The sequence below is a fragment of the Diospyros lotus genome, chromosome 3 (assembly GCF_014633365.1).
Source record: "Diospyros lotus cultivar Yz01 chromosome 3, ASM1463336v1, whole genome shotgun sequence".
NCBI lineage: Eukaryota > Viridiplantae > Streptophyta > Magnoliopsida > Ericales > Ebenaceae > Diospyros > Diospyros lotus.
The window spans coordinates 30915148-30985411 of NC_068340.1; the positions used below are offsets into that span (position 1 = coordinate 30915148).

At 35.5% G+C, this 70264-nt stretch overlaps 7 protein-coding genes, 2 long non-coding RNA genes and 1 other non-coding gene across 12 annotated transcripts; 5 read left to right on the top strand and 5 right to left on the bottom strand.

Annotated features, from left to right (window-relative positions):
• Positions 1–3788: 3788 nt before the first annotated feature.
• On the bottom strand, positions 3789–10203 carry LOC127797788 (internal alternative NAD(P)H-ubiquinone oxidoreductase A1, mitochondrial-like). Of its 2 annotated transcripts, XR_008022279.1 has the most exons (9): positions 9429–10203; positions 8576–8789; positions 8329–8489; positions 7962–8027; positions 5551–5714; positions 4935–5049; positions 4599–4778; positions 4099–4517; positions 3789–3882 (listed from the first exon to the last, which is right to left on the bottom strand). XR_008022279.1 is itself a non-coding variant. In XM_052330930.1 (8 exons), exons 1-8 carry the CDS (start codon positions 9852–9854, stop codon positions 4365–4367), a joined length of 1479 nt encoding a protein of 492 aa, XP_052186890.1. In that variant the 5' UTR covers positions 9855–10203; the 3' UTR covers positions 3789–4364. The 2 variants fall into 2 exon arrangements, 1 of the variants encoding a protein (XP_052186890.1); XM_052330930.1 differs by having other exon boundaries at positions 3789–4517.
• A 385-nt stretch (positions 10204–10588) lies between these two features.
• On the bottom strand, positions 10589–11735 carry LOC127797789 (uncharacterized). Its single transcript, XM_052330931.1, has 2 exons — positions 11532–11735; positions 10589–11114 (listed from the first exon to the last, which is right to left on the bottom strand). Exons 1-2 carry the CDS (start codon positions 11659–11661, stop codon positions 10954–10956), a joined length of 291 nt encoding a protein of 96 aa, XP_052186891.1. The 5' UTR covers positions 11662–11735; the 3' UTR covers positions 10589–10953.
• A 4561-nt stretch (positions 11736–16296) lies between these two features.
• Positions 16297–23846, bottom strand: LOC127798370 (PHD finger-like domain-containing protein 5A). The gene is made up of 2 exons (XM_052331896.1): positions 23677–23846; positions 16297–16926 (listed from the first exon to the last, which is right to left on the bottom strand). Exon 2 carries the CDS (start codon positions 16882–16884, stop codon positions 16552–16554), a length of 333 nt encoding a protein of 110 aa, XP_052187856.1. The 5' UTR covers positions 16885–16926; positions 23677–23846; the 3' UTR covers positions 16297–16551.
• A 7622-nt stretch (positions 23847–31468) lies between these two features.
• Positions 31469–36488, top strand: LOC127798389 (protein PMR5). The gene is made up of 5 exons (XM_052331924.1): positions 31469–31945; positions 32460–32631; positions 32731–32909; positions 33071–33229; positions 35858–36488. The coding sequence occupies exons 1-5, from the start codon at positions 31599–31601 to the stop codon at positions 36180–36182; spliced, it is 1182 nt and encodes a 393-aa protein (XP_052187884.1). The 5' UTR covers positions 31469–31598; the 3' UTR covers positions 36183–36488.
• On the top strand, positions 33240–34259 carry LOC127798390 (uncharacterized). The gene is made up of 2 exons (XR_008022380.1): positions 33240–33877; positions 33971–34259. It is a non-coding gene; the product is annotated as an uncharacterized LOC127798390 (long non-coding RNA).
• Positions 36489–37230: 742 nt separating the features above from the next.
• Positions 37231–43356, bottom strand: LOC127797957 (asparagine synthetase [glutamine-hydrolyzing]). Its single transcript, XM_052331195.1, has 14 exons — positions 43196–43356; positions 42922–43071; positions 41959–42097; positions 41047–41142; positions 39728–39869; positions 39451–39641; positions 39206–39367; positions 39025–39105; positions 38705–38926; positions 38494–38628; positions 38344–38424; positions 38165–38251; positions 37863–37970; positions 37231–37758 (listed from the first exon to the last, which is right to left on the bottom strand). The coding sequence occupies exons 2-14, from the start codon at positions 42999–43001 to the stop codon at positions 37522–37524; spliced, it is 1761 nt and encodes a 586-aa protein (XP_052187155.1). The 5' UTR covers positions 43002–43071; positions 43196–43356; the 3' UTR covers positions 37231–37521.
• Positions 43357–49324: 5968 nt separating this feature from the next.
• On the top strand, positions 49325–49412 carry LOC127798553 (small nucleolar RNA SNORD25). Its single transcript, XR_008022417.1, has one exon. It is a non-coding gene; the product is annotated as a small nucleolar RNA SNORD25 (small nucleolar RNA).
• A 7776-nt stretch (positions 49413–57188) lies between these two features.
• LOC127797596 (ran-binding protein 1 homolog a-like) lies at positions 57189–60867 on the top strand. Its single transcript, XM_052330629.1, has 4 exons — positions 57189–57372; positions 57488–57639; positions 57720–57845; positions 60358–60867. The coding sequence occupies exons 1-4, from the start codon at positions 57224–57226 to the stop codon at positions 60597–60599; spliced, it is 669 nt and encodes a 222-aa protein (XP_052186589.1). The 5' UTR covers positions 57189–57223; the 3' UTR covers positions 60600–60867.
• Positions 60868–61904: 1037 nt separating this feature from the next.
• Positions 61905–66125, top strand: LOC127797597 (pyruvate decarboxylase 1-like). 2 transcript variants are annotated; one of them, XM_052330630.1, is made up of 6 exons: positions 61905–62620; positions 64059–64222; positions 64321–64971; positions 65035–65164; positions 65439–65627; positions 65709–66125. In XM_052330630.1, the coding sequence occupies exons 1-6, from the start codon at positions 62102–62104 to the stop codon at positions 65877–65879; spliced, it is 1824 nt and encodes a 607-aa protein (XP_052186590.1). In that variant the 5' UTR covers positions 61905–62101; the 3' UTR covers positions 65880–66125. The 2 variants fall into 2 exon arrangements, with proteins under 2 accessions (XP_052186590.1, XP_052186591.1); XM_052330631.1 differs by having other exon boundaries at positions 61907–62620; positions 65047–65164.
• Positions 66126–67155: 1030 nt separating this feature from the next.
• LOC127797599 (uncharacterized) lies at positions 67156–67885 on the bottom strand. Its single transcript, XR_008022251.1, has 2 exons — positions 67452–67885; positions 67156–67378 (listed from the first exon to the last, which is right to left on the bottom strand). It is a non-coding gene; the product is annotated as an uncharacterized LOC127797599 (long non-coding RNA).
• Positions 67886–70264: the final 2379 nt, after the last annotated feature.

The window sequence follows — 70264 nt, forward strand, 5'->3', positions numbered from 1 at the left end:
TACGCGATGACCTCACACAGATATGGGGTATTACATTTATACTTTGACAGTAGATAATGCTAATTCAAATGATGTTATTTTGGGTAACTTCAGGAAAAAAAAATAGCGAAATGGGATGCTAGCATTATGAGTGGCCATTATTTGCATATGAGATGTGTCGCTCATATAATAAATCTAGTTGTGCAACATAGGTTGAAAGAGTTAGATGAATCAATAACAAGAGTTAGGAATGTAATCAGATATATTAGACAATCTCCAACAAGACTAAGAAAATTCAAAGAATGTGTGGAAGTGAAAAAAATCAAATCTAAGGGCTTATTGTCGTTAGATGTTGCAACTAGATGGAACTCCACATACTTGATGTTGGAGACTACTTCAAAGTGTGAGAGGGCTTTTGAGAGATTTGATAAGAAAGAGTCATGTTTTATGCTTGATCTTGGTACAAGTAATTGGAATAATGAGCTGTAACAGGTTATTATTATTCATGGGAGACCCAAGCCAGAGGATTGGACGAGAGTCAAAATGTTTGTTAGAGTGCTGCAACAATTTTATGAGCTTACTTTTCAGATTCTTCATATGTCACCTCCAACACATTTTTTCATGAGATTAGTACCGTTCTCTTACATGAGTGGCAGAAGAGTGATGATCTTGAGTTGAGTGAGATGGTTGGAAAAATGAAAGAGAAGGTTGATAAATATTGGGGGGATCCAAAAAAAATAAATCACCTGCTTTACATTGTTGTGGTGTTTAATCCTAGACACAAGTTAGAGTTTACAGAGTATACACTTCAGGAAATGTATCTAGGTGAGAAATGGGTTGTTGCAGTTTTGTCCTTAAAAAATGTCGTATATGTTTTATATGAAGAATATAAGAAAAAATTGGCACCTCAAGTTGAAACAGGAAAGTCGTCTCAAGTGTATACTCCACCTATTGGGGAGAATGTCGAGAAGAAAAAATCTGGCAAATCAAATTTGTTTAGTTCTTGTTTCAAAAAGTATAAGTCTGACAGTAGTAATGGGTCTACAACTATGCCTTTAGAATGAGATAAATATTTAAGTGAAGTGTGTGAGAAGAAAATTAATCACTTTGACATTTTGAATTGATGGAAAGCTAATTGTCATCACTTTCTTATTTTATCTTCTATGGCTCGGGATGTGTTGGCAATTTTAGTTTCTACTATTGCGTCCGAGTTTGTCTTCAACATAAGAAGTCGAGTACTTGATCCATTTAGGAGTTATCTATCTCCTAAAGTGGTTGAAACTCTGATTTGTACGGAAGATTGACTTCAGTTATCTATCACTCCAATGAGTGTTGAAGAAGAATTAGATCATGTTGAACAACTTAAAAAAGGTAAACTCATTGTTACTTTTTTTTTTTTTTAATTTGAGTTCAACATTTGTTATTTTGAAATTATTTAATTATTTTTTTGTATTATTTTTAGAATTAGCAAATGTTACCGTTTACAGTCCCATACCTATGAAAATTTAAATTTTAAAAACTCGTGCATTTATAATTGTAAGTAAGAGTATTTGAACCTCGTCGTATTTCAATATCTGTTTTTATGTGTTGAATGCATTAATTAATATTTATTTATTGTATTATTTTACAGATTTAAAATAAAACATATATGACATCCCCCCCCCCCCCCCCCCCCCGGGGGGCGCTATAGCCACAGGTAGTATATCTTTGTTATGTATGGTATTTGTTTGTATATTAGCTTTTGGTTTGAGGAGTTACTTACTTTACCAGGTGACCTCCTGTGGCTTTGCAGCCATCATCGGGTCTGTATTATGCACGTGGCAATGAAGAATGTAGAAAGGTATATGAGGTCCAAACTTCTCGAACTGGATGTTATGCATCTGATCCTCCACTTTCTTTAGTTGTTATTGTCTCAATCTCTGGCAGTATTCATGATTACCAAGTATTTAAATTATATATAGTCTGCATTAATGAAAAAAGGCAATCTGGTGTAGAAAGCCTCGTACCATGGGATTACCAGGTATTTGTTTTTCTTTATTTCTCATACTTTAATTATATCAATGGTTGCTTGAAGTTGCTTCCTCAAGTAGTTCTATTTCTTCTTTCAGAGTTTCTGAAAGTTAATTATTCTCTTGCTTATTTTGCATTGTCCCTCAATTCTCTGATTTACATGTGCATAGTTGCACCTTGGGATCTCAAGGGATATTTAATTTTTCATGGCAACCTGTTTCAATTTAATTTTTCATGGGAACCTGTTTCATGGTTTCATTCTTTTTGGTGTTGGAACCCTTCTTTTCTTGACATATTCTACTTTATTTTCAGTAAACAATTGTATCATTACACTCGTGTGATGTCAGTCCTTTTGTTTTATGATATTAGGTAAGGACGAAATTAGAATCTCTTGATGGCATCGTGCCTCGTAATTAGCAGTTCAGCCATGAAGAATCAAGAATGTGTGGTTGTCCATCGAACACCAAGTTACTCTATGGTGTAATCAACTTGTAGCGCAGGTAACAAAATTTTTCTAAACCCTTTTTTTGAATTCCTTCATATGATATTCCTGAATTTTCATGCTATTATCTCAGGTGGCTCACACTTAGCCTGATAAACCAAGAAATGGGTCGGTCATTTCTTGAAATGATTGTTCTTACGTGATCTTCAATACTCGTACCCTCTATTATATTAAAAGAGATAAATTATAGATTGCGTCTTTGGCCCTTGTGCAGGACAAAGATCAAACTCGCAATCCACCAGATTAACACCGATATATTACTCATCCGACCAGTCAACCTGTACCTTTTATAAAAGGGGTGCAATATTCACTAAGATGCTTGGGATACCACAGAGTTTGGATTGGCCGAAGCAATCAGCATTGTCTCAGCAGGCAACCTACTGGTATCATCAATCTCCACTCTCTATCTCAAGAAATTCAAATTCTTGTTCTATTCCTTGCCATTCATGTTTGATTTGTTTCTGTAATACAGTACTTGGAAAGCTATTTAGTGAACCTCATGAACCAATATTAAGATATAGATATTCAATAAGATTTTCTTAGTCTTATTGAAATTCCTTGTAGATTTACATTATTTGGGGTGATATATTGTTCAGATGCAGAGAACTGTATTAGAGAACAAATGCTAAGATTAGAATTTAATTGCTGGAGAGAAGTTATGTGGTGTTTTGTCAGTGTCTCTCTTAAGACATCAAGTTTATCTTTTACCTTGTCTTATTTTGTTGGGAATATGATTTTGAGTTAGCAACTTACTTTGATGAGCAAATATTTTAATTAACCTGATCAAGCATAGGTGAATGAGATAGCAGTACGTTATTAAATCTCTTTTTGGAAATCAAGGCAGAAGTTTTTTATGTTCTATGCAGTAATGAGGATAGATAAACTGTAGCATTTAGGTGGTTTGGTTTTTGGTTTGGTTAGCTCAATGCCAAAATCGATTAGTTTGATTTTTGTTTTCATTCGATTTTCGGTTCGATTAACTCAAACTCAAAATCGATTAGTTCGGTTTCGATTATTTCAACTGGCGTAGCACGTCAATTCGGTTCGATTATATATTTAGGGGCGGGACAGTTCAATTATAACCAAATACACACCCCTAAATAAAATACGAAAATTGCAAAAGGATCTCTACTATTATAAATTACACTAACCACCTCAATGACGGATTTTTTGACATTATTGAATGGCTAAATTTTTAATCTTATATTTGACTACAGCATACTAGAAAATCAGCCAAAAAAACAAAATCAGCATATTTATAATATGTACATATTACATAGAACAGAACAGAAGCATCATCTGGAACTCCCATGATATTTCAAGTGTGCACAGCACAGCAGCTCGTACAAAATGGTAGTACATTGCACAGAGAAGAATATAGGAAAGTAAACCTGTTTTATGGCTTCCCATTTCCAATACATATTAAGTGGAATCAATATATATCATCAATCATTTTACCATGTGCTGATCAAGCAGGGTAGTAACATAAACAACGGCATACAATTACTGGACGATTGAAAGGGCAAGCTTGGCAGTGTGATTGAAAGGGCAAGCAGCTCGTACAAAATGGTAGTACATTGCACAGAGAAGAATATAGGAAAGTAAACCTGTTTTATGGCTTCCCATTTCCAATACATATTAAGTGGAATCAATATATATCATCAATCATTTTACCATGTGCTGATCAAGCAGGGTAGTAACATAAACAACGGCATACAATTACTGGACGATTGAAAGGGCAAGCTTGGCAGTGTGATTGATAAGTCCTCCCATTTTTGTGTTTTTCCCCCTATTTCACGGCCCATTTCTATCAGCGGAAGGTGGTAATAGTGGACTTGGCCATCGAAGCATAAAAGGAGATCCCGATTCCACCTTATATGCGGCTTATATCGCGGCCAAAAACAAAGGTTGTAGTCCAGTTGACTGCCACGTAGAATCGGTTTCTCCAGCTTAAGACACGTGTAAGATACGCAGAGCGCCAGATAAACCAACTGGTAAATCCTGCCAGAGACAACCCTTTGGCCTCCTATAGAAGGTGGTCCATAGGTGAGCTCCACTTCATCTGATAATAGAAGAGAAAGGGCTGGTTACATATAAATATGTTTACCTTGCTTTGCCTGAGATCCACAAGAGCCTTGAATCTGCCAATAGTTGCCATGCTCCCCAAATGCTTATACACAAATGGTTCTCCCAAGTCTATGTCTTTCGCTGCATTTGCATGTCCTCCACCAGCTTTACCAATCCTGTTCAGTTGACTTGCTAGGTATTTACCCTGCCGTTCTGCAACCTGTTTCGAGCATCCCAATGGAAGATCAGAAAACCATTACAATTTAAATGTTATTTCATATAATTCGACTAATAACTAGTCAAAAATAAATTGAGATAAGATAAGCAACAAAGACCACGTTTGTGAAGTAGAATTAACTTACTGAAAAACACTTACCTGGGCCAAAGCTGGAAGGGTTGGTCTGCCTGTACTTTCGAGGAACCCACTGCAGTCACCAATTGAGTAGACATCCTGAACGGAAGGGATGCGTAACCACTCGTCAATACCAATCCTGTAGACACAAGCGCTTCATCATTCACTTCCATTGAACATGAATACAAATCCATTGCACAACACCAAGCATATGGTTCTAAAATTAACCTGGCGAAATGAAAAGGGAAGGAGGTTCAGACTGTTCAAAATCATGAAATGTAACTCACAAGCGTTTGAAAAAAACCAAGTAGGTAGCAGATGTTGATGTTGATAAAATGCAACATCTAGAATAAACCAGGGCTTTGACAAAAAATGCAACATCTAGATGAGGAGATCTAGGAGAATTGGAAACAAAACATACACACACAGGAATAAACCAAGGCTTCTAGAATACAAAACAAGAGTTCTCATATGGCCACCATTCTAAGGAGCCTACCCCAATTCCTCTATGTTCTGCCTCTCTCAGGAATAAGTTAAGTTTTCCATAAAGAGTTCCCAGTAACTAAATATTGTAAGTTCAAAAGTTGGAAGGTAAAACGCACAGCAAATATGCATGGTGAAAAAGCAATTTCAGATATACCTTCCACCTGGAGATTTTGGAAATGGAAGACTATTTACAAGAGGTGAGGGACCAACGCCGGTAGACCATACTAATAATCCATAGGGAACATCACTACCATCATTAAGAATTATCTTCTCTGGTTGAACATCCTTGACAACTCCACGAACAAGACGAACTCCTGACTGAGAGAAACTACCATAATAAACTGAGGCAATCTAAATAAAATCTTTAACATGTGATGGAACGATGAAAATCGTACAAACAGAAAATACACAAGTTCTTTTTCTCTTTAAGTAATGTTTGTTAATCAAGATATAGACAGAAAAAATGAGATATAGAAAGCATACCAGACAAAAGTGTTTTCCATTATGTTTGTTAAATTTATCTGAAAATAAGTCATGTAACTTTTTATCTTAAACTTTCTAAATAAATTTATCTCTTCCCCCCTTTCAGATAAGTTATCTTGAACCTTATAAATAAGTTATATTGATGCAACCTTATTTTACTCATTTTAACAAACACTACCTTAACAAATATCCCGTTTTGACAGCAGAGCATAGAAATTGTACGAGTATGCCAATGAAGAAGGTAGCAGATGTTGACAAAATGCAAGATAAGCATACACGAGGACCGGGTTTGCTTTTGCAAATTCTGACAACCAAGAAGTGAAAAGATGATAAAAGACTCTGACACCAGAAAGAAGTTATAAGTATGCCAACGCAAGCTAGCAGTAGAAATTGACATAGCGTAACATGAGCATAAGAGGAGAGGGGGTTTGCATATTGTTTCAGCAAATTACAACAACCAAGAAAGGAAAACATGATAAAAGATACAGATTCCTACTTTCTTCTCCCCGTGTGCTCCTCTAACCACAAACCAAGAGGCCTAACATGTTCCATGCATACAGTTGGTTGCTTTCTGGGGAGGGATTTCTAATAATATTCTAAGGGTTTGCAAACATTGACTACACATCAAACTGAGACCTTACAATTGCATTATTCAATTACTAAGGCCAAACATTTCTCTTCCTTTCTTTTACATAATAACCAAAAGACATAGGCTCAGACATTACAAATTTCGTGCTAACTTCAATGAACACGTAACATGACTAAAAAAAGGTGTCCCCGGTGCATGGGGCTCCCCACTTTGCAAGGCTTGGGGGAGTGTCGTTTTTTGTATGCAGCCTTCCCCTTGAACATAGAACGTGACTGCATGATAGAAAATGACCAACAGAAGAAAGAAACCAAATTTGACTTACCAAAAAAAAATTAAAAAAACCAAATTTGATTTCTGAAAAGAAAATGTAAGATGACATAGATGCAATTTCTTTATAAGTTTGTATTGGCTGTTGTTATTGGTAGAGCAACGGGTGGATGCCACAGCACCAGGTGGAAACCATCCAAAGTGACACTCTATTGCGCAAGATCCAAACGCTGCCAACGGCAGTTCTGTTTCCCATTCTCTTTGCAATTCGGTTTCCTTGTGTGAATTTTGGAGTTTTCAGAATCAACAGCACGCACACGTGACACAGTGCCAACTAAAAGAGACATTGAAGCCACAAACCCATCTTAACCACAGTGGATTTTGTAAGTATGTTACTTGAGCACAAGTGAACAGAGAAGAGGTCTAAGGTTAAATACAGCCATGCATGACAGCTGTGATGGCATGTTCACTCCAGCGCACTCCACATGAAGGATATAAACATGGACGCATAAAAAGATTGCCCTTAGATTTACTCAAAGGCACACTTATGATAAACAAGAGATCCATGTTTTGTAATTTAGGAGATACGTGGTGCTTTAAAAAAATTGGTTTCCTCAGGAAAACTGAGGCCAAAAGAAATGGTGACTAGATATTCAGTTCGTTTCTCTCCTATACCAAATAAAGGATAATTCCATCTCCAAATAAAAATTTATTTTTCTCATGGCACAAGTATAGAAAAAGGATGAATTTTCTCAACCAAAAAAAATAAAATCAATAACAAAAATTGCAGGTATCACATCCTGCATATTATGGATGGGGGATGAAACAAAAGGAACACGAAAAATAAAATTGGTCTGCTTTGCAAAGTTAATCTAAATGATATGAGCAACGTTACTAAATTATTCTTCCCCAAACAAGAGTGAACACATATTATCTATCAAAACAAAAGGTAGTTTGAGAAATTAATGCTTTCTTTCTTGAACGAGAATGAGTTAAACACCCTGTCTTCTTATGATTAAAAACTTCTTATATATAAAAAGAAAAATTAAAAAAAGGAATGCGTAGAGTATTATTTATTGCCTGTGGAATGATACAAGTTAAAAGACACTTCAAGTCACAGTAGAAATGAAACACTTGAAAGTTTCAATTTGAATCATGCAGTAAATTCAACTTCTATAATATAGTCAAGTTTAGTGCTTACTTCTACTCGGTCTATCATCTCTCACCTTTACTAGCTGCTTTACCGCATACTTCCTGAGGCGATCATCAAACGAAGATAATATCTCATTCGCCTGGAAAGATGATGCAATTCAGAGCTTTATCAACATAGTTATGGAAGTTAAGAATGATTAGTAATCATATCATTCCAGTATGGTCCCTTAAACAAATAAAAAACTGGCCAGCAACTCTAAAGAAGTAGATAAATTAGTTTAAGGGAATAAATTAGGGAATTAGTAAATCAACAAGCAAACTTGGAGGGATCCAAAGCCCCTATTTCATATAGGTGGAAGTATCAAATTTGGTTGTGGATTTAATGCTAGGCAAAGAAAATCGGTTATTAACAAATCCACAGTAAAAGCTTAATGGCCTAACCTCAATCAAGGTAACATGAATGTAATCCTTCACATGAGCATATCTTTGGTGTACATCCCTGACAATAAAATCACTAAGCTCGCCACTGAACTCAACTCCTGTAGGGCCACCGCCTACAACAACACAATGTAGGAGTCTACGCTTTTCTTCCTCGGTAACTCCTGGCACAACCCACAACCATTAGAGAATTTATCACGAGAATCCATATCTCACGAATCAAGTAATGCAACCAATGTTTAGAAACAACCAGGCACGTCAGACAGCATCAAGTTTAGGAGCAGTCTCCTCCGGATTTCCTGTGCATGATAGACCTCACGAAGGAAAACAGCATGCTCTTGTACACCCTTAATTCCAAAAGTCAAAGGCTGTGATCCAGCTGCGATAACTAATTTGTCATACGAGATTTTGAAATTCCACGGTTCCAAGGTATCTGCTCCATCAGTGACAGTTTGGCAATGCACCTAGCATACCGTACTTGAGTTGTTTTATCATTATTTTTGGAGCCAGGACACAATATAGTTATCCGCCATACTTCCAAAGAAATACAGAGAAATATATCTAAAGATAGCAGCTGCAGCATTCAAACTTAACTAAATCTCACAATAGAACAACAATCACAAGCCTAAATCCTACTAGGTGAGGTCAGGTACATGAATTCTATACTTCCATCCATCTTTATCCATGCCCACCATTATTGCAAGTTATGAAGAAAAGGCAGAAACCATAGGAAATCGTGATAGAAATGGTGACAGTACCAGAATTCTCTATGTCTGGAAATAAGATTATTAATGAGTATATATGGTTCATCCTGTCTGACAAACATCCATTCATTTTCTTCTCATTATTCAAAAGGGTCAACAAATCAGCTCCAATCCCCTTTCCTTCTTTCCTATAGGCAAAACCCTAGGTAGAATTGAGAACCTAGAATGAATTGTTCAGCTATTAGTGCCTACTTGCAGAAGGAAGCAGAAAAATAGAAGAGGAAGGTAACACAATCATATCAGCTTTTCAAACTTATTATTCAGAACTTGAATTCCTTGCTTTACCTACATTACATCACCGACAAAACAGACCGATAGGGCAAATATGGGAAGACGTACCTCATGGTTATTGGGATCAACTCCAGTGCAATTGGCGAGGAAGAAGTAAGAACCGGGTTCGCGAGAAATGGCCGGCTGAATCCGGGCGATCGGCTCGGCGACGGACCGGAACTCGAGCGTGCCGACGCAGGTGGAGGCCAGGAGCGGGGTGAACACCATGTGGTTCCTGGGAGAGACGCAGACGACGTCGTAGAGCGCAGTGTCGATCCCCTTCATGAGCCGGCAGCCGGCCCAGCCGGAGCCTAGCACCACCAGCCGCGGCTTCTCCTCCGCCTTCGTCCACCCCAGCCCGGAGTACCGATCCTCCACCGACGTGCTAAACTCCCAAAACGACGCCGGCGGAAGCCTGGCCTTGACCTTGCGGTTGAGCGGCGATTGCCTGGCTACGGAGGCCGAGATTTGGGCGAGGTTTCTGAACCAAACCATCGTGTTCGTGTGATATAGAAATATTTCTAGTTCGGAAGAATATATGTATATTAGTATTCTGAAGAAAAAGTGGAGCAGAATTTTGCAGAGCTTTGGATGGGCCTAGATGCAACTCCACGGGCGACGTTGTCCGGCCGTGAAGTCAGTTCCAGGGACTGCCCGACCATAGACGAAGAAAGAGGTACCACTTTACTTCGGAGTCTCAGCTCAGAATCATATCAAATTCAGATGAAAAAGGAAATCCTTCTTACATATTTCGAAGGGGGGAGGAGGAAAAACGTCTAGTTGGCTGACTGGATTGAGAATCCGTCTCCTCCGGAGATATTGGACATATTATCCGAAAGCAGAAAGCTCTTTTCTAAAAAAAAAACAAAAAATTTAAGAAGAAAAAGAAAAAAAAAAAAAAAAAAACCTTCTTCTCTTGAGTTTTCCTAATTCCCAGCCAATCTAGGAAGGAAATATTTCTTTAACTTAATCAAGGAGATACATGCATTGGGCATCAAGTGCTATTATTATTAATTAATTTTCAAATCATGGGGTGGGGCTGCAACGATTTTGTTTATATAATAACGTCACATGCATGTATCTGTGACAATAGTATTAGTTGCCCCAAAATAATATCAGATTATTATGTGCAACGTTTGCAGTGATTGGTTTTCTTTCTTTCTTTCTTTCTTTAAATTAGTACTTGAAGATATATAATAGAGAATACTGTTTAACATAATTTTTTTTTTTTGTATATAAACACTTTTACGCAAAAATTAACCATATAACAAATAGCCCAACAACTCCGAATCATATAGCAATGTCAGTATTCTATTTAGGTCATCTTCAAATCAAAACAAACAAACGCTTGAGCCTAATTAGCCTTTGCCTAACTCAACCAATAATAATACCTCCTCAAAGGCCCAACAAACAAGAAAACACACTACCTACCTACCTACCTAACTCAACCAATAACACCTCAAAGGCCCAACAAATATTTAAGTCTCAACCAAGAAAACTCACACCCTGTCGACAGAATCATGCCAAGTTGCACAATATCGTAACAGGGAGCTGCTATTGAAACTCAATACATGTATATCGCACCAAATAAGAATCAGGGAATATCGCGGTTTCTCCGGCCGCCGTCGCTAAATCCGGCACCTCCTTTGGCCCTGGGGTCGTGGCCGTGGTTCGCCGAAGCTTCCCCGTAGTCGTCCACTTCCACTCTCAGAGACCTCGCCTCCGCCGCATCCACAACCACCGCCATCTTCTCTCCTGTGAACCGGCATACAATCACACACAACCGAGAAAAACTGAAGGAAAAATGCGAAACCTAGCATCTGATCTATAATCAAAATCGTCTTTAATTTATAAATACAAATATATGTGCGTGTTTAAATGTATTGATCCTGGAACACAGATGGAAGGAAAGGTGGTGTTATTCGACATATAGAGAAAGAGGCTTTCCAAAATATTGCACAACCAAAATGGCGATATACACATACATGCCTGATCATTAATTAGGTTTCTCTAAGAATGAAAAACAGAAAGAAAAATTGAACTAACGTAGAAAATCTCAACCAAATTCCTTGCCACGGTCATTCTACGCCATCGGATCAATTTCATCTCTCTCCATATATACATGTGTGAATTTATATACTCAATGTCTAGTTGGAAAATGGAGGACATTACCTTGGAAAGAAATGGAGTTTCCGGCGAAACAGACGAAGGCGAAGCTGAAAAAGAGGCAGCACCACCACAGCCGAACTCCAATCTCCATCTCTCTCTCTCTCTCTCTCTCTCTCTCTCTCTCTCTTTCCATCTAGCCACGATTTGACGGTGATAGGATATCTATATATCTGTCTCTCTCGGTAGCGACGATTTGACCATGGAGGATGAGATGGCGTAAGCGTAACAACCAACGAGGCAAAGATGGCATGCATTTCTGATTTCACGTTTAATTGGGGGTGGGGGTAGATGCTGCTGGAGTGACACGTGGACAAATGCGATTGGTTGATGGAGTTGACTTATTTTGGGGCTGCTGCAGTCTCGGGAACGAGAACCTTAAACGAATCAGATTCAGAGCTGTTGGGATCCTCTTGACTTCTCCCCACCCACCCCCACCCAAATCCACTTATTAGAGAGATTGCACGGTTTGTACGCATAACAAAAATCAAAAGCTCACTAACTAATTAATTAATGAAAATGAAAGAGAGATTGTTTTGTTTCGTGATTACTCGTGTTCATCGTTACGAGCAAGATTAAAATTAAACTCCTTTCTCTTATAACTTGATCTAGCTAGTTCTTGTAATATTCAAAATTTTATATTAAAAATATTTTAAGAATCTTTTGAGTCTAAATGTAATTTATAATACTTTCGATCTAATATATAAATTTCAAAACAGGAACAAAAAGGTAAATGACCATATCAAAATGAAACTTAAAGAGTAAAAATGTCCAAAAAGTTAGGGCCTATTCTCTTTGTCGTTTTCGGCCCGTTTTGAGTTTTCAATTTCTCAAAACACTGAAAACGCGTTTATTTTGTTATTTTCAAAAACGTATTTTCGAAAACAAGAAAAAAATTTGTAAAGGAAACCCAAAACAACATTTTGTTGTTTTGGGTGTTTTCAGTGAAAACCCACCCAAAACACCAAAACGCGGAAAACGCGTCCCCCCTCCCCACTGTGCAAACCGACTTCAAAGACCAGATTTATCCTCTCTCCTCTCTTATCCCCTCTTCTCTTCTGGCTGTCGACCTCATCTCTTCCCTTTTGCTCGTCGACTGCCACTGCCATCGCTATCACCGCCGTCAACCGCCACCGCCACTGCAACCACAGCTGTCGATCGCCACCGCCACTGCAACCCCTTGCATCGCATCCCCCGTCGACCGCCCCCGGTCTCCTTTCTCTTCTCTTCTGGCCTGCCACCGCCATCGCCATCACCGCCGTCGACCGCTTTCGCGACCATCGCCGCAAACCCTTGCATCGCGTCCGCCTTCGACTGCCCCCCATCTCTTTTCTTCTCTCTTTTTTTCTGGCCCGCCATCTCCATTACCGCCGTCGATCGCTTCCGCTTCCGCCACCACCACTGCAACCACTGTCGTCGACCGCCCCCTATCGCAAACTCTTGCAAGCCGTCCGACTTCATTGCCCCCAACCGTTCGACATCACCGCCCCCCCATCGCAAATTGCAAACCCTTCTGCAATTTGATTTTCTGTGTTTTGTTTTGTTTTATTTTTTTGTTTTATTTTATTTGAATATTAAACTAAAAATGTAAAATGATTTTTTTTATATTAATTTTTTTAAAGATATTTTTAAGATTTTGGATTATACCTATGATAAATTAATATTATGTTATTTTGTAATTTTAGTCATTTATTAATAGATGTTTAAAATTTATTATTAGATTTTAATGTTTAAAGTCTGATATTTTTAAAGATTTTAAATTTTTTTGTTATTCTGTTATTAGTTATCAATTGTATTATAGGTTAAAGTCTTTTGAATTAAATTTATAATTTATTAATAAATATTTATAATTTGCTTTGAATCAAATTTATTAAATAAAATATCATAAAATATTTTTTTTCAAAATCTCGAAGAGAACGCGTTTTCTAATTTTTAGTTTTGAGAAACATTTTTTCAAAATGACAAAAAGAACGCATTTTCAATAATCCCAAAACAGACACTCAAAACACAAAACTGAAAATGAATTCAAAACTCTAAACTCAAAACTGAAACACAAAGAGAACACCACCTTAGTGATTTGAAAACCAAGAAATTCATAGAAATTTAGGATCCAGTATGCAATTAGGGGCATTCAGGCCAAAGTGCAGAATCTAAAATTTGGCCGAGGTATTGCCATTGTAACTCACTATCAAAACGAAGTTTTTTCTAAACTTTTGAGGGTGTAATAAGGCATCCTAAACTTGTGAGGTCTAATGGAATAAGTGGAAAACTCGAAGTTTGAGAGATAAGGGCAGAAGTGTGAAACACCAAATAATGGGGAGTAAAAAGAGTAAAATTCAAAAAATATGTGTGAAACCTACAAATCACCGGCCAACTTTACAACGGTTGCCGACAGGACTTCTAAGGGGTGCAAGGATGCCCTCCAAGCTATAATGATTCGAATGGGCATGGTTATTGGCCGAGATCGACAGTGATAAGACGGAAAACGGACTTCAAAATGATCGAAAATCTTGCCAAAAATTTCAAAGGGTTTTTATTCTCATTTAGCTTGATTTGAGGCTTGAAATGATGAAGATTCGAAGCTTAAGGACCAGTAAAGCTTATGTATGGTCAAAAATTCGGTGGAAATCATGTATAAATAGGGTTCACAAGGTCGAGGGTTTCATACCAAAATCAAAGGCAATTTGAGGTGTTTTAACAATAATCGAGTGTTGAGAGCATAAGGTTTTTGTTCCTTAGGGTCTAAGAAGTGTTTCTAGAGAATTTGAGAATGTTTGGTATAAGTTTTAAGGGGTTTCAGTGAGATGACCGAAAAATCAAGATTCATTGAAATCGAGACCTGCAACCGATCATTTGAAACTTTTCTAGTGGTGTTTCAGGGAACTCAAGGTACCCTTAAGGCCGACTTAAGAAGGGCTACAATGTGGTAGGATCAGATTGGTCATCAAAGCAAAGTTGCAGTCGTCATCGGAGAAGAAGAAGATCGGAGAAGATGAGGCGCATGAACAGCACGGGTAAACTTCACTCTCAGCCATGCACTTGGCACGTGGGGGACGACATTTTCCTAAAATTAATTTTAGAAAATTATTTTAAGAATATTTGTGAAAAAATATTTGGTGGAAATAGGTGCTATGTATTTATTACACATTTTTAAAGAGAATGAAAATTATGAATAATAGAGAAAATTATGGAGAAAATTAAGAAAATCATAAATATTGATTTTCTTGGATAATTTTTGACCAAGAAATGATCACTATAAGTGTTGAGGTTTTGCACACTATTCGAGATCGACACATTTTTCGATGAACACGTCGAATTACTATCCAATGTGAGTGAACAGTCTCTTCAAAAACCTAGTATGCTTTATATGGGTGGTTCGATCCGAGGTTCATTTATGATTTCACCTATAGGTGGTTGATTTCATGTGATTGTGTTGCCTATTATTTTATAAGCATAGTGCTTATATCGAGTTATTTTTACGCAATGCATTAACTGGATATGTTTTGTGAAAAATGCATAGCAAGTGATTTTCATAGCGTTGTTATATTTGAATCATGTCATGGTCTGGTAGGACGGGATAGAGTCTTCTTGAGAATTGGGCAAGACTAATCTTTATTATTTGGATGATGATGATGTACACCATGAGATTAAGTATGTCGCCCAAGGTCAATCCCAACCATATGATGTGGAATAGATTTTCTATGGGAGATTGAGTATGCCAAGGAGATTTTTCAGAGTTGACGTGTCGTGTTGTTTTGTATATGCCATGCTTATGATCATTCATGCATTCTATGAATTGTTTCTGTGCTATCACTTACATGATTCAACATCTAATTTGACTTCTATTCCTAAAATATTCAAACATTCCAGACAAAGGTCGCAACAGGGATGAGAACATGGTCGGATAGAGTTGATAAAGTACGAGTATTATAGGTGGTGTTTATGTTTTTGAAGTTATGTAATCCTTATTTTGTTGGAAAACGGTTTGTATGAACGGTTTTAGTATCCTACGATATCAAGTTATGTTATTTCTACTATGTAAAGCTTATGGCTTGTTTAATTTAGATTTATTGATCTTAATAATTAAAAGGGTTCTGCGATTTTATTAGCATATAAAGATTGTTCTTTTCGTTACACTACGTATGTATGGATCTTATGTATAAAATTTTTTTTGATAACTCTTTATAGTGTGTGTACTTAATTTCAAGAGTTGAAATTTTTTTTGATAACTCTTTATAGTGTAACAAGGCGAGGTGTTACACTTTCTTTTATAAAGATTCATTCTCTAGTTAGTTTTAAGTGGATTTGTGTACATTTTTTCCTTTATATAAATATATCTTATTTACCCCAAAAATAAACTATATACCGAATTATTCTTGAAATTATATATATTCACAAATTTTTTTAACAATTATTTGACTTATACATTATAATTTAATAAAACTTCAATATGATGAGTGTGATTTATCAAAAAGAAATAATAATTATTTCTATTACAACCTTTTATATATAAAATTTTACTAAAATGATAGTAATATAAATTCAATGATACCACGTCAAGACACAAGAGGGGAAGACTTGAAAAGAGAGAGCTGCTCAACGTCAACTTAGCATTAACTCCAAACAAGGGAGGGAGAGTAAATTATGCTTAATAGTAATACTACCTCCAAAATAAGTATAAAACAAACAATCATGGATGATAAAAGAGTATAAAACCAACATAAGGATGATAAAAAGCATAAACAAAAATTCATCAATAATACAAGGTACGTACAAACACAAATTCATCAACATTTAGTCATTCGGATAAAGAGTTTCAGAGAATCTCTTCTACATCCCCGGGAGAAAATACCCATAACATCCGCAGAAACAAATAATCTAAGGCGGCCCGCAGTGTTCTCCCATAATTTGAAATGTTCTCTTCAATGAAAGGTACATTAATACGCAATGACAAAACAATCTAGAAAGACAGATGCCTCAATACTGTCGTATTTGTCCAAAACCCTAGAAGGAGAGTTCAATGATATCATCTTTTCTTAAAACCATATTTTTTCCGTTCATAGAACAGGTCTGTCTTGGCACTACCCAAATTGACAATTTTTGGACAACCATCCCTATCTTTCTCCTGCTGTGTACACTCTTTGCAATAGTAGGCATCAGAAATTCCCACGCCTCCGCAGATAACACAGCGACCCTGAAAGGACCCGTAGTTGCATTCATCACATACTCGCACCAGCGTGCATGGTCGTACATAGGAGTCACAAATTACGCACTTCCCATCACATTTCTCACATAACCGTCCAATGGCAATACCTGGCTGCTTCCTGCACATAATTAGATCAGGATGATGCTTGGCCATTCTTGCTGTGACTCTTAGATCCCAGACTCGCTAGTAGTAAAGCTGCATCAAGTAACACTCACAGGGTTAAACACTGTCCCGGGAAAAAAAAAAACTACCAACAACAGGCCACCAACAATTCAAAGGACAAGAAATGTGATCGTGCCCAAGAAGCAGAGACATTTTCAAAATGTGCCTCAAGTTGTGTACCATGTCAGACATCAAAACTTGCCGTTACTAAGTATTTCTGTATGTGTCAGATATTAAACCAAATTTATCACATTATTTTAAACTTCTTTTCTAGAATAAGACAATTCTTCAACACTAGGGAAACAAGTGTATACACATCGGTGGGGTGTATCTATCACTTGAGCAAGCTAGAACCACGTTACAAGTATCCAGAAACAAGCAGCAAGACTGCAGCAGAACCTAGAGCATTGTAGTCTGTAGATTGGTGTGAAGATCCTTGGGACTGAATATTATTGGATTGTCTCTCACCTACTTCTCTCTTGCTTCTCAGATTGACTGAATGAAAGAATGAGGATAGCCCCTACTAACACTTATTTAGAGATTAAAGCAAATGTGGTCTTTATTTTTTTTGTCATCCGATTAAAGATGTCAATGCACAAGGCTCCCTGCTTTCTGGGAGTCGGGAGAGTTGTTTTTGTAAGCAATCTTACCCTTGCTTCGCCATTGTAATTTCATTTTTCTGGATAAGCTGTATAAAGACAATTGTGCCACCAGGAAATTAACCAATCCGTGAGCAGATCTCAGATGCCTTCTGAGTGTTCGATAACAGGACAAGCACATTTTGGCCATATCCTCTACCTGTCTAATAAAAATAAGAACTAATGCTAAAATATGAATCCATGCACGCGTGCTTTCTTCAATCTTTGAGTGCAGTTGTGCAGCATAAAAAATCCAGGCTTCAATGTTGTAAGCAAGATCTATCAAGACTAGAAAAATTAAACACGTTCAACCAAAAGATGAACTATAAATAGACTTGTACATTATGGAAGGTAGCTTGGATCTATCAACTACTTGTAGAACCTAATGGTAAATTACAAACCATTAGCGGGTTGAATATGAAAATGAGTTAAGGTTTTTTCCCTTCAAACTGTTAGATCTATGTGAAATCATGCAGTCCTGTATGGGCTATTGGAATAGATGGGGCACACTAAGCTTGATCCAGTTTTCAGAAGTTTATAGGTAAATTAACAAGATGGAACAAGCTCAGATGTTTGACTAAATTCTACAGTCCCACCTCTGTTTCATCGGACATGATTCCATCTAAAAGGACCACCAACTATAACTAATGTTCCATGGCAACCAGAGGCTTTCAAGTTCCCAAAATCTCACATTATTAAACCCAACCATTTAAGTATTTATATAAAAAATATTACATTACTTATAGCAATATTATTCCTCACTTTGAATAAAATAAACATGAACAAGAACATGCTTGAACACAGCTGTTTGAGGATCATGCTATACCAGGTGATAACTCAAGCAACATGTCACGCCCTCAGATAGAGGGTCGGACAATTAGGTAATTCCGGAAGAATTACTGGGAAAATAATAGAATTGGGAGAGAACACCAATAGATCGAGAGAGAAGAGAATGGGAGAGAGAGAGAGATAGAACGGAGAGAGAGAGAGAATTCGAGAGGGAAGAGAATAGAGATTCTGTTATGTCCAAAGCTGCTTTAACTCTTTTACAACAGCCTTCTTAAAGGTAACTCCTTTCAGTTAGATAGCTAAATGTCAGTTGAAGGAGATGTAGCTGTTCTAACTAATTCTACCACCTGTCTCGGACCGCCTACAACCACTTAACCTCTTGTGGTTACAGTTGGTTACAAGAATTCCCCAATGTCTAATCTACCCCTGGGTCGTAACAATTCCACTCCCGATGAAAAAATTCTTGTCACCAAGAATTTACAGCGATGGGCTACAGTTCAACCAATCCCTGCTTTCAATACTTGCTGACTCCTTCTCTCCTTCTTTCTCCTTTGCTTTTTCCTTTTGAGTAGTAGAAGTGTAGCTGCGTTCACAGCCTTTGAATGTTCCTCCTCCGCCTCAGCCCTTTCTCAAACTCAACAGCCTGTATAGAATGCAGCTATGACCAAGGGCGGATCTAGAAATTCAGGTTTTGGGGGGGGCTGAAATTTTAAAAACTTAATATAATAAAATTCTTATGTAACCAAAAAGTCAATACAACAAATTTTCATTAAACTTGTGCTCGACGAGGTTTTGAAACAAAAAATTCATCCAAATTAATGTAAATTTCAGGAGATAAGCTTGAAGGAATTTATGTAAATTCACTAGATTGATTTTGCACATTATAAATTGAAGTACTTTCACTAGTATGATGATTTCTTTTTCAGAAAAAAAATAACAATGTTTTTCCTTTCTTCGCAGAAGATTGTTGTTCCATTCTAAATTCTAAGATACACAAACAAAAAATAGCACAATTCAATAATCTAAATTCTAAGATACACAAACAAAAAATAGCACAATTCAATAATCGAACAATTAAAATATTTAACTCAAGATTTGAGGCAAATGCAAGGCCAATACAACAATTGTATTTCAAGAGTTCAAACAAGAGAAGGCAAAAGTATGGTCGATTCAAATATTCAATCACAGATTCACAATAACAAATTCCAGACTTCCAACCACGACAATTCCTAACTAAATGCTGTAGTCAAATAGGCAAGCAGACACAAAGTTAGAAAAATCACTAAATTAAAACTTGCTGAAAAAAGGCCAAGACTTCAACAACAAATCAAGCATAAACAGGTAAAAAAAAATATGGCCGAAAAATAGAAAAACTATCTAGATTTAGCTGTCAATCGAGAGAATCAAAGAAGAGAAAACATACCAAAAATATAGATCCGGGCTCGAATGAAGCAGATCTGGAGACTAGAAGTTTGGGGGGTAAAACGAAAACCTGAATCAGAGGCAGCGAGCGAGAGCGGGGGTGACTGGCCTAGCGAGCGTGGGGGCAAGGGCGAGGGCGAGCGAGAGCAAGAGAGAGGTAGTTAGGCAGAGAGCCCTCGGCTGAGGGCGAGAGGCAGCGAGGGCGAGCGAGAGCGAGAGGGGTCGGGCGAGAGCAAGAGAGAGGCAAAGAGCGAGGGCAAGCGCGAGTAGACGAGCAAAAGAGAGGAGGCAGAGAACGAGAGCAGCGAGGGCGAGCGAGAGCGAGAGGGGTCGGGCGAGAGCAAGAGAGAGGCAAAGAGCGAGGGCAAGCACGAGTGGACGAGCAAAAGAGAGGAGGCAGAGAACGAGAGCAGCGAGGGCGAGCGAGAGCGAGGTCGAGAGAGGAAGGAGAAGGGTTTGCAGCCAGGTGGGCTGGGCTTGGCTAAAAAAAATTGAGGTGGGCTGGACTTAATTTGAACTGGGCTATTAATAAATAATTCAAAATTTTACTTTATAAATTTAAATTTTGTTGTGGGAGGCCTAAGACAGCTCACACATAGATACGCCCCTGGCTATGACTCCTAAGCTCCCTTTTATAATAGTTTCTGCAACTCCTCCCTGGTGATCACCTTGCACTCACTGGTTTATTCATGAAAAACAACCTCTTGTTCTTCTTCCTCTTTTTCATCTAGTCCTTTCATGTTTAGTAGCAATCTTCTGCATTGGTGGCCTGGATGGAAGTTGTCTCCGCATTTATAGCACAATCCTAGTTGCCTCTTCTACTCTAACATAGGATTTTTTACTATATTGAGGTTAGATTTAACCTTGAGATTTCTTTCCAACTGCTAACTGGTGGGAGGATTATTACTCGGCAGCATTCCGTGCTTTTTGAAGATTGATTCTAGAGTAAGCTCTTGTAACATTGCCTTCTCAGCCATCTATTTCACTATTATAGGCATCATTGTCATGTCCCTAGGAGGATTAGAAGGATAATATTGGATTGAGATATAATAAAAGGGGTAATATTGTAATAGACTCATATTAGTTTGTTAGGAGATATTTGGTTGTTTGTTAGGAGCACATGAGTGCTGTTAGAAATTAGTTAAAGAGCTACCTATGCCTATAAAAATGCCTATTGTAGGAGGAGATGAATATGCTTGAATTAAATGAATGAAATCTGATTCTCTCTCTACAATTTCTCTACAATCTCCCTCTCATTTTCTCTTTATTTCTCTCTACATTCTTCCTCATTTCTGTCCATTTCTTCCTCTCAAATATTCTGTTCTTGATTCTATTCATCAGCTCCTTCCGATTGTCATTCCAATCCTAGGCTAAACCCTAGGTTCACGACAATCATCATCTTAACCATAGATCTCAACTCATCTTTTAATCCACTAATAAAATTGGACACAAGGTATGGTTCAGTTAGGCTCGGTTGAGAGGTCCATATCAATGCTCTCGGTTCCTCAAACTGCATTTGGTATTCTATCACCGAACCCTCTTGCCTTAACTTGTTAAATTCTTCGACTACATCTGCCATACTTTTTTTTCCAAACCGGTCACATAATTCCCCCGAAAATTCAGCCCAACCAGACTCACCACCCTTAACTTGTGTCCAACCTTGATACCATGAGTCAGCCATATCGTTGAGATAGGTTGCTGCCAAGGTAACCTTCTACTCCTCATTAATATAATAGAATTGAAAAAATCTTTCAAAACAACAGATCCACCACCATGGCTTCACACCCTCAAACACTGAAATTTTCAATTGGGGCATAGGCCTATGTATAGTAGTTTGGGAAGGAGTTCCTTTAACCTGATTGTCGTGCTCCAAAGTAGGCTGATCCTTTGCTTCCAGCCCTTCATTAGGTCTAGGAATAATGCCATCTCGGGTCAAGATTTGGTCATAACTCATTCTTGGGGGTGGTAGACGAAATTTGGGTAGTGCGACTAGCATGTCGAACATGTTGTTGATCTTCTGACCATATTGTTCCATCGTCTCCTTGTTCTTCTCAAGTTCTTGCGCACTTTCCCTAGTGGCTGCAATATCCTCCCAACTCTAGATCACAGTTTCTTGGGTTTGGGACATGCCAAATTCCAACACCTCCATTCTTGATTCCAATTGCTTCATTCAGGTCCCTTCAGCCATTCTTTGATCGAATCGGAAACCTTGTCTTGACCGCCTTCCTTGCTTTGAGTTGCTGCCGTCCGCCAATTGTTTCCCTTGCTTTCGAGTCGTGCCTTAAGACTGTCGAAAATCACCGTCTTTGATACTAGATTGTCACACCCTCAGATAAAGGGTCAAACAATTAGGTAACTCCAGAAGAATTACCGACAAAATAATAGATTTGGGAAAGAAAACCGATAGGTTGAGAGGGAAGAGAATGGGAGAGAGAGAGAGATAGAACGGAGAGAAAGAAAGAATTTGAGAGGGAAGAGAATAGAGATTCCGTTATTTCCAAAGCTGCTTTAAATCTTCTACAACAACCTTCTTAAAGGCTACTTTTCAGTTAGATAGCTAACTGTCAGCTGAAGAAGTTGCAGTTGTTCTAACTATTCTACCACCTGTCTCCAACTTCCTACAACCACTTAACCTCTTGTTGTTACAGTTGGTTACAAGAATTCCCACCAATGTCTAATCTACCCCAAGGTCGTAACACAATAGATGCATATACCATTCAACAACCCAGCAGAAACTAAAGTGTGAAAATGGGACAAAATTATGTGATGACAGCCAGCATTCATCTATGCCATAAGTTATGGGGAATATTGGATATATAACAAGGATAAGTTAATGTAGATGACAACTCTTTGGCTATCACCCAGAGACAAGTTTGTACTGTTAGGGGTTGAAAAGCCAACTAGTGGTATTAGTCATTGAGCAGGGCTCATCAGCATAATATCAGTGTGCTGAGTCTGGCATCAGAGGTTTGGGTGATCTAGTTATATAAACAATATCAAGTTCAAACACGTGCTAGAACATACAACCAACTCAAGCTGTTAGAGCTTGATATATGATCAGAATGAATAAATCTCATCTTAGATAGGCTCAAAAGATAAACAAGCTGGAATATATTTTGAATCCAATCACGTCAGAATCCAACCAAGAGCATGTTCTGAAGCTAACCAAGAGCCAAGCTCGAACGAGCAAATACTAGCCCGGCTATTTTCCAATCCGCATGACCCCACAACAACAACAATCACAAACCTTTGTCCCGTCAGCTGGGGTCGGCTACAATGGCAAACCTAAACCTCTCAACCCTACAACCTTAAATGAATATTTACGAGATAGTTAATTGCAGGAAGATCATTTGTGCGGGGAGTTGACGAAGGGGACTGAATAAAATAACAACTACGACCATAAACATGTTCTAGAAATCATAACTATTCCTTTTGTAGTGTTTGACAAATAAATATACGAAGAAAGAAACAAGTGAGACTGACTCTTCAGTTCCTTGCCAAATCCTTTTAAAAAAGAGTTAACGAGTTCTTAAGTCCTGGACGTTCTAGTAATCAGTCATATTATCCATAAAACATTACTATGTCTAGAAACAATTGTTCAAATAAATCTATCGAGGAAGAAACGTAACCACGCAAATCTAGTAGTGAACAACATTACTTAGCTACACTTCCAGTCAAATTACACAGATTCATACAAATTAGTGGGGTTCCGGGCTCGCATTGAAACCCTATATTTACAAATTCTGTTTCCATGCCAAAATCCAGTTGCCCACAGTGAAATGTCATAAACCTAATCTTAGTAATCTAGTAATCAAAATTCACAATCAACTCATGGGCTTTTGTGAAAGAACAACAGAAACATAAACCCTAGAAAAAGTACAGATCTCAATGTTCTTCCGGGTGCGAGAGAGAGAGAGAGAGAGAGAGAGCTAACCTGCGGCGCGAAGATATGGAATCAGATTTCCCGAAGATCCAAATGTGCACAGAGCGTGCGATGAAGGCGGCCAATCAATAGAGTTTTCGCCGGCGGGAAGAGACTAGAAAAAGTTTTGGCAAAGAGAAGAAAGCGTAACCGCCTCCCTTTTCTCGTGTCTATAGCTCCTTCAGCTTGGACCGACTTAATTAATTTTGTTTATATATAAAATTAAAAGATCATTTATCTTTAAACATTACTTTTGTGTTTGTAAACAAATTTTACGATATAAAGTTTGAAAATTGAAGTTGTTTACTAAAACTAAGGCCCGTTTGATATCCATTTTTTTTCAAGGAAAATATTTTTTTTACTTAATTTTTTATTTAGGCAGTGTTTGACAGCAAATTTTCTTAAGAAACTCATTTTCTCATTTATGCTCACATGATTAAATTTTCTTCAAATCATGGAAATCAAATTCCTTGAGAGGAGGAGCTGAAATTTTCTTAGCAATTAAAACAGCCAATTTACCGAGCGAGAGAGTCGAGAGAGCTAGAAAGGCAGCAAGCGAGAGACCAAAAGGAGGGCCGGCGAAGACGAGTGATGATCGAGGTTGAAGGGGATGCCGAAGAAAGCGAGGTCAAGGCCGAGTTAGCGCTAGCAAGCAACGAATCTAGACAAAAGGTAAGAGCGACTGAGCGAGGCAAGCGAGTAGCGACTGAGCGAGACAAGCGAGTAGCGACCGAGAAAGGCAAGCAAGACAGCGACGATCCGAGTCGTGTGACGGAGGCAAGAAGGCCGGAGAAGAAGAAGGGCAAGGGGATGGGCGTCAGCAATGAGGGAAGTAAGAGAGGGAGAAGGGTAGGGGGTGGGCCGCGGCTAGGGAACGAGGGAGGGATTGCAAAATAAAATATTTTTTATTTTTAATAATTGATAAATACAAATATATAAAAATAAAAAATTACGTATAAATTAATAAGTTTAGAATTTTTTTTTTTGTGGTTTCATTTATCTGAAAAAATAATTTAAGTAACTTGAAATAAGTTATTATTTTAATTTTTCTGTACATGATTCAATATTTTTCAATACATTTTCACCATTGAATTTTATGAAAAATAATGTCTATCAAACATGAAATGCCAAGAAAATGATCAAATTCTATATAAAATATTACCAATCGAACACCAAAAGATAAAAAATAATATTATTTTTTAGGTAAAAAATAACATTATTTTTTAGGTAAAAAATTATACTAATCAAACAACTTTAAATTTTCTATTTTCAAAAATTCATTTTCCCTACAATTTAATTTCTTGTAATTCATTTTCTTTTTACCTAAATTCTACTATTATAATCAAACGCGTCTTAATTTTCCTATCAATCAAGCAACAATATCAAGACTAAAGAGAATTGTTCCTAAGACAAAAGTCGAGCGATCGGACAAAGAATATATCGATTTCGTATCGGTAAGTTGTGAGTTTAATTCTCGTCATGCGCAGTGAAGCAAAATCTTACATTTGTGATTTACCTTCTCTGTCGAAATTGAAGGTACAAGTAGCTAAGGCGTGCAAGGATAATCATCCCAAGACTAAAAAGAATTTATATATCATATTAATTGTTACTTAAAATCAAATAATTATTAAAATATTTTTTTATTCCCAAATAAGTATTTTAATCAAAAAATTTTGTAATACTTTATTGTATTCTAATACTTTATTTTTAACATATGTAATTGTATTATTAAGATGTATAGTATATATTCATAATAATAATAATAATAATAATAATAATAATTTTTTTCCCCTCGCTCACAATGCTATCTGCTTTTAGAACCCACTTCTCAGATTGGAAGGGAACATGGCAAGCAAAGGAATAGAGTAGTGGGCCTGAAGCCTCAAGGACCTGGGCCTTGCCCTTGCCCGTCTGCCAATATGCCCTTTTCCTCCCTGGGATAAGAGCCCTAAATGGGAAAATAACGAAATGACAAAAATGGGCAAGGACGGGGCCTACTCACCTCACCTACTTTCCTTTGTAGTATTGCGCGGAGGAGATGTGCGTTTGCGTTTACTAGAGGGGGCAAGCGGTAAAAGACGACATCTGATAAAGGATCCAACGCGACAACTCGCTGTCAACTGTGAGTGCGATTTTGTTCGCCCCTTTAACGGGGTGAACATAACCCTTAATACCTTAAAAGGTTAAAAGTATATACTGAGAGTTAGAAAGTATACACTTTCAAGTTACTGGGGATTATGTTCACCTCATTAAAAGAATCCGATATTTTTAACTCTCAAAATATTAAGAGTTATGTTCACCCTGTTAAGAGACCCTTAAGGTACTGAGAATTATGTTCACCGGACGAATAAAATCGCACTCGTCAACTGCTGTTGGATCACCTGGGCCCACTAGCTGCTCAGCCCATTTATGAATTTTGTATTTCTTTTTTATTTTCATTAATTATCATTATATATATATTCCATTTTTTATATATCATTAGTCTTTAAATTATTTATAATTTTAAAAAGGTTATTATTATCTCATTTTAAATGACCTTTTAAGTATTGTTATTTTTACTAAAGGGTACTTTAATTAGTAAAATATAATAATGCACTCAAAAAATTATTTTAATAAACAACAATAAATATATTTTTTTATCTGTTGTCTCATAAACCAAAAATAGAAAAAGTTGTAGTATTATTACTTGTCAAAATATTATGATTATGTTAACATTCTTATATTAGTAGTGGACAATAAATGTATTTTAATTTTAAACAAAGTATATTTATTGTATCTTTATTTTACTTACAAAATAATTTTATTGATTGATAATAATGTATCATATTTTGTAATATTTTATTAAATAATAAAATTATTTTATAATTAAAAATAAAATATAAATACGTATTATTTAAAAATAAAATATACTCATTAGACTTTAATCAATCTCCTATCCTGCTTATATGTATTTGAAAATTTTTTCATATACAATAACAATAATTAGAATGGACCACCTTCAACACTTTTGAGATTTTAGTAAATTACAGGATATGCCCCCTATATTATCTAAATTACACTATCCTCCTCTTAAATTAAAAAAAAAATATTAAGAAATACATGGAATTTCATTTATTAAAAAATAAAGAATATCATATGTAATATAAATATAAGTTGAGAAGTAAATTTATATAGTTCTAGAACAATAGACATAATGAATATAATTTAAAAAAATATTAAATTTTAAAAATATCCAAAATAATAATTAATAAGACAAACACGACACAAAGCCGTTCAAGAGGCAAACTTGCAAGCTTCAGCTTGGATGGCCCACAACAATGCAAGTGGGCTCAATAGAGGGCACTGCCCCGCCAGTATGCTAATGCCATGCCTAGTTTATTTGGTATTTTCCTTTTTTGTATGCACCATATACATACATAATGTATATATTCGTGCATGTGACACAGAAAGAACATTCATTCATGGCATTTCTGTGATTAAAACCTTCATTCCTTTCCTTCCCCACACCACACTCACCGGCGTTTTAATTTAAAAAATGGCATGGCATGGCATGGATACGGATTATTTGATGTGTTACAGACACGACCATATATGGTTGTGCATGTGCTTAGTCCATGGTCGTGCCATAGTCCAAAGCAGACAAAATCAGCATCTTGCTTTGTTCCATCTAATCATTGTTTATTGAGCGTAATCATAGCTTAGCCCTTACACGTACGTCGGCATTTTCTATCGTTACCTTGGAAATATTTTTTAGAGTGGGACTGGTGTAGTGTAGGAGATAGGAAGGGTCTTTTAATTTAACTCTTATAATATATAAAATATATGAGTGTTTGTTATTAAAAATATTATAATTGAGTGTTTAAATAATACTTTCATTTAAACTTTTATATGTTGGCTAGTTTTTTTTTCTTTTTTCCTCATCATAAATTTCTAATCAAACTCAAAGATTGAATAATTATAAGGCTAATTAAAATTCACTCAATCATCTCAAAATTTATAATTTGAGATATTTAATTATTTTATAATCTTATTGTTGAGTGAGAATCACCCATTTTAACATTATTTTTCAACTAAAAACTAGATTTACATTCTAGAAAAGGAAAATAATTACAATGCCCCCAATTAATTGCAAATAATTACAAATAGTGCTATTATTACAAATCAATTAAAAATAAAAATGCCAAACTTACTCTTTAACTTGAGGAAAGTGACGCCAAATTGATGATTTGATGCCAAATTGATGATTATTTTTCTTCGTTTTTTCCTTTCAATTGGTGTCAATAATGTCCTCTACTTCAAAATAAATTTGGTATTTTTATTTTTAATTAATTTATAATAATATTTTCTTATAATTATTTAAGAAGATTTTAATCTAATTATAGAGTTAGAATAATGCTATTTATCTCCAGTAAAGATAAATAATAGTGATGTAATATCCCATGTAAAAGTATTTGTCTAGAAAAAATTAAAGGATGTCCAACATATTTTATTTTTTATATTATTTAAATAAATGTATAATATTAATTAAATAATTTCACATAAATTATCACATTACTGCTATTTATATCGATTAGAGATGAATAACATTACTTTTATAATAATTAATGATAAAATTAAAAAAATCCATAAAATAATGAAGTATTTAATTAGCAGAGGTGCGTGTTGACTATATTCACAGAGATTGAAGATGTGTTGTGTCCGAATCAAATTAAATTAGAAAGCAAGATTTGTGGCGTCATGACGATTATTGAGCTGTAATGGTTCTTTGTTTCCATTCCCTGGTGCTGGTTGCACCATGATCTGTAATGTGGGCCGCCGACAATAAACATGAAAGCGAGACCCAAAAGACACCTTAAATGTCGTATTAATGAGAATGAATTAAGGGCTGTTGCTCCGCAGTATAACATAATTGGAGGAGCGGACCCCTAATATATAGTTCATAAGCCCCCCCATCATGATGGGCTGCTTTAATAAGGGTAATCTTGTTTAAATAAAAAAATATATATTAAATTACACAAAATTCTAAATAATTTTCCTTCAAAAAAAAATATAATATGAAATTAACAAAAGAAATTTTTATGTGATTAGCTCGATCAGGGGCGGATCCAGCAATTTGGGGAGGGCTGGGTCAGGGGTGGGCTAGGGCTGGGCTGGGCTGAAATAAATTTAAGCTAGATTTCTACATTAGAATTTTAATTTTTTTGTGAGCTGTCCAAGGCAACTCACATTTATATCCGTCCTTGAGCTGGATCCACACATCACACAATAGAATCCTATTATTGTGTCTGTGAATCTAAGAATGGAATTGTGTAATGTGGGTGGAGGTGAAGCCAAGTAAGGAACAATTGAAACATATATAACGTGGGAATAGGAATAGAACAATTGGGGTTAGTAAATTAATATAAGTCTTTGTTTATTAACCACAGATTAAGTTGTGATTAACATATTATGATATAAATTTAAGATTTACGTATATATATATAAGTTTTTTTTATTATTAAAAATAAAAGAGGAGTCAAACAATGAGGCACTCAAACTAGCGTTTCCATTTGGTTTGGGCCATACCCATCACCAAGTTGGGGTGAGGCAGTTGGCGTGCCCCCACCCACCCTGTGCTTGTCTTCCCTTTCCAACAAACACACTTGAAAATGAACGGTCACATCCCTTAACTTTATTGGTCATCCACTTAAATATGCATATATATATATATATATATTATGATTTAGGGCGACTCAAATATTGGCTTACAAACTTATTGTTATATGTATTTTTCGCACTATTTTTTATGAGCTAGATTTAGTTCAATGTGCCGCCCCAATCACCCGGAGTCTAGAAAGTCTAGGCAACTTCGTCAAAAAAAGCTTATACACCCCCGAAATTTGAAGCTCATAAAACGAGCTCCTTGCAAGCTTCCGACAAAGCTCCTAACGAGCTCTCAATAAAGCTCTTAGTTCGTTGGACCGTTCAGTTCGTTGGTCTAAAAAACCTCCAGCTTGCATAGGTAACAAAATTGCTAAACAGTCAGAAGCAGAGCCTACTTAATTTATCTGAAACGGATCATACTCCTTGAAATAAGGATTCCACTCTCAGTTTTATGTAGATGATAAGGACTGTTTGTCCCCCATTATATCATTTTTATATTTCTATATCTTATCCAAATTATAAAGGCCCCTTATTATAAATGGGAGTCAGAGATATCATAAGGGGGCGAGAAAAATAATCAAAGACCGTCACTCTGAAAGAATAATTAAGGTACGGTTGTGGAGTATGTATCATTTTAACTGAACCACGTAAAAATTCTTGATGTTCATTCATAGCTATTATTTTTATTTTCTTCCCCTTGACATTTTTGAATTCACTCACTGCACCTCAAAATGAAATTAAGTCAATCGAAATTTAACGTCGACACTGATGATATTATTATTTTTTTGCTTGTGAAGCGGTGCTAATTTGTCGTCTCGGCTGATAATTTATTCTACTTCAAAGGGGTTAAAGTGTTGATAATGTCAATTATAAAAAATATTTGCTTATCGACCCACGATATATTACTTGTTCCGAGAAATGTGCCCGTAAATCCTAATTAAAATATTGTAAACAATTACGCAAAGTCCTTCGTAGGCATGACCCACCCTAGTGCTTGTCCTTGTTGGAGCCCAACTTTCTTTCACTGGTGGACTGTTCTCATTAAGGACGAATAATATATTAATTAAACGTAAATACTTTTGAGTTGTAACTCAGAGTTCGAGTTTATATGAAAAGCGGATACACACGATGATGACATGATTTATTTTATTTATATGGGGGCGATAGTAGTCATGTGTGATTCTTTGATTAATGTAATAAATCTTAAATATTAGAACTTAATTAAATTGAAAACTTTTTCTCATTTTGTGTGTTGTAGACTCAAATAAAATATTTCGAAACATTTGGAATATAATATTAGTTAGTATTATTTGATAAGCGTGAAGATATGAGGCAGGCAAATAGGCATTGTCTGTAAAATTTAAATAAATAAATAAATTAATAATTATTATAAAGTCTTAATTATCGCTGCTTAATCACATACTAATTAATATATACTTAGCTAGTATATGTTGTTATAGTTAGTAAAGAGTATGAATAGATCACGCGGGAGAATGAGCGTGAGCGTGCATGCCAACATTGCCAGCAACATCAACCTCGAGAAAGAAAGAAAGAAAGAATGGATTGATAATAAGAATAATTATTATTATAAGTTATAATTTTAGTAAGCAGAATTAGATAAATAGGTTTTTATTATTTTTAATTATAAGATTATTTAGAAGATGTTTGGATACACCATATCAGCTAAAAAGAGAGAAGATAAGTAATGAATTCAGTCAATAGGGAGAGCCGAAAGCAGATTGTAGCCACAGCCAACCAGCCAGCCAGCTCCCAATTTCAAATGTCCTGTCGCCTTCAATATTTTATATTAAAATTAAAAAAATAGGTCTCTTTTATTGTTACCTAATCAAATAAAAAACAATGAAAACTGAGAATAGATTTAAATTTTAAGGTGTCAATCACAATTTAATTATTGTCCCCTGGTTCATTTTTTAAACTTATAAATTAATTACATAAATATTCAAAAAAGTATCTCATAAACTTTTATAATATATATATATATATATTTCAAGTCTCAACTGCTGGCTGCATTATTTGTTCAACAAAGCAGTCACAGAGTCACCGTCACAGCTCACGAGTCTCTGCTATGTTATCCTCACGTGAAGCCCCCCTCCCTCCCGAGTGCAATGTCTCTCTCATCTTCACATGGACGCAACACGACGAAAATACCCACGTCCTTTTTTAGCTCATAAGATAATAAAACCCAACCATTCCCCTCTACTCTCTCTCTCTCTCTTCTTTTCCTGTTTCACTTTTCTTCTTTTCTCTGGGACTTGCTAAAGTTTCCGGCAATGGCTATTCCCGCCCTCCAATCTCCTCCTCCTACTCTTGCTTTGTCCGCTTGGAATGTGATTCTCTGTCTCCTTGCCCTGCAAACCCAGAGATCCTCGGCGGTGCTGCTGGCCGGCCTAAAGAACCACCGCGGCCACCACCACCACCACCTCCGCCCGGTCCTCCAGACGAACCAGAGCTCCTGCGCTCTGTTCATGGGAACTTGGGTCCGCGACGAGACGTACCCCGTTTACCAGTCCTCTGCCTGCCCCATCATCGACCCGGAATTCAATTGCCAAATGTATGGCAGACCTGACACCGATTACCTCAAGTACCGCTGGCAACCCGCTGATTGTGAGCTTCCCAGGTCCGTTTCAAGTTTTCTTCTATTCTGCTTCCCTCTTTATTCTCTGCATTACAGCAAGATGGATCCCGACATGTAAGAATACGAATTCACCCGCGGCACCCACAAAATTATTATTGCAGACAGCACCTCTACCTTTTCGAAGATTGTACTGATTATCCTTATTATTCAAAAATATTCCCATAATTATTAACAGAGGGGAGAAGCTTAGTCGAAGTTTCAAAGCTACATGTTGTAATTTATTGAAATCTGGGGGTATCAGCGTAGTTTGAAGAAAAATATTTCGTCACACTATTTTATGACAAAATGTTTGTCGGAAGAAAATGATATTCTTGCGAATAAAACTGCACAATAATTGTAAAATAATTTAATATGATAATGTTTTTGTTTTTCCACGAGGATGTAAAGAAGATGGGAATGTTATATTAGCAGAACATAATTCTATATGAAATAGTTTGAATTCATCGTTTAATTGTATTTTTCTTTTTCTTTTTTTATTCACAAATTTGTGTTTTAGGTTCAATGGGCTCGAGTTTTTGATGAAGATGAGGGGGAAGACGGTGATGTTCGTGGGAGACTCTCTTGGGAGGAACCAATGGGAGTCGTTGATTTGTCTGATTGCAGCCGGGGCGCCTCGATCAGCGACCCAGATGATCCGGGGAGATCCTCTCTCCACATTTAAGTTCTTGGTAAGCCCGTGATCTTAAATCAGTCGGCTGCAGTTTAATCGGACGGATGATATTTGATGATGATAATGATGATGTGGGCTCTATTACGGTGCATTGCAGGAGTACGGTGTGGCGGTATCGTTCTACAAGGCGCCTTATCTGGTGGACATTGATGTGGTGGAAGGGAAGAGGGTTCTGCGATTGGACGACATATCGGGGAACGGCAACGCGTGGCGCAATGCCGACGTGCTGTCGTTTAACACCGGTCACTGGTGGAGCCACAAAGGATCTCTCCAGGGGTTAGAAAATTATCACCATTTTTTAATCGGGGTTTTGGTTTAAGGATTGAAGGCTTGATTCATGGGAGCTTTCTTCCCAGAAATTGTTTCTTATTTTGGGTTTCCGAAGAACCTAGAACTTTGCGAAGGTTTCCTGAGAAATGGGTTTTGGTAACGTGCAGGTGGGACTACATGGAATCGGGAGGATCGCTGTATCAGGATATGGATAGATTGGTGGCTCTGGAGTCAGGCATGAGGACTTGGGCCAGATGGGTTGACACCAATGTGGACACATCAAGGACCGTTGTCTTCTTCCAAGCCATCTCTCCCACTCACTACAAGTAATCTCTCTCTCTCTCTCTCTCTCTCTCTCTATCTCTATATCTCTCTCTCTCGCTCTCACACACACACGCACAAATTATTGTCCATTTATAATGATTAAATTATTGTCCATTTAATATGGTGACATTGTATCATAATTTTACTAAAAAGATTTTTAGAGTAAATTAATCAAACATCACTTTTATTTTATTTTATTTTGGTCATTTAATTTAAACACTTTTTAAAATTTATTGAATTAATTCTTAAAAACTTTTTAAAATTAGTCATGACATCTCTCAAGTTTAGTCCAAAAAATGTAAAGATTAATTAAACAAATTTTAAAATTCAGAAAATACCCAAGTTAAAAGACGAAAATTGAAAGCTATAAGGATGAATTTACCCATTTTCTGTAGCTTAAATCTTGTGCGGAGTGCCATTTTGATCGGTCTTATTATGTTATTGATGATATACTATTATTATTATATTTGCGTGACGATTTATTTCATGGAAAAGGAGAAAAGAGGCGGCTCCAGGCTCCACAATACAGCTGTAATCAGCAGTAATGCATCACCATTGGCCTAAATTTTCAAACCGTGTTCTTCTTTTAAACTTAGAAAATTATTACTATTTTTAATAAATAGCAGCAGCCAGCAGGAGAAAAGCAACCAGTAAGTAACAACAAAAGCTCATCTGTTTTTCCTTCCCCTCTTATTTGGGAAATTGATATTTCATGCCTTTTCTATTAATTCCTTCAACAATAGGAATTAAAGAGAAAAAGGGTAAAATCCCTGTCGGCGTAGGATCATGTGGGTGTGGCGAGTAGCAACATTGGCAGCAGAAATTTGGTTCACTCGTTTCTGTCGGTGGTGGAACCAAGCAAGCAATGGCATGATGGCAGTGCCTGCCTGGTGACAGCAAAATTACTGTCTCCAATCCAAACACAAGAACCGAAACATCATCAATCACTTCACTAAGTAGTAGAATCATTCATCTTACTTCACACATTGGTCAACACACTTACAAATATATATTACTATTAAATCATTCTGACGTTGCTTCTTGTGAGGATTGATGTGATGCCTACGTCAGGCATTCTTATGTTGCCCGACGCAGGCCCCTGCCCACTCTCACCCAATTTCACACTCCCCCCTCCCCCACTACAGGCCAATCCTCCCCCCGCCCCAATTATCCCCACTTGCATGCATGTACATAACTTTATATTTTTTAAATATTATTATAAATTATTATCTAAAGAAATTGTTAATTCTGGTCTCCTCAATTAAAGTAAGTTACACTTACTTTAATAATTATAATTATAACTATAATTAATAATTTATTTATTTATTTTAATTGTAATATACATATTTTATGTCTTTTTTTAACACGTGTTTGTCAAATAAAAGTGTAATCGAATCGATTAAATTATTTGGAAGAATCTCGCGTAATTTTTTTTTTTTTTTGGGGGGAGGTCTAATTGGAGGGAGGCGGTTGGACTACTTAGTGTCACATAAATGGTTTGATATTTTTGTTTTTTTTGAGTTTTTAATCAGCTTGATTTGAGTATCTATTCGATCGAGTTGGTTTGATTTAAAAAAAAAAAAACTAGTATGTCTAATTTGAGTAATTCAATCAATTCAGTTACATCTATATTTAATTGGAGATTATTTTCAGTTAGATATAAATGTAACTGAATTGATTGAATTACTCAAATTGAACTTATCGAATTTTTTTCTAAATTTGAACTGACTCAATCGAATAGATGCTCAAATCAAACAAATTGAAAAATTAAAAATATCAAACTATTTAGGTTGTCCGACATATTAGCATAGCTCACTTACTAACAAACTTAAAACTCCCTCCAATTAAACCCCTCATTTCACCCCCTCTTCCCACCCAACTAAATGATGTCAAGTCCCTATAATTTGATCGATTCGATTATATCGCTATTTGACAGACACAGTTAAAAAAGACATAAAAATATGTATAAATTTTGTTACAAATTAAAAAGTAAATAAATTATTAATTAGGGTTATAATTGTAATTATTAAAGTAACTTTAATGAATTAATAATTTATTTAGATAACAATTTATAGTAATATTTAAAAAATATACATGTATGTATGTATGAGGGGATAATTGCCCCGGGAGGGTGAAAATTAGGGGTGGGGGGTGATGGTGGGGAGGGGGGCCCGCGTTGAGTAAGAATGCCCGATGCGGGTGAGCCGAGATCTGCTATCTCTAGTGGTTGTCCCCTTCTTTGTTCACCCGATGGAAATCAGCCATATCACCTCACAAAATCACTGTTTGAAAATGGGTGATGTGGCTGATTTTGATTGGGTGTGCAGGAAAGGGGACAGCCACGGGAGACAACAGATCTTGGCTCAACGCGGGCAACATATCATTCTGTGCTTCTTTTATAGAATAGAACTTTGTTAAGACGCCATTTTTTCGTGGCCACACGGTTAATGTTGATAAATTATTGCGGGGTAAGAATAGAAGCTCGATAGTATGTTGTTGTATATGGGTCATATTGATCTTAGTTATTGTCGAGTGTTAGAATGACAGATCGACTTTACGTAGTGAGATAAAAGACTTTATAGTCGTGTTGGACAGACACAATGACACAAATCTCATATTCATTGTCGCAGCCCAATGGAGTGGAACAGCGGGGCGTCGGGGAAGAGCTGCTACGGCGAGACGGTGCCGACAAGCGGCGGCAGCTACCCGGGGGCATACCCGGATCAAATGAGGGTAATTGAGACAGTGTTGAAGGACATGAATAGCCCAACATATCTGCTGGACATAACAATGCTATCAGCAATGAGGAAAGATGCACACCCCTCCATCTACAGTGGTGACCTGAGCCCAGGGCAAAAGGCCAACCCTGACCACTCTGCTGACTGCAGCCACTGGTGCCTCCCTGGCTTGCCTGACACTTGGAACCAATTGTTCTACACTGCCTTGTTCTTCTAATGTTTTACTTGTGATTTTATTAATTAACCTTTGTGTTGGCTAATAACCAGAGTTGATCGAATGATCTATATAGGTTTACTACTGTTAGTGTTACATAGTATTGACGTTACATACTTCAGAAGTGGGTGCGAATTGCACCTCTAGATGTCTAGCTTGTAAAGTATCGGAATTTGGGAATGGGGAACGCAGAAGTGTAGTATTTGTTCTTGGGAAATAAGTTAAAAAACTTGTTCCAATGCTGAGTATTTGAAGTCAGTTCAATCTTGCTTCACTTGTTATTACTAATCAATCTTGTTTCTCGAGTCTGATCTAATCAATGTTTTGGTTGATTCATTCGGATATTTGCGGACTTCACCTAGTTGTTCTTGTAATTTTCGTGTATTTGATAAGTTTACCAATTACATAAGCTCAGTGGTTAGGAGTTCTTTTTTATAGCTAACAAAATATAAATAATAGCATCTAATTTGTTTGTTTAGAGCTTTTGATGAATGTGAAAAATAATGTTGAAGCATCCAAATGATCAATGGACAAAATTGGGATGAGCTAGAGATGGAGCCACACGTCTTTCCTTTATTGCTCCTGTTTCCTAGGACCAGTGTCCATTCTCATTTTAGGCCTTAATCTTTACCACTATGAGAAATGATTTGCAAAATTAATACTTTAGAACATGACAGTGGTATAAGACAATAATCATAAATTATATATATATATATATGTGTGTGTGTGTGTGTGTGTGTGTGTGTGTGTGTGGAATTTCACTAAATGAGATCAACTTTGTGAAATTTAAGTCTCAAATGATCTCTATTCACGATTATTCTATATCAAGCCATATTTAAAGAGTTTTTACCAAGTTTTCATTTGTATTAACTTTCCTCTTTTTCTACCTTTTTCATTTAATTCACTGACCTTGCAATTCACTCTTTTTTTCTTTCAAGCGTGTGACACTAAAAATACAAATATAATAAACAAAAAGGCATCCAAAAATTCCATATTTCTATGTAATAATTCTGTGCAATTTACTCTTGACATATTATATGTATCACATGCATAACTAGAACAAGATTGAATTCATTTGGAGAACAAGTACAGGGAGCAAAGGGGAGAAGAACTCGACCACAGTAAAAGTTATAAATAATTACAAGACACAGATAGATCATTTGAAAGCCTTGAACGACATACTAAATCAAGGCTTCTCGACCAACCATATCACACATTATTTCCACTAAGTAGCTACTAGGATTTTTACACGATGGCATATTATAGAAGTCCCCTGCTAAGCTGCAAACTTTACTATCCAAGCTTGCAGGAAAAACACATATTTGAAATCAAACACCAAGTTTCATGTAGCAATGCTGGGCGCAACACTAATTATCCGGGTCGCGTTATTGATGATCTTTGGTGCCAACGTGCCACTAGCAGCAGAGGACAGCTGCTTGTCATAAGCTGAAAGGTGGACTCCAAGCGCGGCCCGGCCAGAAGGATCGAGGTTGTTTGACCAGGAAGCATCCCACTCTATGGCCTTTGCGGTGCTGCAGGCGATGCTTGCACCTCCAGGAACCGTCAGCTGGGCTGAGTTCTGCACGAAGATTGACAACAAAATTTACACAATTGGGTTGAATTTCAAGTGAGTAATAATAAGGGTGCGAGAAGAATTTGGCCGGTTTGAAGTTTTTGAACCACCTGTGGGAAGAACCTCTCAAAGATCATTCTGTAGTAGTATGCTTCCTTTGTGGTTGGGGTGTTGTGGGGGAAGATATGCTCAGCATTGAGCATCATTTTATCCATCACCTGAATGATCAAAGTTTAAGAACATGGAAGAAATTAGAACAATTTGGCTTGCAAAATAGGAGAATGATGTTAGATGCATATTACCAGAGCCGGACTAAAAGTACAGTCACTTTCTCTGTTCCCATTGAATTAATTACCACAATTATCATCATTCAAGATCGGGTCGGGTTCTGAAAGTGCAGTTGAATGCTTACATGTTGTTCAGCATGGGCCTTAAGCCCATCAATCCAGCTGTAGCCAACACCATCACTGAATTGCTCTTTCTGCCTGTAGAGAATATGCTGCAGAACCCCACACAGGCCGCGTTAGTCTTAAGTTAATCGACCTAATCAATGAAGATTGAAATAAGCTTTGATTTGCAATAATTCTGGACCTTCGGTAAATAGGGGTGCTCTTCATCATCGAAGGCGCTTCTCAAAACCCATTTCTCGATCCGTTTTTCTTCTGGTTTAATCTGAAATATGTTTGGAGAAAACTCAGAAAAGCTATCCCCCAAAAATTAACAGGATTATATACTCTTTACCATTTTCCATTCAGGATCAATGCTCATTGCAACATTCATGAATTCCTTGTCCAAGAATGGGACTCGAGCTTCCAGTCCCCATGCAGATGTGGCTTTGTTAGCCCTCAAGCAATCATATTGGTGGAGGGCCTTTATCTGCAAAAGCATGAAGAAAAAGCCAAATCAGTTGAAACTCTAATGGCAGTTTTGCAGATAAGATTGATCATATTACCTTTCGGCAAGTTTCCTTGTGAAACTCTTCCTTGTTAGGCGCCTTGTGGAAGTACAAATACCCACCAAAAATCTCATCAGAGCCTTCACCAGATATCACCATCTTCACTCCCAGCGACTTGATTTTTCGTGACATTAGATACATTGGGGTGCTCGCCCTGATTGTCGTCACATCGTATGTCTCAATGTGGTAAATAACCTCTTCTATGGCATCAATACCATCCTGCCGAAGACAGAGTTTATCACCCAAATAGTATAAAAGATCAACAAGTAAAAGAACCAAAGTAGCTGAGCTTAGGAATGCAATCTTTACGCTGTTACCTGAACAGTGAAGTGAAACTCATGGTGAACGGTACCCAAGTAATCAGCAACTTCTCTTGCAGCCTTTAGATCAGGTGAACCCTGTTAAATAGAAACACAAGCATGAATAAGACTCAAATTAATTCCCCCAGAACTTTTTCATAATCTTCAGTCACTGTTAAAGAGATTTTTTGTTACTCACTTCAAGGCCAACACAGAAGGAATGCAGCTGAGCCCCCCACTGCTTAGCAGCCTTCGTTCCACCCAAATGTCGGGCGGTAATAGAAGCCACCAGAGATGAATCCAGGCCTCCAGATAGGAGAACTCCAAAGGGTACATCAGTCATTAACCTCTTGATCACAGACTGCAAATTTTCCGACCAAAGTCATAAGCTGTTTTCTCTTTAACTAAATTGGTTGAGACTAAAATTCAATTTGCAAGTCTCACGTTTTCAAAAGCACGCCTCAGTGCAAGAGGATCATATGGGGTTGATGGAATGGCCTCTGAGAACCAAGGAGGATTGTACCATCTCCTCAGGGACCCTTCTTTGCTCGAGTACAAGTGACCAGGTGGGAATGTCTCAATGTGTTCACACTCGTCATTCAAGCCTTTGAGTTCAGAAGAAATCCAAACTGAGCCTGAAATAGATAGAGAAACCCATAGTCTCGTTATGAACGTGTTTTCAATTATGTTATACCAAGATTGAATTGTCATCATATGTTACCATCTAGTCCCCATCCGATGTAGAGGGAAGTGATTCCTATGGCATCACGGGCGACAATGAAAGTGTTATTGCGGGTGTCCAGAAGCACAAAGGAAAACATTCCATCCAGCATGTCCACAAACTCTTCTCCATAATCTTCATACTGATCAAATGAGATTGAATCCCACAGTTAGTTCCATAATCTCTAAGCCAATTATTTGAAAGCCTTCAATTTGCATATATAGCTGATTTGTTTGTTACAATAAGGACAAGGGATTTGGACAAGTTGCACTCTTCCAGATTTAGTTGCACAAAGAAGGGTGGGATGGATGCAAGGGAAGCCAAAGGGAATCTGAAGTTACATAGGGTGGGAAGGGAAAACATGTATCACTCTTCTCCTTTCACTTAATTTGGGGAAGGACATATTTTATTTCTCTTGTTTGATTCAGTACAAAAATATGAATAAAAGGGAAACAAAGATATTAAACCAGAAAATTTTTGATGAATTATAAACTTATCTTTTTGGAAAATAAAGGATTATATTTAGTACTAAATATATTGAAACATTATACTTCATACCAATATTTCTGTTCTCTGAAAATTGGAAGCTACTAAAAAAGAAGGAAAATGTCCAAAATATTTTTTCTATTTCTAATCCCTGAAGTCATATTATCATATATGTATGTGTGTGTGTGTGTGTGTGTATTCCTTCCCGGCTGGCCCTCCTAAAAAAATTTCTGACAGTAAACAATTTGATATTTCCTTCCAAATCTGCAGTTTGTCTAAATCCTGACTGGAAAGACCTGTTAATGAAGTATAACAAATATGTTCTGATGTTCAGATGTCATAATAATCCATCAGCATCGCGCAGCGCTGTGCAATTGAATTTCAATTTTTTTTTTTTTTTGTGCAATCATGTCTTTGGTTAAGGGCTTTGATGGAGTTGGTTTAACAGACCAAATAGAGCCACTACGATAAGCAAGTTTCTTTATCTAAATACTCAAATTAAGTTGTCACGGGAGCAGCCAAAAAAGAGAAGACATGAATTCATTGTTGAACAACTAAGAAAGAGATAACTTTCCTTTAAATGTCTAAATTCAATCAAGCTTTTACAAGTAGGATAAACACCCAAGACTAATTACCCTTTGACATGGAATTATCTTATACCCTTATAATACCATCTGAATCCAAGGTGCCTATCACCAAAAACAACCAGAGAAAGAAAAAGAAAACAAAAACTACTCCGTAAAATCAATGGATAAAGTATGATATATTTCCTTGTAATTCACAAATTTTGTTAAGCATATTCACGGTGATCAAGTTGCTAAAATAGTACCCACCAAGTGTGCGATAACCTCGCAATCGCTCCCAGTCCGGAACTTGTGATTATGCAGGCGGCGGCGTAGATCCTCATGGTTGTAGATCTCTCCGTTCACCTGTCACAGCACATGATCACATCCTCCATCAACAAAACAATTTTCAAACAGAATAATAGCCGTAAGAGTCATTTTTATAAGATACTTCCATGTGTTTGTGTGTTTTATGGGAAAACTATATTTTTATCAACTTGTGATTCAATAAATGTCAACATAATAACTTGACAACATCTTTTTTTATCAACAAGATGTTTTTCTTACTTTATTAACTAATAGATATAAAAGAGTAGCTAATAGGTTTTGCTCGTTAATGCAGGAAGATCAGTGTAATCCTTCTGTGAGTGCTTCGGACTCCCAGGATAGGTCTTTTGAGAACCAGGATATGGAGGATGCGATGGAGGCGATATTTGACTCAGACGAGTTGTCTAGCGCGCACAACATCAAACCTCCCTCCAAGTCTAAGTCTCAGTGCATGCGGGAACGACAAAAGAAGAAGAAGCAGCTGGAGCTAGCATTCCTTGTTAGCTCTGTTAGTCTGTTTAATTAGGGGATCTGTTGTTGTTTTTGGTGTGGCGTCATGCCTTGTTTGTTATGATTGTTTAGTTGGAGTGTGTTTTTGTTCGGGGTATGCTCCAGCTCGTTGTATGAACTTATTTCCATTTTCTGTGGAATCAATCTCTCATTTATAGAAAAAAGATATAAAAGAGTAGCACCATTTGCATAAATTTCATGTATAAGAATTCCACAACATTTATTCTTCCAATAAATATTCATAAAGAATTACCCTTCTGGCTTGAGTCCAGGCAATACGAAAAGAAAAACAGACGCATGCAGCAAATTAAGTATGGTAAGCTAAAAGAAGCCAAGAATTATTACCGTGACAACAATCTTCTTGTCTTCATTAAAGAGGGGTTGATCGCCGGAAGCTGGATCTACTATGGCCAGACGTTGATGTGCTAGGTAAAAATCAGTGTGATGGTACAACCCACTCCAGTCCGGCCCACGGTGCTTCAATCTAACCCCACAACACAGCAAACGACAGCTCAATTCTCTTTCATAGGGAAATCAGAGTTGTGTAGTATAACTTTTGAATAAAACATCCTTTAGAAGGAATTCAAGGAAAAGCAACCGTTTACAACTATAAATTATTTTGTTAAGCTTTTAATGGACATTAATTAAAGCCTCATCGCTATTCTATGCTCATTCTATATTAAAAAAAAAAAAAAAATCATATCTATACCATCACCTTTTTTAGTAGAAGATAAAGCCATTCATAAAAAAGACTAATGGCCTAGCTAGAATTCTTGATTATCCTTCTTACTAGGTGTGTAAAATTCCCCTTCTACCCTTGCTTGCTTTTGACTATCATTGTCTTTTTGTTAGAAGCAAGCAAGGGTCAAGAGGAAAATTTCACCCAATCGGCACACCTCGTAGGAAGAAAAATCATTTGTCCTTTATATCTTCACCTTTCTTTATATTACTTGCACTCTTGAATTCGAAGGCAATTCCGAATGCTAGTATGTATTGATATGCACCAACCCATGCAGGAAAACAATAATTGTGGATTCATTATTCATATGCAAGAAAGGGCCCGCAAATCATCAACAAAGTTCAAAGTCATCGAATAAGGTTCAGTCAAGACCCTGGCCCATTTGTTCCCAACTGTTCACACCATCTTATCAAAATATATAAGCCATGAGCCAAACGAGCTCGTAAGGAGGAAAACCCTTTTGTTGCTTATAGATTCAAGAACAGGCGCAAACGAACGACAAGAAACCAGAGAAATGTCAGTTCACAGAAAGCAGAAACAATACGTAAAAGCGAGGAAATGGAGTTTGCCTGCGGGAGAGCTCGAGCACCCGAACCCTCTTCGCCTGAGAGTCATCGGAGCAACCCAGAACCGCCAGAATCCCACACATAGTTTCCTCTTTTATTCAAAGTTCAGTGAAACAAATTCACAAAAAAAAAACGTAGATGACGAGCAGAGATCTGAACAAAAATATCAAAACAGGGGGATTAAAATAGCCGGGAAAAAGAACTCGGAAGATGAATTATTGTTGGATAAGAGCAGAAAGAAAAATGCAGAGGGCTGGCTGAGGATCGCAAGAATTACTGGCAATCTGAGGTGGCGCGACAAAAATGGCCGCAATGTGACTGGAGAGAACACCACGTTGGAACCAACCCGCCCGTTTTGACGAGAGAGTGGACATGCGCAGACTAACCCCCCCGAGAAGCCACGTACTTATACAGTTTGGCCGTAACTCAAATAATTTCCCCATCGAGCGAGCGGCGACGTTTCATCGCTTAATTCTGGACTGGACCACCGAAGCGGCATCTCCGACGGCCACGTGTCACTGTCGAGTTGGCCTTTTTTGTTTTGTTTTCCCCCAGAGGATTGGTGTTATCCATTCGTACGTACCTGCCGCGTTGGCGCGCCACAATTTTGATTATATATCTTCTTCTTTGTGGGTGGGGAAGGGAACGTACATTATTTGAACTTAATAAGAGACAAAAAGTTTTTCCTTGGAAAAAATAACACTATATGTACGTACTCTTGACTCCTACCAAAGCTAAAATAATGGACAAAGAAAAAAAGTGATGACTGAGTCAAATCAAATGGGACACAATTTTCAAATCAAAACGTTACGGTCAAAAGATAAAATCACAAATTTGTCATCCACGTGGCTACATGTACACGTACATGTGTTGGCTGTCACAGACAGCACAAACAAAACCACCTTTGTACGGTCTACTCTATATAAGTTTATTTCATTTTGTAACATTATATTATTATTATTTCATATTTATAAAAAAAATTCAAAAGTCAAAAATAAATTTTTAAGTTAGAAGCTGTAAATTTTTTATACTATTTTTTAATATTATAAAATGATCTTAAAATATTTTTAAGATTATAAAAATAAACTAAAACTATTTTTTTAATATATTTTATCATTTTAAAATAAAAAAATATTTTAAAAATATCAAAAATAATACTATTTTAGTGTTTTATGCCTCAGAGGCCAGAGCCAACCACACTTGACTATTCCAAAGAAACACAATCCAACCCTATAAAATAACAAAGCCTCTAGAGGAATCCTTTTAATAGTCAAAGCTCAATTATGTCTCATCGTACCAATATATATATATATATATTTATGGCTAATTCCATACCCGTGGTTGTTAATTCTATATTTTAAATTAAAAAAAAGAATAGCTTGTTTATCCTTTTTAATTCCATAACACTCGGGTTTGTTTATAATTAATTTAATTACAAAGATAACCATTATTATGTTTATTTATTAATATTTATATATAAAACTATCAATTTATTTGTCAAAATATTAATATTTCAAGTCGGTCACACCTTTCAAAAATGGTTGGAATATTAATTTGCTATGCAATTAATTTGCAGAATATATACTTGCCCTTGCCCCCATCAACCAACGTGGTTGGAAAGTCTTGCGTTATCGGAATTCTATTCTATTATTCTAACCAAACCAATGAGATCAACCGCTTAACCAATTGGACAAAGTTTAAGAAATCTTGTAAGTTATGTTCACTTGACAAGAGTGCTATATCGGTGTCAATTTGGTACGGCACGAGTTCGAACTTTTTTTTTACCCGACAGATAAAAATTTTATACTTGCTATTTATTTGTCTTCACTTAATTAAAGGTGTGAATACAGTAGGCTACGTAAGGACGATCAATTCAAAAAATTTGTAAGTTTTAAAATTTAAGGAAGCTATTAATATTTAATTAGTTAATTTTAATATTTAACCTAATTAGCAACAAAATATATAAGTTAATTAAGATTTCCAGTTATTTACATTGTCCCATGTCGGGGTATCATTACACATGACGAGGAGAATCGAAGTGCTACGTAAGCAAATCTTAAAAAGATTTGAATCCGCAGCAGGGTTAGGTGGAATATATTAGATTAAAGTAATAATTGGGCTGTTTAATAGGATTGTCTATAATCTTTATTCCATTCTATTATGTCATTTCATTTTAGTCCACGCCATTCCATCATAAAAATTATAAATATTATTTAATCTTGTCTTGAATTGTTAGAAAAATAAAAACTAAAAATAATATTTAATTTTCTAAAGGAGAGAAAATGATTTTTTTTAATAAAAATAACTGATAATGATTATATGAACTTGTATATATAATCAATGAAGTGCGAAGTCATTTTTTCATATTTAAAGGTGAGATAAGATTAGACGAAAGGTAATGACAATATGGAGATAACATTTATATGAATATTAGACTTTGATCATATTATTAAACCATAGTCACAACACTTGATTGGAGAGGTGTCTAGGATCCACCGGCAAGCTGACGAGGCATTTTGAATTTAATCAGGCCAGCAAGATTGGGGTAGACCATTGAATTATCTTTCTAACTTCTATTTAATTAAATTTCTTGACTTTGTAAAAGCAGTTGCCTATTATTATTATTTTTTTTAAATTGAAACAAAGCCCAAACCATTCTTATTGAGTTGAATTTCGAATTTCAGACTAATTCATAATTGATTTTTATTCTAATTATATAAAACATAAACCCACTCGCTCTGATACAATAATGATAAATTATTCTTCTAATATGAAATGAATAGCTTAAGCCCATGGTTTTAGTGTATATTTTCTAAATTTTATAAATAAATATATCGTTTCCTTCTATGAGAGATTGTTAGGGGTCAAAAAAATTCAAACCAAATTGAGATGTTTGGTTCGATTTTTTTATTTTTTGGTTTATTTCCCGTTAATAATGTTAAGAAATGAAATCAAACCAAAAAATCAAATTAAAATTCTATATCAAATTGAGCCCAAATCAAACCGAATTTTTAATTTATATATATATATATATTTTTATTTTCTAATATTATATATTAAATATAATTAATATTCAATTTAATATACTTAGATTGTGAATGAATCATAATTCTATTCTCTTAAACAATTTCCAACCACGTTTCTTATTTTACTCCTTATTATATTTTAAATAATTCATTGTCTATCATTTTTTATCTCAAAAACTGTGATTGCTCTAATCACACCCTATATTTTACTTTTTATTTGGCTTCTTATTTCATTTACTTATTAATAAGTTTTAATTATATTTTTTATATTCCCTATAATTTTCACTATTATAAAATTTTAATATTTATTTTATAATTAAATAACAAATATTATTATACTACACACAAACACAAAATTAATAATTAAATACACAAATCAATGATCAAATATATAATATCACTCATCAAATACATAAATCAATAAATAATTATCCAAAAATCAAATACACAAACCCTATCACTTGAAACTATTATCCCAACTATTCCCATCCCGCCACTGCATTTGCTGGTTGTTGATATCAGTCTGCCATGTCTACTCGTTGTCACCGTCGCATCTACTCACATTCTACAGCTGAGTGATTGTTTTCTCCAGCTACAATTCTTTTTTGATCATCGTTTTCGACCACCTAGACCTCTATTTACAGATCGACTACAATCGCAAGCCTTTTTCGGCGACAAATTAGCTTACACCAACGACGCAATTGCTACAACGATAACTGTTATAGGGGCGTCAATTGTTGGGATAGCCATTTTGAGGAGAGATGGCAAGAGTTACTTGGATGAGCTGAATTGCCAAATTTGGCGAGAGGATTTGGAAATGACGAGCATCGTTGGACTTGTGAAATCACTTACCTCACTAAAAATTTGGTTTGGCAAATTATGGAGACAACCTTAAGGGTTGTTGGGTAAGTAGAACAAATTATGATAGTTGTTAGGAAGTACTAACTTTGGATTATTATAATATAACATGTGGTTGCCCTTGGATTAATTTTCACACCTTACATGGCATGATATCGACACCTCACCTGGCATGATATCGACACACGATTATTGAATTTTCTGGTCTTATTTTTAATAAAGAAATAATACATAGGGATGCCAATAGCTAACGAAAACATCATGCTTTTTATTTTGGGCCAACTTTTTTTATTTATAAAACAAAAAAGAAAATCTGGCAGATTGATACGAATAGTGGGCCATAAAACCATGAAGATTAGGCTAGAATTGTAATAGGAGTGTCCAATGATTACCTAATATGGCTTGAGCCTATCGCCCACCCTTCATGGGCTTGGCCCAATTAAGCATGGACTTTGATATTCTCTGCACAAATGTTAAAAGGATATGAAAGAGGTTTCATGAAATGTTTGATACTTCCATATGAATTAGAAAGGACAACGGGGGCGTAAATAAAAACTTTTCTATAAAATGTTAAAAATAATTAATGCTTATATAAAAACAAATGTATATATATTAAAAATAATTATCAAAATGACATAGTAATACTGACAAATCATTTTTTAATAAGGAAAATAGGAATCCGAGTGTAGAGCACAGTCATTTTGATAATATCTTGTGTAAATAAAGATATTTTTTAATAAGATTGGGATTCATTGCATTTATATATTTTAGAGGTGTCTACTTGTCTTTCACAATTTTTAAAAAATTAAAGACATGTCCTCTTTACTGTTTTTAGGTTATTTTTAATTTTTAATTTTTTAAAACAGTAAAAACACATTCAATTTATTATTTTTAAAAATATTATTTTTAAAAACAAGAAAAAAATTTAAAATAACAAAAAGTTATTTTTGATTATTTTCAATTAAGACAACCTAAATATGAAAAAGATTAGACAATTTATTTATTTATTAGTTGTCGACGTTCAGAATAAACCGACCATAATTTGTGGGCCCCCAATGAGTAAAAAAGCCCAAAATGTAAAGGGGAATGATTAGATAGAAGTAAAGACAAAGAGATTTTACGTGGTTCAGTCAGAACGGTGTTTACTCTACGAGTGTTTTCTGGTTATTCTGGCAGAATAATATTATGATATTATCGATTTTTCTCCCCCTCTTTACAATGGTGTTTCAACCTCTTTTTATAGTGAGGGATGTTTACAATTGCATAAAATAAAAAAATATATAGTTGATATCATGGGGGACAAGATGTCTTTATCATTTTCATAAAATCGAAAGTGGACTCCATATTATCAGAGATCCGATTTGCATCAGATAAAGCAGGTGAGTTCCTACCTCCATTTATTCAGTAACAATGTTATTACGCGAGCTAAATAATTTGATCGATTGAGCTGAGCGATTAGGCTAGCGAGCTAGAAATCTTGTGGGTAACTCGTTGGGTATATCACTGAAAACTCACTAAAAGCCTTACTGGGGAGTCTACTTGGTTTTGCGATCTGAGTCTAGATTTCAGCGATATATAAGCTTGTTTGACGAGTTTAACTGGGTCTACTGGACTTTAGATTATTGGGCTAACTTATTAGGTTAAGTCTAACTCATAAGTTCTGGTGCAAAAAATGTGTATAACATTAGTATTTTATTCTTGTAATAAAAAAATATTATAATATTCACTTATTTTAAAATATATATTTTTTAATAATATATAAACCTTAAATAATTAAATTTATTAAATAAAATATTATTATTATTTTTAAAAATTCTAAATAAAAAGCGTTTTTTAATTTTTTATTTTGATTTTTTTTTAAATAATAAATAAAACGTATTTTTTATTTTTTAAAAATAAATTATTAAAATAAAAAATTAAAAATAAATTTTAAATTCAAAACTAAAAATTAAAAAAAAAAAAAAGTACGCAACCTACCATTTTAGCCTGAAATTTCGACTGGGATACACGATTATCCCTTAGGTATGTAGGCTTAGAAGGACAAATCTCATCCGTTGCCACCAAGAAGATCGCATAGACACCGTCCGATCAGAGAAACCCTTTCTCTGTAAAATCAGCCCTTCATCATTCCTGCGTAGTCCTTCGTTTACTTGTGTTCGGCAATTAGGGTTTTCTTCCTCGAGTCTTGGACTCCGATTGATTCCTCCACTCCGTCTCAGCGATATCTTCTGTCTTCATCTGTTACATGTTTCATCTCCATCTCCGTACATGTTCGGGTTTCGATTTCCTTCGTTTTGAGTTCTTGTGAACAATCGAAGCTTCGCAATCTGGTCGGCAAGATTGACAAGTTCTTGTCGACTCGTTCCCTTGAAGCGAGATTGGCCGTGTTGTTCTTCCTGTTGTGTATCTCTGCTGGCATTTCCTTCTTGGCTTTGTAGACCAATGGAACAACTAGATTTACTTGATTCTACGCCTTTATGTTTGTAAGACTGTTGAATTGTTCTTCTGTTGGGAGCGTAATGGACAACGGTGATGAGCAATACAGACCTGTAATGATTTTGCGAGTATGATCGCAAACTCTTTTATGAACATCTAAGGGACTGAGTTGTCTGTTATTGCACTCCCTTGACCATTTCTATTGGATCTGAGATGTTCTGCATCTTTTATTGATAAATAATATTTTATGGTACAAAATCTGTGTCATTCATACGGTTTTCACTTCATTCAACTCGATATTTTGTTTGTTTTTCTTATTTGCAGAAAAGAAAGATATTTTGTATGGTTTAGGGTTTAGAATTGGGTTTTGATCTGAAAGAGTGGTTCCACGATACGAGAAATGAGTATCAATCGGAATTTCCTTTGGCGGGGACTTTGTCCCTCGACATGTTTTTCTAGATCTTTATTATCATTTCGGAACCAGATATACTTAGTAGTTGATTCAGTGAACATCGAATAGAATAATTGTTCTACGCATCTGAAACAAAAGTGTTCCAAAATTATTTTCATGCGAGAAAGTGCACTGTGAAGGTCGGGACGCTGGATGGATGAATCCTCAGATTGGATCCACAAAGCAGACGTCAAGAGTTCCTTGAGGCTGGTCTAAAAATGGCCCCTCTGATGCAAGCGGAAAACAAAAGCTTTGGATTTGCCACGGAAGAGCAGTGAAGGGGAGCTAGAAGCTCATGGCTTAAGTGATAAGATTAATAATATTTTTACGTTAATAATATTTTTATGAATTCGATTTTAGTTTTATATAAAAATTAAAGGTTTAATTTGTGATTTATTTTTTTAATATTTAATTAAGAACATGAGTCTAAAAATGAGTTTGACTTGAATTTTAACATCACATGATCGGAGCTTAAGTCTGCAAAATAAAAATAAAAAAGACCTTAAAATGGATTACAAGTAAAGAAAGAATACAAAAATTGGTAAGAAGGTGTCAATGTATCTTTCATTTCATTCTTTTTTACTATAAAATTAGTTGTACATGTGTGCAATGCATGAAAGTTCATTTTAAATTGACAATCATAATTCTTGTATGTGTAAGTAAACATGAAAATAATGAAAGCTTAAGAAGTGAATATAATAATGTGATACATTTATTTAAAAAGTTAATACATCTCGAGAAAATTATTATAAATTTTGTAAAACTTCTTTAAAAATTACATTTGTCGTTGTATTTTTTTGGCCCCTATCTTTATTACAAATCAAAATTTATGTCTACGATTGAAAATTGGTTTCTTCAAGTACAACCCAATATGAGACAGTAATTGACCTTGACTTTTATTGATTGTCATTGCATACAACACAATAAGAGGGAATTGCCTCATTCGTAGTCCAAAAGGCAGCCTAGGGTGAGATAGGGTCAATATCATCCTTGGAATAAAAACTTTATGTCTAACATTGTTGCTTGTCATAATTTTTGCCTCGAGAACATAGTTTCTAGTTTTTGTGATAACCAACCTAGTGGCATTGCATAACCCCAAGGAATAATTTATGTTTCTCAACAGCATAATCGGAGTGCTAACCTTTAGCTTCAATTTATGATTCGGCACCCCAAAGCACCTAATTGCATTTAAAAATTCAAGAAAGTGAAGGTCTTGTAAAAGATCAATATATGTAATCTGATATGCAAATTGTGTCTGAACTTAAGTATGTCTTTGTCTTAGTTGCATTAAGTGAAATCGTGTCTTCATTGATAGTTTCCACAACATCAAGAGTTGGTGCTAGTATAGCTCTACCTTGAAGATATTTAGTTTCATTAACATTAGAAATAAAGTTCGGATACATGCGCAACTCACATCTAAAAATAGTACTTTATTGTCTTATATTGGTTTATTAATATATGTCAACTTATACCAATGGTTCAACTAAAGACAATATATTATTGAATATCACTAAGAAATTATTTTAATAAAATTGACTATGTATATAAATTCGAATTATCATACTGGGTCACCAATCTTTTATATTGGCATGATCAATATTCTTGCTTCTTTTTTTTATTTTTTTTAATGGCTAAGTGTATATTATTTAACATTTATTTAATTTTGTAGTTTAAATGCAAAAATTTTGATAATTTTTTATTATAGTAAGTAAATAAATAAATGCCTACTTTGATGACTGACTATCTAGGATTGGTGATTGACTATTTAGTAAGTAAAAAAAGTATTTAGTTTTTCACCATGGTATATGGGTTGTTTTTATGCTAAACTAATTTATTTACATCGGAATTGTCATGAGACTTCTTACTATTACATGCTCATTTATAATTGATATTTTTTGTATGCTTATGATTGATCTATTGTATGTTTACAAACAAAAGGTACATATTTACAATTGATTTAATGGTAAAGTGTATATTATTTATCATTTATTTCAATATGCCTTATTTATGGTTAATTGAGTGTATATCTATCAATCGCCTTTACGCCTATACTTCATCTAATGACCATGCATTCCAAGTCAATTAAAAGGCCATGTTTAGAAGTTCAAAATGTATAGTTCAGCAAAAAATGCATCATTCAAAGTCAATAATTAAACCTTTGGAATAATTCAGAATTAAGATATATTAAAGTGCAGCAACAAAACAACATCTCAAAACCAACAATGTAGAAATGTCAAAACATCCACCAAAATAGTAGAAATCTCAAAACCAGCAATGTAAAAAATGCATAAATCTCAAAACCAACAATTTTAACACATGATCAAAACAGAATTTCAATCTTTCACTGTCTTAATGACAACTCGCATCTTCTTGGTCGGTGCATTCAACGATAGGTCACCCAATAGGTTTCCAGAACTTTCTCCTGCAATATCACTTGATTCAATTTGGTTTGGAATACTTTTTAAAGGGTCGACACCTCATCATCATTAGAAGAAGATATCTTCAAAAAAAAAAAAAATCATCAAATCGAATGTCAAGAAAAATGAAAAAATGATAATTAAATTGTGGATTTATCTGGCAACCTTCTCATCATTGATATCAATTTTTTCAAACTTTGAAAATATGTCAAACTTCTAAAATAACAGGAATCATTGTCAACCGTTAGATCGAATTAAATAAAGAATTGCAAAGGAAAATAGATTAAGGGTATAACCCACCTGGCGAACCAACGTGTTTGGAAATCATGTTTGAATCGTTAGTCAACCGCGTAATAGTAAACACATCACTATGTCTACGTATGCTTTTGGACTTCACCTGCACCTTGAAAAAAATCCTCTTCCTAACCACTACATGTTTTTCATAAATTTAGGCATAATTAATAACCTACAAAAATTTCATTTCAGATAAGTAAAAAAAAACAAATAATAACATAATAAAATATCAAAATAGAAAATAGAAATGAGCGGAAAAAAGATTTGACGATTGTTTTGTTATAATATATATATAGAAATGTGATAACATATAATAAATATAAATAAGCTATACAAAATAATAAATAATATGACAACATATAAAAATATAAATAGCCTATACAAAATATTAATTTTGTCAAAATAACTTAAACGACTTATTTAAAATAATCCAATTTTGCCTAAATAACTAATTTAACATACTACAAACTAATTTTTTTTTTAGAATTAAATAATAACATAAACATATATAAGATTTGTACTTTTTTTGCATGGTTTTGAAACTAATTAAGGGTTTTAGAGTTTTGAGTGATGATTTTATTGAAAGAGAATGAGAGGTAAATTATGGAAAATAAAATAAAAAATTAAATTTATTTTTTTAAAAAAAATTACTTGGCAATCGGTATCCAGCGGTATTAATTTTGTCTAAATATTAATTTTGTTAAAATAACTTAAATGACTTATTTAAAATAATATAATTTTGCCTAAATAACTAATTTAACATAACCTACAAACTAATTATTTTTCAAAATTAAGTAATAACATAAATATATATAAGATTTGTACTTTTTTTGCATGATTTTAAAACTAATTAAGAATTATAGAGTTTTGGGTGGTGGCTTTATTAAGAGAGAATGAGAGGTAAATTATGAGAAATAAAATAAAAAATTAAATTTATTTTTTTTAAAAATTACTTGCAAGTCGGTATCCGACAGTATTAATTTTACCTAAATATTAATTTTGTCAAAATAACTTAAATGACTTATTTAAAATAATCCAATTTTGGCTAAATAACTAATTTAACATAAGCTACAAACTAATTATTTTTCAAAATTAAGTAATAACATAAACATATATAAGATTTGTACTTTTTTTGCATGGTGTTGAAACTAATTAAGGGTTTTAGAGTTTTGAGTGACGGTTTTATTGAGAGAGAATGAAAGATAAATTATGGGAAATAAAATAAAAAATTAAATTTATTTAAAAAAAATATTTACTTGGCAATCGATATCCAGCGGTATTGCCTAATATCTTAAGATTTCTCCCGATTTAAAGAAGTCTCATTTTTCGTAATTTATTTTAATAAAAATTTTATGTTAATATTTAAGAATTAAAAATATAGATTAGATTTTGTCTTTTCATATACCAGTATGTTTACACATTTTTCAAGCACTATTTAATCATGAAAAAAATTATTTACAAGTTCCAAGAACTACATATTTTTCACAGATCTATACTTAATTAATAACTTACAAAAATTTCATTTCAGTTAAGTAAAAAAACAAATATTAAAATAAAAACTTAAAATGAGCGAAAAGAAAATTTAGCGATTGTCTTGTTATAATATATATATATATATATATATAGATTTTGATCCAAATAAAAGGGTGGTGTCCTTGCCATCGCGTTTGAAGCCCATCAACACATGGGCTAAGTGAAGCCCAAGCTGAAATCATTCGAAGTGGTGAGAACATGATGGTAATAAGCCCAAATCTCGAAGCAGCAGACCCTAGATTTTTATCTTGCACCTGTGAACTCTAGTCCTTGTATTCTTCTTAAAGCTTTTTATACAACCCTCCTTACTTTAGCTTCCATGGCCACCGCCTCAGCCTTCTCATGCTTTTTTCAGTCGAACGCTGGATAACCCTCCTATGGAATGGATCGGCCTTGGGGCAATCCTAAACTTTTCTTTTTTTTGTTGCATATTTGACATTTGAACATTTCGTTGATTTGAACATTAGTGGTGTAATTTATAAGATTATAGAGATTATACATTAAAGTGATCTGCGTTAAAAAAAATATCAACCTTGCTCAACAAGAGATCAAGTGGATAATGCACCATTATGAAATGTTAATTTTTTATTTGACAAAGTAATAATTCAATTGAGAGTTGCTTATTATTGCTCAACAAAAATTTATATAAACCTAACAAATGGATACCGAAAAGTCTTATCAAATAACCATTGTTTCAAAGTTAAAAAAAAAGAATTGCCTTTCAACAAACGAAATATTATCACCTTGAATTTTCACGTGCGAAGAAAGTTCACGAGTTCATTCGTGCTAAAAGCCTGAATCAAAACTAATGGGCTTTCCGTAGGCCTGATCTTATCATTTAGTTTGGGCCAACATTTGTCTCTTTATGATTTCATTTATCATTTTTGTAAATTATAGTTAATTATATTATTTTTTCACGTAATTTTCACATGTGCGACCAAAAGTTTTAAATTAGTTTATTATTAAGAATGTACAATAAATAACATGAAATTGTTTTACCTACGATCATAATTATGAATAATTTTTTTAATAATATTTTTATGTGTAACACTCTTATAAATACTTTACTTTATGCGAGCAACAACATCTATCACAATTTCTTGTTTTTGTGAGTGTGTGCCCCTTTTTGTGATATTTTTCCATTTAAGTCATTTTTCGTGATAATTTTGTCTCCAACCAATTTCTATATTTGACCTATTGTATATTTGTATTTGTGTATAGTCAATTCTATAAATCCTAATTGCATGACAAATAGGCCCAGGCCCAGCTGGAAGCTGCACACATATCGATATGATTTATCATTAATAATAAATGTTTAATTGACATTGACAAATGATAGCCTCTAACTACAATAAAAAATTATTTTTAACATATTTATTTTTATTTTTATTTTTTGACAAATTATTTTATAATAAATGTTTGATTTTAATTTAAAATAAAAAATTATTTTTATTTTTTGACAAATTATAAAAGTTCATTCTAAGATACATGTCTAAAAGTACATTGATCAATTTTATATTTTGTAAGGAATTATCTTTGATTTACCCTTGATAATAACATTTTGTATATATTGCGAATTTTTCAATAATATGAAAAAATTACAATTATTAATTTTAAGATTTAGAATAATTATAAAAAGTATATTTGCATTTACAAAATACAAAGACTATCATTGACTTTTGATATTACGTTGCAATTTTTCTATACTATTAGCTTAAACAGTCTTATTACTCTCTCAAATGTCTTTTAGTTCTCTTACATCTCTCACCTTTGCCATGTTCAGTCAACCAGCCATCAACTTTCTTTTCTCTCTTTATCTTTTGTCTTGTGAAACTTAGTTTATCGTTGAGCTTTACTTGAGCTTTACTGTCACTGATGACCAATATTGCAGAAGAAATACGATGTGGGCCACTGAACAAAGAGATCCAAAGGGATTGAGGTTGAAAATTATGATATTGGGATGACGTACAAGGAAAGGCTTCTATCGGCAATGGGTATTCCTCCATTGGTGCAATGGGGGTGTTCCTCGCCGATGAGGCTTCTCATAGATGGCACAATCGCTACCTTTCTCTCCATCAATATTTTTCTATATCTTTGTTCATGATAGTCATTTAATTTACAAAACTGAAGGATTTAAGTATCATTATTGATTGATTTGAGATTTCTTATTTTTCTTATTCTTCTATGATAGAAAAGGACAAGAATCATAACAAAAATAATATACCTATTACTTGCACTACGGAAGATTAATAACAATGGTTGTATCAGCGATCACAAGTGAAATCACAATAAACGAAAGTCACCTTTAAGTCACAGCCTGAAAATCTTTTAGAGAAAATCTGATAACACTCCCAACCAACTCAAAGTTCATCCCTCACAAATGTGAAAGAAAACTTTTATATATGCAGTTATATGGTTAACCGTCTTTGTTCCATCTTCTCCACATATGGAGGAAGTGGGCGGTTTCCAGCGGTTATCGCCAGATCCAATTCCACAAATGGATCTGATTATTTGGATCTCAAAAAATTCCTTTATGGGTGACCTGACTCAGATATGAGTCCAGTTCTCCAACACTCTCTTCCTCCATCATTTTTTCAGATAATTTATCATCATCACTGTTATTAAACTTATCAATCGATAAGATTTTAAAGAATCCATAAGAATATCTTATTAGTGAACTCATAATCACTTTCATTCTAAGTTTGAGTCTTTTATATAATTTATTAAACTACAAATTTATCTGAGTCTCAAATCAATTTCAATAGTGATCATTGTTTAATAATTATTATTTTTTTTATATTTTTTAAGATAAATTAAAGAAATAGAGAAAAACGATTAAAATTAGAAAGAAAATGAGGAGTAAAATAGTAATTTTAATTTAACAAAAAAAAATATTATTATTATTTTTAGAACATAAAAAATAATTTTTATAAATAAATTAAGTTTCATGAATGAATATTATAATTTTTAACAATATAAAAGTAAAATAATTTCTAACAAAAACTTCAAGTTAAACATAATTCTGACACATAACCTGAAACTGTAAAAGGATGTAACAAATTTATTGGAGAAAGGGAAAATGATGATCATCCCTCAACCTAATATCATCAAATTTTCTTTGCATCCAAACAGCAGATCTCACGAATTTAAACCCCCGTCCAATCCAAAGCGTAAACCTCACGCTTCTAGAACCCGTTTGAAAACCCCCACCCCATCCTTCGCTTTCACCGCACTATATATATAAACTCTCTTTGGCATAACCCTTAGGATTGCAGTCTCTTTCTGTTTCGATGGCGAGCACCGATCCGGAGCACAGAGAAGAGGAAGAAGTCGCCGCCGGTGAGGATGAAGACACCGGAGCACAGGTCGCCCCGATCGTCAAGCTAGAAGAAGTCGCCGTGACCACCGGCGAAGAAGATGAAGACGCCATCCTCGATCTGTACTTTTTATCTCCCCCGCAGTCATAAAGATTAATTCCTAGGGATTTTTCGATCTGACTCAATTACAGGATCTACAGTTTGATTTTGTGCAATTTATATGAATTTTGTTTACAGGAAAGCCAAGCTCTACCGATTCGATAAGGACGGGAATCAGTGGAAGGAGAGAGGCGCTGGTACGGTGAAGCTCTTGAAGCACAAGGAATCGGGCAAAGTTCGGCTCGTTATGAGGCAATCGAAGACCCTTAAGATCTGCGCCAACCATCTAGGTTTGTTTTGCTCTTCGATTTTACTTAGAAGTCATTTTATGCTTGTGTTTTGGCGCCTGATCTTGAAATTCGCTGTGCAGTTCTGCCGACTATGTCGGTTCAGGAGCACGCGGGGAACGACAAGTCTTGCGTTTGGCATGCCGCGGATTTTGCTGATGGCGAATTGAAGGATGAATTCTTCTGTATTAGATTTGCATCTATTGAGAGTAAGTAGCTTCAAATCGATTCACTGGCTTCTCAAATTTTTGATTGCTTATAACAATGGCTTGTAGATTGTTAGGATTTAATAGCATGTCCCGGGGCTATCTCGACCAGAATTATGTTGCTACTTGCTAGTACCTATTTTTGAGTTCAAATATAGCCATTTCTATTTTTGAGTTCAAATATTTTAGGTGGAGTGGTTTCTTACACCTTTCACCCACCTCGCTCAAAAATGGAGATATATGTTTCAACTTCGAGTCCACTTCTAAGTAGCTATGTATCACTTAATATGTCTCACTTAGAGCTGAGTTATGACTCCTAGTATCTATTATAGTGTTAATATAGGTGTTTCATAGGGTGTTGTGCCAAGTTTTGGTACCTGTTCGGTCGGGTGGTTTCTCCTGCCTCTCTTACACAAGCCAACTGCGTAGCCGCCATCCCTGAATGAGCCTATTTGGAAGCTCAGTTGGACCTATCATCTATATGGAGAAACTTCTCCAGTTTGGATGAACACAAACAACACAGCATCTTAAGTAGTTATAGCCAGAATTATACTTGTGTTTCTTGTCCTTGCTTGACCTTTAGATGGGCTTAAATAACTGACCTTTAGGCATTTTAAGTAAATTTACTTCCATAATTCATTTATTCCTTTTACTTTGCAATATTCTGGGATTTGTCCATCCTTTGATTAAAATCTCACTTGTAAATTCAATGGAAGAACTATGTCATGGATATTTTGAATCAGATATATGTCACAAATAGCAATAGATGACACGGACTAAATGTGGCAGGATATGTAATCAGTGCACAGTAGGAGGGTGGGTCACTGGCCTTTCCTCATGATCTGAGGTGTTGTCTTTCTTCAAGATCTGAGGTTTTTCCAGTGACTAATAAAAGAATTAATATATATTTTTTATCTGTAAAAAAGAATTAACACACGCTCACACACACACACACACACAGAGACACAGTAGAGCATGTTCTAGCCTGTCTAACAAGCATTTGGAAGTGTTCAATGAGAATTGATGTCAAGGATGATGCAACAACTTTTTAGAAGTGTTCGTGGATCTTAATTTAATATTATTTAAGCACTTCTCTTACATGTGTGAATTCTGGCCATTAGCAAACAGCTACTGGACATGGCATACAACTAGTTCTTTTCTTTTGGATTAAGTACAAATATCCACACATCCTTTACTAATGGGTCTCCTGTGCATGTTCTGCAACCTTAAGAGATTAGCATTAGTGTTAACAAATGGATGCATTTCGAATTGGACATGTTAATGCACCCAAGGGTCCAATATAAGCCTGTTGCAGATATGGGGTTCTTGATCTGATTGATAGAGTCAATTCAAGATAACCCTTGTGTGAAATATGAGCTATGAAATTGCACAAAATGATGCTGAGGAAAAGTTGAGGGAAAATATGATTTATTAAAAATGATGCAATTTAAGGAAGTTTGGTGACATTGTTGGGCTCTGGACTCAATGGAAGATGTTGATTGAATAAAAAAAAAAAAAAACAAAAACTGCATGAGGTGTAGAAGATACCTAAACCACATGTAATTTACCTGTTAACAAACTAATAGTGTATTCATCAGTTTTGTATAAACTTTCAGATGAAGTATGATTCTTGCATTAGACCATACCTAAGAACCCAACTTGTTGCCAAGGAACAGTGTTTTAATTTGATATCTAGATTGACAACAGATTTCTACTATGGTAAAATCTCACCTGGCTACATGTAGACCTGAAATGTTGGTTTTATATACCAAAATAAAATAAATTCCTCTCAAGATGGCTTGGAGAGGTCTCTTCTTATTCAGTAAATTGTTAAGAACGTGGCAATCAATACCAAAGAAAGATGATTACATGATAGAAACATGCCCTGAATAAATACATAAATAACCAACTGGAAAAAATAATTGAATTTGACCTCCTAGCTTTTGGGTGGGATGTTGACGCATAAGAGAAGATGACAGCTTGCATGATTATCATTTGGAGTATGTATGTAAGACTGAACATGTTCTATCCTTGCTGGTTGTCTCACGTGGAATTTGGTGTAGTGAACTGGCAACTTTATGCAACATGTCGGGACAATGACCTACTATTCCTATTAATTGTATTACACTTATTCAAATGGGAAACCATATTGGTTAACATACAAAATCACAATGAACTGGTACAAAGTTTTGCCATGAGTGGATTAAATCCATTGGGGGTGAATATTGATTATAAAGTGTTGTTTATATGTGGTGTCAAAGCTGAGAATAAATCATTATGACAGCAGGAAGACAGATTAAGCACAGTAAGTATAGTTAACTTCATTATTTACCATTGAACTCTATTTTTTATATGCACAAGAAAATTGAATGCAGTGTGGACTAGTACTGTATGTTTTAGCGCATCTTGTTGTTAGAGGTTCCTTCTTGCGCTTCTGGTTTCTTTCTGATATGGTACTAAGCGTCATCCTCTAAGAAAATTAAAGTTTTATCTGCCTTTTTGTCCCCTCCCGTAGATTGCAAAACCTTCAAGGAAATGTTCCAAGAAGTGGCTGAATCTCAACAAAAGAAAGAGGAAAGCAAAGATGCATCTGCTGCTGCTGGGCTGCTGGAGAAGTTAAGTGTGGAAGATAAGAAAACTGATGAGTCAGACAGTAAAAAGGTGTCTGATGCAGCCAAGGAGAAGGAATCTGAAAATGAGCCTGCAAAAACAGATGATGCTGATAAGAAGGGCGAGGAGCCTGTTTCTTCAACTTAAGCGCCTTTGTCTCAATACGGTATCAGTGATCTTGATGATTTTGCAAGGTTAATCGTCTAACCTTGTTTGCTGCCCTTATTCATAAGCTCTACCTAGTTAGTTAAACATGGTGGACCTTTTGATTTCCGGGCGAGAACAGCAGTGTGGGTTTGTCAGTCTGTCATTGAAGTCTTGGCCGGTATTCGGCAAAATCTGGGTCGTTTTCTCTTGTCATGGTTGTGTTGTCCTGGTTCAGGTTCCCCCGCGCCAACCCCCCCCCCCCACCTCCCACCTCTGAAAAAAAAAAATTTATTTATTCAGCAGTGTTAGTTGCTTGTCCAGTTCTCCTGGTGAGAATGTAATGCGTCAAGACAATTTTTCTTGGGATATAGTCTTTGATTTGCTTCACATGGAATCGTTCTTCTTGTTGTCACTGGGAACTAATGCATGGTGACCCCGCTACTTAATCCGCCGGTATGGCTATTAAGTAAACGGTGATTATTTCTCCCTAGTCTTCAATTTGATCACCCATTTAACTCTATAAATGGCCGGTATGGTCTCGTCTTTAATTACCTAGTCTTGTACGCTTCTCCGTCAAGTTTGGTGGTGGTTCTCACGTTATGTGTTGAGCACTAGGTAGCAAGTGTTAATAAATTTGCCGTCTTGAATTTGAATTTTACGAGTCTTATATGATTTTTTCCTTTTTAAGTCTTGCATTCTTGAGTTTAAGGGACGAAGATGTTCGTAACCATGAAAGATTGGTGAGATATTGTTGGAAGTGTTGATCATGTACCTAACCATTTTTTATTAAAAAAATATAAAGAATAAAAAAAAAGTTAACACGATGAATAGAGTCGTATGGTTAATGAACAAAATGTAGCTGATGTATTATTATCGCCTGAGATTTCCGTCGTCAATGCTAAATAGAAACAAGTCATTCTATGCGTACAGACTGCTATTAATATCTTAGTTTCCACAAATTAATTAGACCTCACTTCTGTTGTACAAAAAATTAAATTGCCAAATATGAGATTACTTCAACAGTGCATTTCAAGAATAAACGTTCTGTTGGCAAAAACAAAAAGACACCTGTATATATATTAGTGAATAAATAGAAGTTCAAAATTATTCTGTAAACTGGCGAAAGTTAAAAAGAGTCACCTAGGTTACATCTAAATTAAGAATTATTTTATAATGGTATTTTTGAATTATAAAATATTTAAATAAATTATATATACTAATTATTTTTTGATATAATATTAGCATATAAAGTTATGAATGAGCGAGCTGCTCGATCCGACTACGGTTGCCAACAGAAAACACACTCCTCTCCACGAAACTACCAAAATGGAAGGCCTCTAACCGCCTCATTTCTCGCTCCCTGCCCTTCTACTATATATATCCCCCTCGCATCCTTGTAATTACACTTCCACGCTTCCGTCTTCTTCTTCTTCTTCCTCTTCCTCTTTCCAGCGATCTCATAGATTCGATTTCTACAGCAATCGTCACAACTTTCACGACATATGATTGGAACGCTGGACTACACCAATCCACAGAACAACTGCATTGGCTGCCCGCCTCGAAACGGCGCTGTTTCCAGCATCCAGGAGTCCCAAGCTTCCTCTCTCATGGCTTCAACGGACGCCACGCTCGGAAGCCACCTCGCTCGCCGCCTCGTCCAGATCGGCGTCTCCGATGTTTTCTCCGTGCCCGGCGACTTCAACCTCACGCTTCTCGATCACCTTATCGCCGAGCCCGGGCTCAAAAATATCGGTTGCTGCAACGAGCTCAATGCCGGTTACGCCGCCGACGGCTATGCCCGGGCCCGCGGCGTCGGAGCCTGCGTGGTCACTTTCACCGTCGGCGGGCTGAGCGTGCTCAACGCCATTGCCGGTGCTTACAGCGAGAATCTTCCGGTTATATGCGTGGTCGGAGGTCCGAATACGAATGATTACGGGACGAATCGGATTTTGCACCACACGATTGGATTGCCGGATTTCAGCCAGGAGCTGCGATGCTTCCAGACTGTTACGTGCTACCAGGTGAGTTCTTTGTCGTCCTTGATCAATATATGACAAATGTCTTTGCATTTGATGAACTTTTGATCAAATATATAGTCTGCTTTTCAATTTTATTATAATTAGTTGCTCATATTTGCTCTAATTTGCTTAGGTAGAAATCATGTTCTTCATATGTATTTCCTGTAATTATAAATTACTTGTCAAGAAAGCAAACTCTTCGCTTGTTTGTGTAATTAATCATTCTTTTTTTCCCCTGTAATTTCTTAAGCTTTATGGATTGATTTATTCCTCACCTTTCGTTTCTCATATTTTTCCTCTTGATCAGAAATGCATGAGAAAATCATTATAAACAAAGTAATAATATATATAATATAATTATGAATCCCTCACATTTCTCAAATGGTAAAGCTATAAAACAAATTAAAATCTAGTTATTTCAAAATTGACTAAAATGAAAAATAACAAATTTTTAAGAACATATTATAATCTAAAATATAGTTATTTTAGTATTGATGAGTTTTATGCTTTTCGATATATAAATAGTATTGCGTGATTTGTTCGTAAATTTTATAATATATAGAGTTTATATATTACGTGATTTATCCGTTTTAAATACATATTGTTAGGATTTTTTTGAAATGTTATTATAGTATTTTTTGTATCTGCAATGCCAGTCATTACATAATACAATATCAATATATATAATATATTCTGATATTTCTCTTACAATTTCTTTTTTATCTTTCCTAACATATTTCTTCTATCATGGTATTAGAACTTCCATCTTTTTCAACTCATATAGAGTACACTTGATCTCTACAAAGCAATAAAAAAATTTCGTAGGTAATGTATATAACTTATTAATATTCATATATAAAAAAGAGAAGAATCTTTCGATGTCTCATAATTGAAAAAATATTAGTCAATGGTCACATCATTCTGTGCAAGTTTTTTATATAAAAATTATGAAGATGTCATTTTCGCTTAGGTTGATCTCTAAATGATGCAGCAATGGTTTACAAACAGAAACTTATATAAAAATTCACTTAGAAGAATGTAATATTATTGTATTCATTCATTGAAAGTGAAAAGTGGAACAACAGAGATTTCAATATGGCGACGCCTATTTCTATCGGCAAATTCTATAATTTTCTTTAACATCTATATTCTTTAGTGGGTTCATGAGCAAAATCTTAGATATCTTGTTTGATTATACTATAGTTTTGCATATTATACGACCATTTGATGGGTTTTGGCCATTCTGGCAAACATCTGATGGATATTGGTATTTTTATAATTATTCACAAATTTGTTTGGATTCTATTTTTTCACCATATTGATGAAAAATTTTATCTTATATGAAAATCTTCTATAGCATTTTTATTAACATATAATTCCGTTTATTGCTCGACATAATATTGCATCTTTTCTTGAATGAGATTGCGTTTATTATGTGTAGGCCGTTGTCAATAACTTAGAAGACGCCCATGAACAAATCGACAAAGCCGTCGCCACAGCTCTGAAAGAAAGCAAGCCTGTCTACATAAGCATCAGTTGCAACTTAGCAGGCATTCCTCACCCAACTTTCATCAGAGAGCCCATTCCATTTTCCATTTCGCCCCGGTAAATTAAATTTGCTTCTCAGTTTTTGTAACTGGTAATTAACACGAGATTCCTAATTTCCTATTTGAATTGGTTTATTATGATATCATTTCATACAGGTTAAGCAACAAGCAGGGGCTTGAAGCTGCAGTGGAAGCCGCAGCAGCCTTCTTGGACAAGGCGGTGAAACCAGTCATGGTGGGAGGGCCCAAACTCCGGGTTGCAAAAGCCTGTGATGCCTTTGTTGAGCTGGCCGATGCTTGTGGCTATGCACTGGCCGTGATGCCCTCAGCCAAAGGGCTGGTTCCGGAGCACCACCCTCACTTCTTAGGGACTTACTGGGGCGCCGTGAGCACTGCCTTCTGCGCAGAGATTGTGGAATCAGCCGATGCCTACTTGTTTGCAGGGCCAATCTTCAATGACTACAGCTCGGTCGGCTACTCGCTGCTCCTCAAGAAGGAGAAAGCGATCATCGTACAGCCTGATCGCGTGGTGATCGCCAATGGACCCGCCTTCGGATGTGTTCTGATGAAGGACTTCCTAAGTGCACTTGCCAGCAGGCTTAAGCGCAACACCGCTGCCTATGAGAATTACCACCGGATCTACGTTTCTGAAGGGCTTCCTCTCAAATCTGAGCCTGGTGAGGCTTTGAGGGTCAATGTTCTTTTCCAGCACATACAGCAGATGCTCTCAGGTGACACGGCAGTGATTGCCGAGACAGGAGACTCCTGGTTCAATTGCCAGAAGCTCAAATTACCAGAAGGATGTGGGTAAGTCACAAATTCTTTGCATTCTCTATGTCAAGCCTATGAATGAACCTCAGAGTTCAAAAGATGGTGTTGCAGGTATCAATTCCAAATGCAGTATGGTTCAATTGGTTGGTCTGTTGGTGCTACATTGGGCTATGCTCAAGCTGTGCCGGATAAGCGAGTCATTTCTTGCATTGGAGATGGCAGCTTTCAGGTACATTTTAGTTTGAAAGTAAAGCAAATTAGATACCATGCCCTAAACCCCCTCTAGAAAGTTGCCTTCTAAATTTTACACTGATTTATCTTTTTGTTACTAGACCGTACGTATTCCGGCTCAAATTTAAGATGGACAAGGTCAAATGTACCAAATTTTAATAGGAGGCTAACATACAATTGCAGGAAATTTTAATGTTGAAGGATCTGCTGAATTTGAAAAACCTTGGAGTTTGTCACTGTCATGCAAAGCTGACAAAAATTTTGGATGGCAGGTTACTGCACAGGATGTGTCAACTATGATCACTTGCGGGCAGAATAGCATCATTTTCTTGATTAACAATGGAGGATACACTATAGAGGTAGAGATCCATGACGGACCATATAATGTGATCAAGAATTGGAACTACACAGGCCTTGTCGACGCCATCCACAATGGTGAAGGCAACTGCTGGACAACAAGGGTGAGAGGGTTTTGAGTCCGTCATAAAGCAGAGAATTTACGCTTCGATAGTAAATTTCGTGTTTTGGCATCTGTATTTCAGGTGCATTCCGAAGAGGAGCTGATCGAAGCAATAGCAATGGCCACTGGGGAGAAGAAAGATTGCTTGTGCTTCATTGAAGTAATTGCTCACAAGGACGATACAAGCAAAGAGCTACTCGAGTGGGGATCCAGAGTGTGTTCTGCGAATAGCCGCCCACCAAATCCGCAGTAGAGTCGTGATTTTGATCCAGATTTGGGTACGAGAGTTCTTGGTAGTTCCGGGTGCTGTTTCTGATCCACAGAATTTTAAAAAAGCGCGTTGCATTCATTATTTTTATTTAATTCCTCGGGATTTTCTTAGCCGTTTGGTCGTGGTGGTAGGTTGGGAAAATGAGGTTTTGTTTGGTGAGTTTTCCACAAGCCACTAAATTCAAATTTTGGTGATATTCCACTAAATTCAACAACTGTCGTCGCAAAAATTAACACATGAACCAGGCTAGACAAACTTTCATTATCTGTAGCATTGTCAATGGCAATGCAAGTTTTCCTCGATTAAAAAAATCGCCATAATTGTCAGTGCACTTCGATATCAATACGCATAGAGATGCAGATAGATTTTCAATGGATAATTTCCAATGTATCCAAGAGTAGGCCATTTTAGATGAAAATATATATATAAAAAATTCATAATGGATGTAAAATTTATTTAAAGATTTGATTAAATAAGAATATAAATGAGTTGAGGTAGAGACCCATTTACACTGCTATGCATATGACTTTACCACTAGGTACCTCTTAACAAAAATTGAGGCAGCTCTAGCGTTGAAAAACTTTTACCAAGCATTAACAGTTATTGGATATTGTAGATGAAAACACACGAATCAACCACTAGTAAAAACAATGAGAAACGTGTTTCAAAAACCGTAATTTGGTTTTGAAAACAGTGGGAAACAATTTTCCACAAATGCTCCTTAAATTTCAAGGGCCTAACGAACGCAACCATGGGTAACCATGATAATTAATAGTAGCTATGTCGAGAGTCCCATTTGACACACAAATGGGCCACTCATCTTCAACAGCCACAACAACTCGCAACCAAAATAAAGAACAGAACCATCCCCCTGGGTTGCCCCCCAGGTCAGCTGAGAGTGTAGACGACCTGGGTTGCCCCGGTTCTCAGTTTCCAGCGCAGAAGTGTAAATCAGACTCAGATTTTCCTCTTTTACTAAAAATCGTAGGACCGAGCTGCGGGCCCAGCAAGGCAGGGCATCCCAAAATAAAAAAAACAGAACCATCAGAAGCCACAGGCACACAACGCAGCAAATCAGATCAAAGGCCGGGCTATAACACATAGTTGATTCTGCTTCCTAACCATTCAAGGCATCCCAAAGCAGCACGATATCTTCAAATAGATATTCAAGCAATCTTTCTAGAACAAGCGCATGAAAAAGCCAGATCATACGAAATTCACTCAAAGCCCTAATTTTGAACCGAGCGGTATTAGGCTATTAGCGATAATTCGAAATTCATTCAAGCCAAATCGGTCCACAAATCCAAATATCAACTGTATCAAAAACACTAAACGACGATAGCCTAGAGAAGTCTTAATAACGCAATATTAAAACCGAGACAAGAAGAAATTGCCGCTGCCAAGGCCTTACATTGTTACTTGGACCGCTGCCTCATTTTTCGGCGCTTCCTCTTCAACCTCCTCATGCGCTTCTTCTTCCACTGTAACCAAAACGAAGAGTCGTTATTGAATAGACTTAAGAGCGGAAACACTTTTACTATCAAAGCTCAATACCTTAGCCCTCATGGTGGCGATTCACCGTAACAGCCGCTTTCAGGTTATCCCCAACCTCCTTCCGATGCAAAGTTTCAGGCGACCGCAGAGAGTGGGAAAGGAGGGCACAGGGGTTGGGTTCTATTTATAGGCAAACCCTAGTGTAATATATCGATTGAACCAAATGGGCCTCGCCAGGTTCATGATCTGGATTTTGGCCCATGGGATGGCAAATGGGGGGAGTGACCAAATGGGGAGTTCGTCATAAATTTGAATTTTGTGAATCTGTTCGCTTTGCCCTCGAAGTTAGTTTTGTGACGGTTTCTATTTCAGTTATATATATTTTGTTGGGTTAAAGTATGAAAGTGTTATTGATATTATTATTAGGCAAGTTTTCTTTTGCCCGATATTATTGGACTCATTGGTCAATAAAACCTAATCAAGTAGAAGGTAACGATAATTAACACAATAAATAGATCAGGCCGATATATATTTGTTATTTCCATCGTAAATGCTAAATAAAGATAAATCATCATTCTATATGTGCAGATTGCCATAACCATAATATTTTAAGTTCTAAAAATTAATATTAGATCTCACTTCTATTTCTCCAATATGTGATAGATTACTTTAGTAAAATGCATAACAAGAATAAATGTTCTGTTGGTAAAAACAAAAAGACTACTAGCTATGCCTATATATTGGTGAAACTTCAAAATTATTTTCTGAGGTGGCTAAAATTAGAGTCGCCTTAGGTTACATACATCTAGATTTCATAGTGGTATATTAATTATAAAATAATTTTGACATTTTTTTTTTGTGTGTATAATATTAGTGTAAAAAAATTCTGAACAAGCGAGGTAGCTACTCGATCCAACCATAGTCTTGTTACTGAATCGCGCCTGCCTCTAACCGCTTCATTTCTCGCTCACTGGCCTTTTATTACAAGGTTTTGTTTTGGTCTTCTTTTTTCCTTCAGATTTTGGTTATATTCCATGCGAGTTACAATAACATTGCAGCACACCACTTGCAAACTTAACCCCCTATTCCATCCGTTTGAGAGTTACGAAAAAAAAACAAAAAACAAAAAGAAATGAAAGGATTATAAGGTTGAATTTTTAATAGTACCTTTTCATTTTTAATAAAAATATTTTAAAATAAAAAAGAAAAAGAGCACCATGTTTGTGTATTCTTTTTCGCAAGTGAAGGGAATCGTAACAAATAATATAATGATAAATAAAGTATCGTTCACATGAGAATTAGCTTTTGATTCCTACTTTAACCACTATTAACTTTAATAAGCCATATACAATAAAACAATTACTCACTTTAGGTGTTCTATTAATTAAAATTGAATGGCTAACTAAAAACGCAAAACAACTCCTTAGATTTTTAAATGCAGAAATCTAATGTACTAGGGTTCAAGAATCCACTGTAGTTCTTCAATTGGTTTAATATTCTAGTAATCAGGTTTATAATTCTTGTTTTGAGTTGAAAATCGATGATTCTAAGTTAATCAAAAGTCTCTCTCGATGGTCAATCGAATCTATGTTTACATATGAGATTAATTATCACTAATTAACCTACAAATATACAAACATGCATTTATCCACAATGATCATCTAAATAAGATTTCACAACGCACAACGGTATCTCTACCTATTATCGAACCTTATGTTATTTATTATCAAGTGCTAATCTATATTGAATTTCTCGAAAGCAATATAAATCACAAACACATTCTAATGGTGGCCAAGCATCAAAACGGAATTAGTGTATAACAAACGATCAACCCAAAAGACAAGAATATGATAAAACCCGAATACTTTTAATTAAACCATTATTGAACTAGATTTTATCAATCACCCTAGTCACAAGGTACTTAGCAAAACATAGTTTCAACCAATGAAATAATAATAAAAACAAAGTTCATGATGTTGGAGAGAAAAAAGAATAGAAAAATATAACAAAAACTGAAGTTCTTCAAGAAAATCTCATTCTTCTTCCTTGACTTGCCTTCTTTTCTCTCTCCAAAAACTCTCAAATCTTCTAAGAATCAATCTTTATATGGTGTTTTTTAAGTCATTAAAGTCGTGCACCTTAAAGGAGTCAATCCCTGCTTGATTTGGAATAAAATGGGCTTAAAATGATCTTTTCGCGAAGCTTTGAGTCTTATCGTGGCCTTATCACAGAATACTTGTCGTGGCAGGATTGTGAGTCACAGAACACTTTTTCAACCACAGCCTTACCACATAATGCTTTTCGTGATAAGGCCGTGAGCCACATAAAGTTTAAACAGCTACTACCTTACCACGATATGCTTTGCGTGATAATACCATGAGCCACAAGAAAGAATTCTTACCACAACCCTACCACACAATGTTTTGCGCGACAGCGTTGTGAGCCGTTTCTTCTTGATTTCCAACACTTCACCAATGACGTCCTCCTTCCGATGCTTTACCTTTTCCTCAACATCGACCCTTAATAGATGTTCATCCATGTTGAGTTCAACTCCAATCATGCGTTAGAATAATCTTTTTCGTCCAAATATCTTCAACACATGCTTCACATCTACATAACAACTCATAGAACCAAATTAAGTAGAAATCATGCTCATTGAATATATAAATATTAAGTTTATAGATCAAAATAAGTGTATAAAAGACACTTATCACACCACAATCAAATAAGCATAAAATTATTAAAATAAGTTGCTTCTCTTTCATACACGGATTTGAGGAAGACCAATTATTTAAAAGAATGGAGAGGAAGAAGGGTTACCTTTCCCTTTTTCACCTTAAATTGTTTCCAAACAAGCCCTTCCCTCTCTTCCA

Excerpts from the sequence above, each read along its gene's own strand:
- LOC127798370 (XM_052331896.1), bottom strand. The coding sequence starts at position 16,884 with ATGGCCAAGCATCATCCTGATCTAATTATGTGCAGGAAGCAGCCAGGT.
- LOC127797957 (XM_052331195.1), bottom strand. The coding sequence starts at position 43,001 with ATGTGTGGGATTCTGGCGGTTCTGGGTTGCTCCGATGACTCTCAGGCG. Across the intron at positions 38,927-39,024 it reads AGTTTCACTTCACTGTTCAG|GATGGTATTGATGCCATAGA; the intron begins GTAACAGCGTAA and ends TGTCTTCGGCAG. Across the intron at positions 37,759-37,862 it reads TTGAGAGGTTCTTCCCACAG|AACTCAGCCCAGCTGACGGT; the intron begins GTGGTTCAAAAA and ends ATCTTCGTGCAG.
- LOC127797597 (XM_052330630.1), top strand. The coding sequence starts at position 62,102 with ATGATTGGAACGCTGGACTACACCAATCCACAGAACAACTGCATTGGC. Across the intron at positions 64,223-64,320 it reads CCATTTTCCATTTCGCCCCG|GTTAAGCAACAAGCAGGGGC; the intron begins GTAAATTAAATT and ends CATTTCATACAG. Across the intron at positions 65,628-65,708 it reads GCAACTGCTGGACAACAAGG|GTGCATTCCGAAGAGGAGCT; the intron begins GTGAGAGGGTTT and ends TCTGTATTTCAG.
- LOC127797596 (XM_052330629.1), top strand. The coding sequence starts at position 57,224 with ATGGCGAGCACCGATCCGGAGCACAGAGAAGAGGAAGAAGTCGCCGCC. Across the intron at positions 57,373-57,487 it reads GAAGACGCCATCCTCGATCT|GAAAGCCAAGCTCTACCGAT; the intron begins GTACTTTTTATC and ends TTTTGTTTACAG. Across the intron at positions 57,846-60,357 it reads TAGATTTGCATCTATTGAGA|ATTGCAAAACCTTCAAGGAA; the intron begins GTAAGTAGCTTC and ends CCCCTCCCGTAG.
- LOC127797788 (XM_052330930.1), bottom strand. The coding sequence starts at position 9,854 with ATGGTTTGGTTCAGAAACCTCGCCCAAATCTCGGCCTCCGTAGCCAGG. Across the intron at positions 8,790-9,428 it reads TTGATCCCAATAACCATGAG|GTGCATTGCCAAACTGTCAC; the intron begins GTACGTCTTCCC and ends ACGGTATGCTAG. Across the intron at positions 5,050-5,550 it reads CCAAAATCTCCAGGTGGAAG|GATTGGTATTGACGAGTGGT; the intron begins GTATATCTGAAA and ends TTGTGTCTACAG.
- LOC127797789 (XM_052330931.1), bottom strand. The coding sequence starts at position 11,661 with ATGGAAAGAGAGAGAGAGAGAGAGAGAGAGAGAGAGAGAGAGATGGAG. Across the intron at positions 11,115-11,531 it reads AAACTCCATTTCTTTCCAAG|GAGAGAAGATGGCGGTGGTT; the intron begins GTAATGTCCTCC and ends GCCGGTTCACAG.
- LOC127798389 (XM_052331924.1), top strand. The coding sequence starts at position 31,599 with ATGGCTATTCCCGCCCTCCAATCTCCTCCTCCTACTCTTGCTTTGTCC. Across the intron at positions 31,946-32,459 it reads GCTGATTGTGAGCTTCCCAG|GTTCAATGGGCTCGAGTTTT; the intron begins GTCCGTTTCAAG and ends TTTGTGTTTTAG. Across the intron at positions 32,632-32,730 it reads TCTCCACATTTAAGTTCTTG|GAGTACGGTGTGGCGGTATC; the intron begins GTAAGCCCGTGA and ends GGTGCATTGCAG.